Raw genomic sequence first — 66,025 nt, forward strand, 5'->3', positions numbered from 1 at the left:
ATTTTATAAATTTTTTTTCTCAACGCTCAAGAGTGTCAAGACCTCAAGGTGTGTTTGAGAAATTTTATAAATTATCCTCTCTACCCCCAACAATGTCAAGAACTCAAGGTGGGTTTGAGAAATTTTATAAATTTCTCTCTCTAACCTTAAGAGTGTCAAGACCTCAAGGTATGTTTGAAGAAATTTTATAAGTTTTTTTTCTCTACACACAAGAGTGTCAAGACCTCAAAGTCTGTTTAAAGAAATTTTATAAATTTTTCTCTCTACCCCCAAGAGTGTCAAGACCTTAAGGTGGGTTTGGAGAAATTTTATAAATTTTTCTCTCTACCCCCATGAGTAAGACCTCAAAGTTGATTTCAAGGAATTTTATAAATTTTTCTCTCTACCCTCAAGATTGTCAAAACCTCAAGGTGTGTTTGAGAAATTTTATAAATTTTTATCTTTACCTCCAAGAGTATCAAGACCTCAAGGTGGGTTTGAATAAATTTTCTAATTTTTTACTCTACCCCCAAGAGTGTCAAGACCTCAAAGTTGGTTTGAAAAAATTTAATAAATTTTTTCCCTATCCTCAAGAATGTCAAGACCTCAAGGTGGGTTTGAAAAAAATTTATAAATTTTTCTCTCTACCCCTAAGAGCGTCAAGACCTCAAGGTTGGTTTGGAGAAATTTTATAAATTTTTCTCTTTACCTCCAAGAGTGTTAAGACCTCAATGTAGGTTTCAAGAAATTTTATAAACTTTTCTCTTTACCTCCTAGATTGTCAAGACATCAAGATAGGTCTTAAGAAATTTTATAATAATTTCTTTTTACCCCAAGAGTGTGAAAGACTTTCAGTTAGGTTTGAAGGAAGTGCTCATAAAATTTTCCATGAGGAGGTCCTGCAAACAAAAGTACCCCCACACCAATAAACTCATCTTTCATTTTTTTTTTCATTTTTTTTTAAACTAAGTGGTGAATCTGGTAATGAGCCCTTTGAACTTGGCTGCGATGAGCCATCTGAACTAGGTGGACCAGATGCACATGCCACTAATTGAATTAGAGAGGAATTAAACGTCAGTTTCAGCTCATGAGTTGCCAATCAACTTTTGGACCCTTGTCTAACTTATAAGCCAACTAGTCCAACCCTTGCTTCCTTTTACCTTTTTTTTTTTGTCATCTTCATATATTTTTTTAACTAAAGCTATGACACCCATAACATTTTAGCCAGCATAAGTCCTTTGCACCATGCCCATAGCCTTGCCGAATTTGCAAATGACCAAGCAACAAAATGGCTAACCACATAGTCATAGACGAAGAGCTTCTCCCACCTCATCACCAACATCATCTCTGACTCTACATAAGTCTTCAAGCTTCTGTCTTACAGCTAGTCACTTTCTTTTATTATTATTTTTATTTATATTTATCCATTCCATGCCTTAAATTCTTTATCTAGTGACAAAATAAGAGCTTCAACTTCTTGAATTCCTTCAGTTGCCTAACTTGTGGCCCCTCTTTAACCTCTCAAGGAAGGAATAAATTTTTTTTTTTCAATATATAGCTTCATTGTTATCTCCTTAATGATGAGGTAAATACCATGAGAGCCATCCTCACAATCCTTGAAGGAGGTTATATTTTCACTGCTCTTGATATCAAGATATTTCAATTTAAAGAAAACTAAGCTCCCTCTTCGCTTTCTGATACTTGTCATGGAAACTAAGCTTTGAGCTATCTGAAAATCCACACAAGACCCCTTTGACCAACTTTTATATATATATCCACTAGATTTACTTGTTTTGACCTTTGATTAAAAGCATCAGGTTTCACAGACAGGGATCCAACGAAGAGCTGACGTGAATCACATGGTCTCATCGATCTTCTCGATTCTTCATGTATCAACTAGATCATCTTTTTTTTATTTGGGTTATCAAACATGTTGATAGGATTCGGGGGAGGCAACGTAGATATAGGAAGATAAAAGATCAAAGTTTCTGCTCCTTTCATACATAATTTAAACCCAAAGAGATGATGAAATATGTACAGAAAAGGCATGCTCGCATGCTCTGAAAATAGTTGCTTCAAAATGTGCATGCATGTATATTCGAGTTAACATGAACGTGCATGGTTTAAAAAAAATTATAAATAGGAGGGACCCACCATTATACATTCATGCATGATTTGAACATGGTTTTAGAATAAAATAAACCCTTTTATCTCTTCAATCATAAGGTGTATACTTCTGTAGTGGAGAAGAACCTCAGTACCTCATTGGCAAAATTCAGCGGAGTAAGCATAAATCTCATCGTCAATTATTTTCAGGTGAACCACCTTCTTCAATCTTTTCTTCCTTTCTTCTTTCTTTTTATCTCAACTCTTTGTCTTCTCTTCTCTTCTATTCTTCATTCTTTCTTCTTTCTCTCCTTCAAGCTCTCTTGGTTCTCTTCTCTCTCCTCTCCGTCTTCTTCTTCTTCTTCTTTTTCCAGTTCTCTTTCCCTCTTTCTTTTTCCTTTTTTTTAATCTTTTTGTTCACCTGTGCCACTCACTCGCCGTTCGTTGCGAGAATTTTTTTTAATTTTAATTTTTTTTTTCAAATTTCAAATTCTTTTAATTCAAAATTCTTTCTTATCGACTCCTTTTTTTTATTTCTCTTTTTTTAAATCTCAAAAATTCTTTATATATATTTTTTCTCATTTTTTTATTTTTTTATTTTAATTATTATTAATTTTTAAGGTTTTTCACGTGACAATTTGTGGTGTGCTTTTTTTTGCCCTCCTATATATATTTTTTATTTTTTATTTTTAAAATCCTATATAAACAACAATTATTAGTGATGAGCCACTTAATTTATTCATTGTCTTTGTATATTTGTAGGTTGCATCCTTCAAATTTTTGTGCTACAAAAATTAGATTCATCCTTAAGGAAAGAATGGATGATAATAGGCATTGTTGGAAAAATGTCTCTAAGGAGATAAAGGACTTCTATTGGAATGAGTTTCAGGTACTTTTATAATACTTAAAATGAAGTTGTAATCTTATAAATTTGTTGTTTATTTGTCATCGTTATAAGTTTTTTCATCTACATCTCACTAATATTGTTGCTTAGTTTCTTTTTAAATTTGTAATATTTAGTGAATTTGTAAATCCTTATCATGATTGCTAGAATGTTGCAAAATAAATAATTGATGTAGCTTGTGGGGCTAAATAAATTGAAAAGTCAATTTTTTTATTGAATTATTAATTATATAGTGTTAGTTTCACTAACCTAGAACTTTTTTTTGTTAGTATTTCACTATAATTATAATTATCAATACATTACTAGCTCTAATAACGATATTAATTCCACTAACCTAGAACTTTGTGGTTATTATTTTAATTCATTTCTCCTCACCATAGATTTTTTCCATCTACTCTCAACAATATTGTTGCTAAGTTTGTATTTAAATTTATAATTTGTAGTGAATTTCTAATCCTTACCATGATTGCTAGAATGTTGACAAAATAAATAATTGATGTTGCATGTGGGGCTAAATAAAATTGAAAGTCAATTTTTAAATTGAATTATTTAAGTATATTGTGACAATTTTACTAACCTAGAGACTTTTTGTTAGAATTTCACTATATTACTATTAGCAATACATTACTAGTTCCAATAATGATATTAATTTAACTACCCTATAACTCTTTTGGTATGATTTTAAATATGTAGCTTTGTTTATGTTAACCTACATAAATTCTTTGTTTGGGATGAGTCAGTGTCATATGTTATCAAGATGGCATGGTATAGAGCATTGATGTGTAGTTTGAGAAAGGGGAAAGAAAAGGTCATGTATGTGTGTAACTCTGCGTGGGATATAAAAGGTCATGTAAGACATAGATTCCCTAGAATTTAAACTCAAAATGAGAATGCTACCGCAAACCAACTCACTGAGATTGCAAGACCTGGATCTAGTATATCCTGAGACACAGGAGGCTCCATTTCTCACGCTTCACATACAGATAGACTGGTAAGATGTTTATATCTATATGAATGTGTTTCTAAATTGTAGCCTAATCCAATTTGTTGTATTATTCTAGCAAATGAGTTTAGTTGTGATCCTCTTCTCTATGAGCTTCTCAAGTCGCAAATTGAAGAAAAAGGGACCCATGTGCTCATTGAGGCATGAGCTTAGGCCATTAAGGTAAGTAGAACAATTTATTTATTTGTTTTTGAAATATGGACTTTGTTTACATTACTTGAGTTTTATATCTAGTTGCTTTGAGAATACCATTAAACTATCTAAATTAACTGGTGTAGGATAGCTATCTGAAGTCGGTAGAGTAAGCATCTCAACCACAAGAAGGGCATGGTGAGCTCCCCATTATGGATGAAACAACTCTATACTATGAAGTTGTGGGAAGAAAAGAAAAGTCCGGTTTATGGAATAGGATCCCAGGCCTCTAATTCTATCCCCAGTCATCTCATAAGTTGTCCATAAGTTCATCATTTGAGACACTACAAGCTAAGGTTAGAGATTTGAATCAAACTCTTAGCCAAGTGCAAGATAATAACAAGGAACATCAGCAAACTCTTAGCCAAGTATAATATAACTAGGAACTTTAACAATGTTTGCCCGAAATGAAGGAGGAGAGGGACCAATACGTGAGGAGATGATGCATTAAATGAAGGATATGATGATAGATTTTGAGAAGAGGATCCATCAGCGGTCACAACTTAACACACATAACTCACAACCATTTAATAATTATTGACAATCATGATGTTGATCTTCTACATCAATTATAGTTCTATTTGACATTTTGTTAGTATTTTGTGTTGAACAGATATTTAATTTGTACGAATTGATGAATGTACCTTATTTGTCAATATTTTTTATTTAAAAAATTTCTTTAACAACTTTGTAAAATTTACATAAATATAATTATTATTTTATTTTATTTTTGGCTTGAATTTTAGAAACATATTAGAAACAAATAAATTTGTTTCAATGTATAATTTATTTTATTGGAAAAAAAAGAAACATATTACAAACAGAAATAGTTATGTTTCTAATGGGTGAAACAAAAATAAAACAAAAAATATTTTTTTTAATTCATTTCTGATTTTTCTAACTGTTACAAGTATGTTTCAAGTTTGTTTCCCTAACTCAAAAACGAATTTATAAATGATTGAATTTAGAAACGGATTAACAATAGAAACTATTTAGTTTTGATTTTCAAATTTTAGAAATGGATTGTTTACTATTTCAAATCAGATTATAAATTTAGAAACGGATTTTTCATTTCTATTTAAATTAAAAACAAGGGTTTTCGAAATAGATAAATTCTTTAGCAGAGGATCGGAAATAAAAAAAATGCTATTTCTAAACAGTAATTTCCTTGTAGTGTTAGTTGTAAATTATTATTTTTACTATGGTTGTAATCCATTTCTAATAGAATTGGATTAGAAACGAATACTATGTTGTTGTTGTGTTAGAAATGGATCTTGTTTCTATTTCTAAATTGAAAATGGATTTTCATTCTCTTTATAATTTGATTTAATTAGAAATATAAAAAAATTTAATTTTTAAATTTTTTTTATAATTTTTCACATTCTTGCAGTGTAACCATAATTATCACTAGTAATGTATAATTCTAACATCATCTCATATTCTCATCATGCTATCATATGATCATAGAAAAAGGAAGGGTACAATAAATACTTTGTTGAAATTCCCTTTGAGAAAATTTATTGAAAATTTTCTTCTTAGGGGTATTTTTCTATCTTTTATTATTAAAAAGCAATAAAAATAAAAATATACATAATAATTAATATTTATAACAAATTAAAAATATAAAAATTAATTTAGGAATTAATTTAATCATAAAATTAATAGTTAAATTGATTAATATAATAATTGTAATCGTCAAAATATATCCATTAATTTAAATAAGAAAATAAAAAAGATGGGCATACAAAAGGATAGAGAATCTCAGCTTTGGTGTCCATATCCCTTTAAAACATTAAACCAAACACATGTTTTCCAAATCCAGATTTACAAATTCCTCCAACCAAAAGCAAAATTCTATAACACATCATTTTCATTTACATCTAGCTAAACACCAGATTTGCCTCCACTATATTTTAAAAACCAAGTATTTACAATTACATTGTAACTAAAAATTTACTACATTTACATTACAATTCCATTTACTCAATTATCTTATCTCGTCACTTTGAAATCTTTTTAAGAAGTATATTCTTCATTTCATTTAACTTATAATGGGACACCATGGGTTTTAATATAATTATGGCAAAGTTTCTCAAGCCAAATCAACATCATTTTGTAGAGCTAATGCTTTGTTTTTATTGAAGAAAGTGCATATACAACCTATCATAGTCGTAAATTATTCTTCTTGTTATGCAAGGATTTGATGAATAATAGGGGCAATGGGTTCACATGCAAAGTAAATAAAACCATTATTTGGGCATTCACACTATTTGAAATGTCTTTGTTCTTATGTCACATGTCCATATATATCAAAGCAAAATTAAGTTGAATATTTTCTAACATCTTTAACAAAAAATAAGGTGGCCTATATATTAGGGTGCCTTCAACTAATTAGAGATTTTGAAATTAAGATTGATACTCTTCATAATGAGCAATATTGAATATTGAACTTGTGCACTAATACATTTAAATAATTTATGGAGCTTCTTATAGTGATCTTATGTCATGGTCCAAATAACTATTCCTTCCTCTATTGCCTATAAAAATTATAAATGATGACCCTCATGTGTTTGGACTTTTTTCTTTTTTATATAATATTGGAAAAATTATGATGATCTTTTGTGCTTAATTTCTATCTGTATTATTACCATTGCCAGCAGGATGTCAATATTATACCTTACAATAATCCTTGACACACACACACATATACACATACACAAATATATAAGCATGAGATCATTGATTATCACCTATTAATTAATTACACATTTATTTGTATAAGAAATTAAATTTCAATCAATCTCTTTAAATGGGTGAAGCATTTAGTCTAATTAGAAATTCAATAATGAGTTATGTACACAGTAAATAATGATCGATGACTTCATTTCCTTAATGCAGATTACAAGTGTATACCTTCAAGATTCTTCTTTAACTAATAGTTCTCAGGCTTCACATGCTTTCTTAATTTGATGTTTCTTATCTTAATCTTTATTGTTATATTTATAAATGTCTATTGATTATTAATTTAATTTGATGGATATAATAAATGTCTATGATTTTAGTAGAGCAAGAAAGTTAGGCAAAGAAAGAACAAATAAAAGAACAAATAAAAAAAACTCAATGTAATTGAATTTACTTTCATGTATTATTTTACTGTATTTATTGCTCTCAATTGCATTGATGAATCACAGAGTTCTTGTTGCTGGATCTTTTGTTGTAATGGAATGGTACATCATTTGTACGGATAATTTCTATCATTTGTATGAATGGAATGATAGATTTTTTGTGCTTAATAACATAATTCTTTTATAAATTTTTTGTGTTTAATAATGTAATTCCTCTATGAATTTTTTGTATGGATAATTTGTGTCATTTGTTTGGAAAATTTGTACCATTTTTCCAATTAGTCATTCAAGTCATGTAGGTCATGTAACAAAAAACTCCGTATCAAACAACTATGTTAATCAACAACATAAAAATGGCGACTAAAATTCTAATACTAATGAAAAACAACAACACAAAAAAAAACACTAGTTTATTTCTAGTAAAAATTGGTGATGGAAATTCCATTGCTACTAGAAAAATGATAATGAAAAATATAAATTTCATTGCTAATGAAGGCATAGTAACATAAATCCCATTACAATAAATAGCTACAAAAAAAACTCCATTGCTAATAGGAAAATATTGAAGGAAGTTCCGTTGCTAGAAAGCAAACTATTGACAATAAAAGAAAATATAAATTTTGTTGCTAATAAAAAACAATGACCAACATTCCGCTACTAATAGAAAAATAGCAACGGAAAAGTAGCAATGGAAATTTTGTGAAACCCTTCAAAAATGAATATTTTACTATTATGTTAATGATGGATTATTTTCACTTAGCAACAAAATGCTCCATTTATAAACAACAAGAAATAATGATAAAATTTTAATTTACTAATGAATTAAAATTGTGACTTAGGTATCCCAATCTAAATATTTCCATCATTAATTCTATTGAAAATTTTATTAGCAATTGAAAATCTGTTTTTACCAAAGGAAAAAATTTGTTGCCTTTTCTTGCTTTTCTTTACAGTGCAAGAAACTGAGCTCATGAGTGAAAAGGGACTTAAAGTTTTGTCATCAAAAGAGTTGGTGCCAACCATGAGGTCGGACTAGATAGGATTTTGTGTAAATTTCATGCGTGGCAAGTAGAAGCATATTAGTTTCTTGAAGGTTGGGCAAGAGCTCAGGGAGGGAAAGTTAGAACTAGTGTATACTAACTTGTAGGGGTCGGCACCAATCCAATCTCATGGTCGCTCATGATACTATGTCATTTTCATTGACGATTCCAGACACAAGGTATGTGTTTATTTTTTTAAGCACAATATAATGCTTTTGAGGTGTTTAAAAGGCAAAAGACAGAGGTTGAGAATGAGTCCAATCTAAAGTTTAAATGCTTGAGATCAAACAATGATCATGAGTATGATAGGGCCAACTACAAGACATACTGTATTGTACATGGAGTTAAATTAGTATTGGCTGTCCCAAATCGACCATTACAAAATGGGATTGTAGCAAGGATGAATCAAACCCTTAATAAGCTTATTAGGGTTATGCCACTTTGATAAGTATATAATTGAACATGATTTTTATATTAAGGGTTTTTGGAAAGATCTTTTGACAACCAAGCAAAAGGAGAATAGGATTTATGAGTCCGCCTGAAAATAGAGCATTTCAGAGTTGAGATTTCTCCTCCTGTCATTCTTCCGAGTGTGTTAGTATAGAATTCCATGTCTAATGCAATCATAGAGAGTAGGAAGAAATTCCAATTTTACTTCGTATGGGATTAGGGGAAATTGCTTCGAGAGAAGATTTACTTATCCTTTGAATTTGTGTTTTCTCTAGAAAGAGTTAATAGAGTGTATAGCAGTCTATGGGTAGTTTGTATCAGCACTGTATGGGATTAGTTACTATTCACCTTGAGAAAGGGGGTAGTATGATTTAATAACTCTCTTAGTTCAACTAGATTGAAAGATTTTATATAACAATTATTCAAAACCTAACAAAAGAGGAAGTCTATTCCCAGACACCCTTTCTTTATGCTTGTTTCATCGTATATTCTATTTGCATTTATGATTCTTAGTTGTTATTTTTACTTCTCATTTACAGTCCATTACTCTGATTTAGGTTAATTATCGGGTTTAGATTTAGTTTTAGTATTCTCTAGATCCCTTTGGATCAATAACCCTGTTTATAGCACAATGAATTACTTGATTGCCATATGCACTTGCGTTCCCCATCACACCTTATGTTGGTCTACTTAAGGCATTTTGGGTGGATGCAATCAACATGTTAGCTTACCTCATCAACCCAAGTCCCTCATATTAATGTTTAAGTTGCCAAAAGAGAAGTGGATGAGTAAAAAAAGTATCTCTATCTCACTTAAAAAATCTTTGGGTATATGCCATATGTGCATGTACCTTGGACAAAAAGGATAAGTTACACATGTTAAGGGAAAAAAGTGTAATTAAATTGGGTATTGGACTAATCATTTTTGTTATTAGTTTGGGATGAGAACAAAAAAATAATTATGTTTGGGCATGCTACTTTTCATGAAAATAAGTTATACAAAGAATGGTCTAGATCTAATGCAAATGAAGTTAGAAATTTCATTATAGATAATACTAAAAACTATGAAGATAATTAAGATGATACTAACATAGCTAAAGAAGACATTGAGGCTAATGGCAATGTGGCTAATGGTCTGGCTAGTAACCAAGATGAAGAATTCTACATATAAACTTCGGAGTTACGGAGGTTTACTTGGATTTGTAAGCCAACTTATCGATATTGACTTTCGCTAGATTATTTACTCTAGAAGCACTCCAACGAGAGTAAAAAGACTACCATAAGGTGCTAGAGAGACTAGTGATTTGGTCAAGTGGGAGCGATCAATGAAGGAGGAATTTGGGTCCTTGAAAAGAACAAGATAAAGGTCTTGTCTAAATTACCAGTGGGAAGAAAGCACTACAAAACATGTGGGTGCATTCACTACAGAGCTATTCACCTTTGCCAGTGTTTTATTTTACCATTACTAGGGTTTATAAATGCCACTAAACTAAGTGGTGGCGTCTCAACAACATGCCGGTATAAACGCTAGTGATGAGGGTGTCGCTGAAGGCCCGTTGTTTTTATTGGAAACGTTAGACACTTAGTGGTGTTTCCTCCATAAATACCGGCAAAAGTACCAGCATTCTCGATAGTGAACGACAGTAATATTAACGGCGTTTTGATCAATAAACACAGCCACCACGGCATTTTAGCATAAAACACCATCATGTTTTCAGTGTTTACATATGAAAATGACGGCAAAGGGTTGGATGGTTTAGTTTGAGAGGTCAGAAACATGGCCGTGTTTTTTTACAAAAATATGGCAGGCAGTTTTTTCCCTAAATGCCGCAATCTAGCCATATAAACTATTAAATTTTTTTTGCCAGCGTTTTTTGGAAAGGCCGCGAGTTTCCAATATTTTTTTGTAATAATATCCAAATTTTGTTTTTGCTTATTTTTCACTTAAATAAAACCAAAACATTATTTTGATGAACTTGAATATAAAAGTAAAAGATTAACCATTTCTGAAAGTGTACACAAAACCATAAATTCAAATATATGAGACAAGTCAATCAAATAAATATCTAGGATATAAACCAATTTAAAGATCACCAAATCATTTACAAACAAAAGTTTGTACCAATCATGAGACAAAATTATAAAATACCACATACACAATCACTATTCAATGTCGATACGTCACCAAAACACAAAAATAAAACCAAAAGCATGTCTCCAATCTATAAAAATGTAGAAGTGGAAGTGCCATCATTGCGATCCAGAAAACTGATTCTACAATTACAATTTTAAGCATTAGATATAATAGCTATATATACAATAATATTTTTTAATTTTCAATTACCTAAAATCGTGAACTAAAATAGGCTATGTTAGCCTCAGGTATCTTAGGTCCAGTAGATTGATTTTGTAACTAGAATTAAATGTTTAGAATGCTGAATTAAAGATGGAAATAATTTACAAGTTTGAAAAACCTGAGATTGTGAACTTGGGTCACCTATGTCAGGGAGGGGGATACTAGTTGCAGGGAATTGATTTTGCAAGAAAGTAAAAAGAGCTTTGTATTAACCACGTTCTCGCTCACGCTCTTCTTCCATCTGTTTTACACTCTGGTCGATTTGATGGATTAAATCTCTACACTCATCTGAATGACCGACTGATGCATGTTGTGGTGCCACGACTACTAGACTATCCATAATAGCTTGTAGGAGTTAGATCCAATCCAAGTTCTCTTACTCGGCCATGTCGTTCCTTTCCAATCATTTGAGTCAATATCTGCACTTCAATCATTTCCCCATCTCCAACTTCTACTTCATATTTAGCTAGCTTTCCATTTGCCTTTTCCTATATTTAAGTAAAAAATTTGTAACAAGTCTTTGATTTAGAAGGAAGCAATTAAAATGTTGAGAATTGGAGAATTAATCACTACCATAATTTCTTAAGTTTCTACATTCACATGAGATCCATCCTTTTTTGTTGAGTGGCTTTGAAAAACTCAAGATGCTCAATTTTCCTTCCACTAATAAGCTCCTAACTCACCAAAACAACATGAAACAAAGTTTAACTCTAAAAAAAATATCATAAAGCAAAGAAATTGGATCTTGAAAGATATAACAATTTCTTACCATTTCTTTTTCTTTCCTTGCAAAACATTTTGAACAAGATATGTGTGTATATTTCTGCAACTTTTTGGATGCAACTCCAACTTGTTCAGATTCCTATATAATGACATGTACATGAAGTGACACACAAGTAAGATTTAACAATTTTAATATCACAAAAAAAATTATTCTAACCTCTCCTTTCTTCGAATACCAAAAATCAATTAACTTATATCATTTCCATCTAATCGTCCCTTCTTGATGCTTCTGCTTGTTTGCCTGCAGTCCAACTTATATCATACCTATGTGCTTAGTTTTTGAGATGTCATTTCAATTAACTTATATCATACCTATGTGCTTAGTTTTTGAGATGTCATTTTGTCAAATCATATTTCTAATCTCTCCATTTCTTTCCCAAAGACTAAGCACATAGGTTTTTGGAATTTCGAGATGTGAAAATCATAAATTATTTTAAGTTTAATATTATAAAGCTAATGACATTTATTCAAGTGTAATCATAACACAAATTTAAGTCTGTAATCATACCTCAATGAATTTTAATAATTCTTCCTTCTATGTTTTCAACACTTTATGCCAAGTCTCATATTGAAGGCCAATCCGTTGACTAGATCGAGCGAGCATAGCTAAAAATGAAGAAAGCAGTTGTGCCTCTGGTCCAATTGGATGCCCTAGATGTTTCACACTAACCAAAACTTTCTCTTCGGGGGGTAATGCCCATAAATTCTTTAAAGTTGTTCGCTATAATATTTAGTGTGCCCATAGTCAACTATAATATTTACAACAATTTGTCAAAAGACAAATTTCAAACTCAAAAACCCAAATTACTTGTATTTACATTAAGCGCTTAAGTGGCAGCTTCCACATTTTCCAATGTGTTGCCATTGTCTTGATTTGCATCTTTGTCATTACCATTTGAATTAGTTGAAGATGAATGCATTGAGCTGTGAGGCTGAGCATCAGGTTTTCGAGTTGTACGAACATCATTCATAGTTGCATCTTTGCTAGCAGTGTCTGGTCGGGCCAATTTTATGCTTTAAATTTTAATTTTGGCATCTTAATATTATCTTCCATAGGAAAAAAAATTCAAAACAAAGTTGTGACTAGGTCAAGCATGTAGAAAAAGCATATCAAAATGTTGAGTTTGTATTCTTATACAGTTACACAACTCAAAACATGTGATCTGCATAATGTATTGATTAAAATATAAGACAACTCTAATCACCTTTCCCTTTATCTCCTAACTCAAATCAGATATAAACTTGTAATTCAATTCGATTTGCAATCAACACATCTTTAATCTCAAGAAATTTAAGGCCCTCCAATATTTGCAAAAGACATTAATGCATCAGCCATTGCAGCAATATCTTAAAACTAATTTATATCATTTTAGCTAAGGAATTAATTATGCATTTGGATGAGTACTTTCTATATAATGTTTTGAATTCTATAGGTTTTGATGACAAGCCTCAGATTTATTTTCTTGTTCCAGTTTCTCTTATACCATAGCTCCAACATAATACACTAAATTAACCTCTCTGCACCTGAAAAGTTCAACATAACTCCTAGTAATCAGTAATTCTTTTCTCTTTACATATATATATATATATATATATATATATATAATATTCTTGTTATAATTAACCTAATTGGCTTAAAGTAGCTGGATTAAAACTTTTAAAGCATAATAGCAACACACCACTAGAACTTGCTCCAATTGCAACATTCCTAAAAAAATTCATACAGTGATTAAATAGACAACATTGAGGTTGTAGGTGGAGTTTGTGGTGTTGATTTATATTCACTAGATGATCTTCAAAACTTCGCTAAATCACTGTAAAATATATTCCACACATAAGTATATTCCTTGTGGTGCTATCTAAAAGATACATTGATAGATAATTATTTTGTGTTTTTGATAGGGACGCAAGTCACATAATAATATTGTGCATAAAGCAAAGTATCGATCCAAAGGGAAAAAATTGAATACTAGTAATAGACCTAATTTTGAAAAATAGCCTAAATGATTAAGTGATGTGTGTGAACAAAAGGGAATAAAATCAAGAAAAATATAGAAAGCAGGAGGAAAGTTAGAAAAGAAAATGATGTCTGGGATAGCATTCCTCTAGGGTTATAAGGTACATTACAAAGGTTGTCTAGGTTTGTAACCCTATTTGAACCCAAGAGATTTTCAAAATTATACTAAACCCTGATTTTTCAGGCCATGAGTAACTAAATAGGTGCAGAGCTAATACATACATTCACACAAGAGTAGAGATGTGATTTCTCTTAACCCAAATACAGAGTAAAGATGTGATTTCTCCTAAAATCTACTCCACATGATTGCAAAGAGCTCGGAGATTATCACAAGCTCACTCAAGAGGATTGAGGGAGATAGGATCTCCAAAGTACCCTAACTAGAGGCTTGCTTACTCACAATCCCCTTGAATTGTGACATGTCTATGCTAGGTGGAATTTCTTCTCATCACATAGCACATCGAATATGATATCTAGGGCTTTCACCTCGTTAGCAACCAAGCATTCAAACTCACTATGTTGGGTGTTGCTTTATGGTGTCACAGAAAGTCAGCCACAATGTGCCCAGGTGAATCGGCATGGTCCGAATCATGGAATACAAATAAAGTAACCCCTCCATGCTCAGAGGTCCTGTGTGGTAGCCTCCTCGGCCATCCACAGATCTGCTAAGGATGGCGAATAAATACCTATAGCTCAGCCGGGACAAACATGTGGCTTTGGACACTCCCGGTTCATACTGCCCCTGTCTGCACAAAGCTTGGTAAGCTTGCAGTAGGGCCACGGTGTTAGGATAATCTGTCGGCAAGTGCCCATACTCCTCGGTACTTGTGTATGTCTCGTCATACAAGCCCATATGAACTGAAAACTCAGTGACACTCATGGTAAAATGACGTCCGAACGCTCTGAACTGTATGACATCTCTCCCAAATGGCTGCCCAAACTCAAAAGGCGCCAGTACTTCCAGTGTCAATGTGCGAATAACTGGCTCTCGTATCGCTTCCCATGTCCATCAGCGCGTCAATCTCTCTGGCCAACTCATCACCTCGCTGGACCTCACTCAGCACACTCAGGTCCACAAATAGGGATTGTCCAAACCTAAGTCACGATAGCCACTCGAATCGAGCCTAATGCTCGGGGTTCGAGAATTCAATATGCGACAATTTAGGTAAAGTATCGCGAGGGCTCTTACCCTCTTGCTTCTTCGAGCGTGGTGCCATACCTGCGATAAATGATGAAGAAAATGATCATAGAAGCTAAAAAAAAAAATCATACTGCAAAATTCCACACATGCTTGTGGAAATTACCCACGTCCGTGTGGATCTACGGGGAGTGAAAACCACATGGTTGCATGTCAATTCTCCAAAAATATAACTTAAAAACATAGCTAAACACTCTCTAAACATGCATAAACCATTATAAAGTGAAAATTGGTGCAATTCAAGACTTTTAATCCATTAAAAACAAGAAATGGCGAATAGAAGAGAGATTAAAAGATTTACCGATGAAATGGGTATGAAAACTTTGGCTTCGGCGTAAAAATTGACTGGGAATCCCTCTAAAACAATGGTTATAGGTCGGGAAATTGATCAAGAGTGATTTTTGAGTGTCTCGAAGGGTAATGGATGAAAATTTCAACGCGATTTTTAAAGAAAAATCGCGTCTCTTGGAATTCTGCACAACCGCACGGGCGTGCGGAAGTTACCCACACCCGTGTGCCTCCAGAGGAAAGAGCCACAGGGGCAGACACATGCCCCTGTGTGCTCTCGGGAAAGCACTCCTTATATCTCTGAATACAACCGCACGGGCGTGCGGAAAATACCCACACCCGTGCGCCCGACCCACAAGGGCAGCCGTACGCCCCTGTGGCTTCACTGTCCAACCAAGAGAATCATCTAAGTGTTTCGCAAGCCCGTGCAAAAATTATGCACGGGCGTGGACATTCACAGGCCCAACTCACAGGGGCGAACGCACGCAACTGTGTCTTCTCGGGATGGAGAGAGCTCTTCTGCAAAGATCCGCACGGTCGTGCGGATAATTCCCACGTCCGTGCGTTTGTCACATGTTCGCCCACAGGGGCGAGTCCATGCCGCTCTACTCAGCTGTAGCTTATTTCTTCGAGCCCGATTAAGAACAAGCTAACCTAAATTTGTAGAAAGCTAACGTTTGCCTTAAATGGATTGTTTGACTTACTGAATCAGGTGCAAGGCTATATGACCAAGCGTGCCGAAATACAAGCTTCAGAGTGGGTTCCTAAGTTCTAAATTCTACATATAGAACTGCCCTCTTAACAGGTTATTCGCACAAAACATTTTTTTTTTTTTTGAGTTCTCTTTTTGAAAGTGTTCATTTCTTTCGTCCTCAAACTTGAAATCTATTGTACGTTGTTAGCATGCCAGTTGCAAATGGTCTTGAATCCAGAAACCAGACAAATCCCGAGCACGACATTCTCATTTGTTTTCAAGAAGCAATGTTAAGATAGAGCTTGAATATTACACCAAATGAACCTTGTAGATCACTTCCGAGTAGACAGCTGATCCTGGATGATGCCAGGCTTATAGTCATTTTTGTCAATATTGTTTAATTGATCTTGATTTGTTAAAACTTATTCAGGGACTATAGATGCACAAATAGAGTTTTAGCAAGTACTAGATGAGATTGAACTTTGTTGCTCAAGGTATTGATTCTCTTGGTAATTGTAATATATGATAAATGTCAAATTTATTATTCATTGTGACTCATAAAATTGACTCTAGTGTAATAATAAACAACAGAGCTTTATATATGAAAAGAATTATCAATTATTCTCTTGGATCCACTATGAAGGTTTATAAACTCGTCGGGGGATGGAATATGGTACTCTCCAAATCTTCTCGCCAAGAAAATGAATAATTTGTTATCCATTTTGGTTCATGTGTTACTTATTTTAATAAAGGGGCATGCTCGTACTCTATATTGAAAAGTATATATGTGATGAGAATCCCAGCAAAGCGATATACGGCATAAACATGTGCTCGTTTACGTTATCTCGATGAAAACATGGATTCAGGAGTGTTTTCGGGCCAGTACTGTAGCAAGATACTGCAGCAAACACGGTAGCAGGTACTGTTCACAGCCGGCCAAAAAAGGAGTAAAACAGAGAATCCACACAGCCATGTGGAAATTCCACACGCCCATGCGAAAAATCCACAGGGGCGCCCACATGGGCGTGTGAATTTGCGATTCCAGCCCTATTTAAGGCCGATTTCAGCCCCAATTTCATAATTCTTTTCACCATCTTTTCTCAAACTTGAGAGAGGGCTTCGGCTAGGGTTTGGAGAGGTATTGGCTAGGGATTTGGAGAGTCGTACGGCTCCAACATCGCGCTCTGTTTGGAAGAAGGTTAGTGGGAGAGCTTTCGTCGGCACCAATCCCGCAAGGTGTATCCTAGGCCGGACAAAGGGACCCTTGGACGAGTAGAGGACTCTCCACAAGACCATCGCCACGACTATCAAGGGGGTTTTCTATGGATTCTTTGCTTTTACATTTGATTTCATTGATTGTAATTAGCTATATGGAGAGCTAAACCCCCTAGTGGGTACTTGAGTATTTGTGAACCCTAGGATGTATTCATTTCATTGAACCTCTTTATTATGATTTTAATTAATTGATGTTTTATTTGAGTTCCAATCTTGAATGTTTGATTGTTTGAATAGTCCCTTAGGGTAATACTAGGGTTGAGAGTTCTTGTTGGTAACCCTTGTGAGTGAGTGACACACCATAAGAGTTAGACAAAGCTACATTGGAGGAGTTGAGAGGGTGAGTCGAGAGGTAGCAGAGCGTCCCATTTCCCCTCCGGTGTGATTTATTCTACCTCCATTTCCTCAAGCTCTTTGCGGTCATAGTAGAGTGAATGGACTAAAGGATAACCTTCCGCTGTGGCTTAGTTGTGGGTGCAACGGAGTAAAGCGTTGAAGTGATTTTAGCACATAGGGCTTAATTGCGGCTAGGGACCTTCCACCTTGACCAAAGGGTTAGGTCTACATCTAGGAAAATGATTTATCCCTTGGAATCCCTAGAAATCATTGCAATTCTATACGAGTGCGAGGTTGAGAGGTTGTTCAATTTCTCCTCCGTGACATGTATAAAGTTAGGCATGGTTGATCTTAGATTTGGGACCATGTATTAAGGATCTCCACGACTCATTATTGCATCAGTTAGAAAGTATAATAGAGGGTTCTTGCACTTGAAACGATTGTCCTATGCGGAACAATATCCAGGAACCCCATTTATATAGATTGCCTTACCTTCTCCTTTACTTGTCCTCTCTTTCTTGTTCTTTTACTTTTGTTATTTCACATCTTGTCACATATATCACTATTCATTTTTCACTTAGTTAAGAAACAATTTAAGTGTTTTTATTCCCTACTCCCTGTGGATACGATACCCCACTCATCTGGGATTTTATTAGTTCGACAAACCCGTGCACTTGCCAGACATACGCAAGGGGCGTTGTCAAAAGCCCTTAATCTAATATCATCATCCGACACTCCATTAATCTTCAACATATCACAAACTTCCAAGAAGTTCTCAATATGATTGTTCGGATCCTCATCGGCCAAACCATTTAAACTGCGCTGATTGTTGAATCATTTGAATGAATGCCAATTTCAGCTCAAAGTTCGGAGCTATGATCGGGCGTCACACAATACTCGATTGTGTGCCCAAAACTAAAAGTCTGGCATAGTCGGAAAGTGTTCTCTATTGCTCATTTTGTTCTGCCATATTATCCGACCCTTGACATTCTACTTCAACTCAGATTGACGGTTCTTGTACGGGTTCTTTTCCCCTTCTTCTAAGTGTATGCTAAAGCTCAGGATCTTCTTCAACAATTTGTGAAGGGTTCCCTCGGGTCATAACTTGGAGCTGCAACTAAAAAAAAAAATCAGAACGATGATAGAATAAGAAAATGTGAAATAGAATGAATGATAAATAGCTAAAATAGTAAAGTGCAAAGTATCTCTAAACGCCTACACTCCCGGCAACGGCGCTAAAAAGTTGACAACGCCCCTTGCGTGTGACCCGCAAGTGCACATGTTAGTCGAAGTAATAAATCCCAGGTGAGTGGGTACCGTCGCCATAGGGAGTAGGGAATAAAAATACCAAGATTGCTATCTAACTAAGAGAAGACAGAATAATGATTTTGTTGATAAAATGTAATGAAGCAAGAATAAAAGAAATAAGAAAGAGAGAAGCACAAATAGATGAGAGGTAAGGCAATTGATAGAAGTGAAGCCACCATCTTTTCAAATTTTCATTACTTTTTGTAGATTAATGAGTCCCTTTTACTTAGAACTTTGAGGAGTATATCTTGGGTTGACTTGAGTGAGTTTACACACACTTACACGATTTCGGGTTTGTTGTCCTTTTTTATTCAAGTTTTTAGCTAAAGCATTGATTTTTCGAATTTAATGTTGAAACATCCCTTACTTGTACAATGCTCTCTTTGTATGCTTTGGTGAATCTAAGGCCAAGCACTTCCAATAATTCCTTTATCTATGCCTTAATGTTTTAATTTTTGCTTGAGGACAAGCAAAAGCTTAAGTGTGGGGGAGTTTGATAAGTGCTTGTGTGATAAGAATGCGAAGTGTTCTTTCCTTATGATGAACATTACTTTTATCAGGTTTAGCGTTAATATGTGTTCATTTTTGTTACTTTCATGCATATAGGGTTGTGAAGCCGAATGTTAGATAAAGAAGCCAATGTAGATCGTGAATGCACCATTTTGAGAAGATCTTGAGAATGATCAAACGTGAAGACATAAGTTGGGTTCAAGATGCGAGAATGTGTGCCAACCTCCTTGTATTCAAATTAGCACAATGATTTGGAGGGGCACAAAGACAATCAAATTCAAGTATTCTGGCTTGTGCATGTATAGCAAGATCTCCACCAATGTAGCCGTTTATTGCAGAAGCAAAGTGATTTACGACGTAAACATGTGCTCGTTTACGTTACCTCGATGAGAACATGGATTCGGGAGTATTTCAGGCCAGTACGTTAGCAGGGTACTGTAGTAAACAACGTAGCAATTCACTGTAGCAGGTACTATTCACAGCCGACCGAGAAAAGTGATTTCCAGAGAATCCACACGGGCGTGTGGAAATTCCTCACGCCCGTGCCTTAATTCCACAGGCCCGTGCGGTGAATCCACAAGGTCTGTGGATATCCGATTCCAGCCCCAATTTCAGCATTCTTTTCTTCATCTTTCCCCAACTTGAGAGAGGGCTGCGGCTAGGGTTTTGAGAGGTATTGGCTAGGGATTGGGAGAGGTTCTACGGCTCCGAAATCGCGCTCCGTTTGGAAGAAGGTTAGTGGGAGAGCTTTCGTCGGCACCGATCCGGCGAGGTGTATCCTAGGCCGGACAAAAAAACCCTTGGATGAGTAGAGGATTCTTCACAAGACCATCGTCACGACTATGGAGGGTGTGTTCTATGGATTACCTGTTTTTACATTTGATTTTATTGATTGTGTAACTAGCTCCATGGAGAGCTAAATCCCCTAGTGGGTACTTGAATTTGTGAACCTCAGAATGTATTTGTTTCATTAAATCTTGCTATTATGCTTTCATTAATTGATGTGTTAATTGAGTTCCAATCTTGTATGCTTGATTGTTTGAATACTCCCTTAGAGTGATATTAGGGTTGAGGGTTCTTATTGGTAACCCTTGTGAGTGAGTGACACACCACCAGAGTTAGACAAAGCTAGGTTGGAGAGGGTTGAGAGGGTGAGTCGAGAGGCAGCGGAGAGCCCCCTTTCTCCTCCTTTGTGATTTATCCTACCTCCATTTCCTCAAGTTCTTTGCGGTCATAGTAGAGTGAATGGGCTAAGGGATGACCTTCTGCTGGGGTTTAGTTGCAGAGGCAACGGAGTGAAGCGTTGAAGTGATTTTAGCACCTAGGGCTTAATTGTGACGAGGGACCTTCCACCTGGACGAAAGAGTTAAGTCTACATCTAGGAAGAGGATTTATTACTTAGAATCCCTAGAGCTAATTGCGATTCTATACAAGTGCGAGGTCAGAGATTGTTCAATTTCTCCTATGGGACATGTATAGAGTTAGGTATGGTTGGCCTTAGATTTGGGACCATGTTGTGAAGTATCGCCACGACTCATTAATAGAGGGTTTTGCACTTGAAACAATATCGGGGTACCCCATTTATATCGATTGCCTTACCTCCACTTTACTTGTGCTCTTTTTCTTGTCTCTTTTACTTTTGTTACATTACATCTTGTCACACATATATTATTCACTTTTCGCTTCGTTAAGAAACAATATAAGTGTTTTTGTTCCCTACTCCCTATGGATACGATACCCACTCATTTGGGATTTATTACTTCGACAAACCCGTGCACTTGCGGGACATACGCAAGGGGCGTTGTCAGCACTCCTCTTCTCCCCTTGGATTTGCCTCTTAGATTTGCCTTCTCCCTCTGCCTTGAAGCCCTAGGTGATGATTGTGGAGAAATTGTGGCCAAAGACCTCTTCTTGATGCCCTAGATCCCCTTTTTAATGTTATCCACCTGAGCCTTACGGGTTTCATGCTGGCGCGTGGAGCCCGTGAGGTTAACAGCCAAATTCCTGCAGCTCAAAAAGGGCATCGATTCATCAAAATGTATATGAATAGTATAATAATAAGTATAAAATACATACATTTAGACATTTATCAGTAATCATAAAATCTAAGCGTGCTCTAGCCGCCGACGAGACAGTTCACATATTTACGCCTGGGGAACAATGAAGTCAGAAACACATGCTAACTGCTAGCTAGGGGGTAGGATTCTAAGATATACGACATCTAGAAAGGGTCGATGCTAGTCGTGTTTGATATGCTCCTTACGTATCCGCAATTGCACTGGTCGTACAAGTCACATATTGTACCTAAATGGGCCGGTTAATCAAATTTACACGGACTGGTAAGTTATTAGTACTCATTGTTCTTCTAATATCTAGCTCGAACAAAAAGGTTGAAGAGTGAAATTGAACTAGGATTCGGCTAAAGTAAATGTAGGACTGTAAATAAACTGGGTGAGAATTATTATGATAGAGAATTGCTCCAAACTACTCCCCTTGACAGATGTATCGACTCTAGTAATGATTACATGGTATATCTCTTTGGACAGCGGGAAAAACCCTAAACGTAGGGTTAGAAACAGTATACCTCATCTCTAGGCATGTACTCAAACCCCTTCCCCTATGTGTGCCCTAGCTAGATGGATTTATCAATCATTATCTAAATGGCTAGTATGATTACATGGTGGACATGCTCAAGTATACAATTACAACTATGGTAGACAATGCACATCAACTATGGATTTTGCCCTTTCTTGTATAAAATGGATACTTCTTAAAAAGATTCAATGACCTTGATGTAATAACAAAATTTTCATTTTCCATGGTGGTATTTATAACATCTGTTTTATGTTTGCTATTTATGTTAACAATTCTCCTTCCTCCATTAGTAATAAGAACTTATGTAAAATTATTTGGGAGTTCCAGGCCTAGCGGCAAACCAAAAGGAAACAAGTGGGTTGGTAGTGGCTACTATTTTTAAATAATTAGTTAATTGCTACTATTTTGAAATAAGTGCTTAATGACTACTATTTTGAAGTAATTGTTAAATTATTTCATTATTTTCTGTTTAATAATTTATATACTTATATTTATTTGTAGTTTGTTATGTTATATAAATTGTATTAGTACATTTGGTTTTGTATAATACATAGTTTCAAACTGTGGAAAATACATGTATATATGATTTAATTATTCATTTCATGCATTTATTTTAATGGTTACGTATGGCTTCACTTTGAATGATTTGTGAAACTATATGTGATGTTAAAATGATTTTACTGTTAATGCTTATGGAATTGGTTTTCATTCCTGATATAGGGAAATACATTAAGCCGAAGGTAATACATTTAGCCACTTATCATAAATGTATTGCACGTTGTTCATGTCACGTCCGGCTTCCATGAAATGTGGAGAGGCACACCAAGCTCCCTTAATGTCCTACAAGGCATAAAGGGGCATCATTATTCCAAACAAAATTTTAAATTGCAAAATTTTAATACTAGGGTGAAGTCAATCAAACACACAAGCTAGATAAAATAAAGAAGGTCTTACACAAGGTTGGTAGGGCATCCCCTCCCCAACTTATTAAAATCAAACAAACACACATGCAAAAAGTAAAGAAAAGAAACAAGCTGCAAAAATAAAACAAGTGTTCATGCTCAGAAGTGAAAGAAATCATCAAAAGGTGCTGTAGATGGCGTCGCGATGGAGCAGGAAGCAATAGTGGTCTGTGAGGATGATCCATGGCAGGAGATGACGAACTGATGGAAATGCTCTGTGAGCTGGCGCTGACCCTCTAAAACCTGGTAAATCTGTCCTCGCATCTCGCGCTGCTCGTGACGGATAGCCTGAATGTCATCCTCCATAACCGTGAACCGAGAGTAAAAGTTGGATGGAAAGGAAGTGCTAGGGGTAGCATGAGCAGGTGCACCATCGGATTCAGACTAGGACTCATCTTGTTCGCATTGATTGGATTCTCACGTGGTCAAATGTGGAGCAAGTCTGTGCGTGCCACTTTTCTTCTATAATAACCCAATTGCTCGCAAGATAGGCGCTCCAAGATCCCCAACTATAGTCATGCCTTGAGTGCAGTTCAACAAATTCATACCGCGAATCAATCTAGTGATGTAGGGTCCTACGAAGATGGATCCTAGACGAACACACTGACCCTGATGAATGAATGCTTCGCTAAATGTTGCCCAAGATGGATAGGGTGCTGCTCCAGAATGCCATATATGGCGAACAAGTCAGACTGTATAACCACCCCAGTGCTATCCTTCCGACCCCCGATAGAACGTGTAATGAGAGCATGAATGTATTTGTGAATTGGGTTCACCAAACGAGTAGCCTTCTGCGTATTTTTGTTGTCACTAGGCGCTAAGGAATTCCAATACTGGCTTCTACTCATGCCTAGTGGATAATCAATGCGGAGTCGATTAAGCAGCGACATGCTAATGAATTCATCATCATAAATCCCCAAGTATTTTTCAAATTCCATGTGATTCATTTCATGAGTTCTTCCAAAAGCTTGGAATCTAATGGCACCTTGTCTTCTAGTAATAACACTCCTTTCATCTTGTTTCACCTCAAATGTGCTCAACACCTCTAATGTAAGTTGGCGAAAAGTAGGGTCGTCGATTAAAAACAATTAGGCCCAACCATTAAAAACAATTCACAGCCGGCCGAGTAATCAGAGAAACAGAGAATCCACACTGGCGTGTGGAAATTATCCACACCCGTGTGGAAATTCTGCACGGGCGCGTGCAGCGTCACACCCGTGGAGTTGCCCGATTCCAGCCCTATGTAAAGCCGATTCAGCCCCGATTTTGGTATTCTTTTCTCCATCTTTTCCCCAACTTGAGAGAGGGCTTCGGTTAGGGTTTTGAGCGGTATTGGTTTTGGAGAGGTTCTACGGCTCTGACATCGCACATTGTTTGGAAGAAGGTTATTGATTGCATCGATCCGGCGAGGTGTATCCTAGGCCGGACAAAGGATCCCTTGCGACGAGTAGAGGACTCTCCACAAGACCATCGACACGACCATCGAGGGGGTTTCTTTATGGATTGATTGCTTTTACATTCGATTTCTTTGATTGTACTTAGCTCCATGGAGAGCTAAACCCCTAGTGGGTACTTGGGTGATTGTGAACCCTAGGATGTATTCGTTTCTTTGAACTTCTTTATTATGCTTTCAATAAATTGATGTTTATTGTGAGTTCCAACCTTGAATGCTTGATTGTATGAACATTTCCCCTAGAGTGACACTAGGGTTGAGAGTTCTTGTTGGTAACCTTGTGAGTGAGTGACACACCGCGAACGTTAGACAAAGCTAGGTTGGAGAGGGTTGAGAGGGTGAGTCGAGAGGTACAGGAGCATCCCCTTTCCCCTCCGACGTGATAGATTCTCCCTCCGTTCCTCTAGTTCTTTGCGGCCATAATAGAGTGAATGGTCTAAGGAATGAATCTCCGCTGGGGCTTAGTTGCGCGTGCAACGGAGTGAAGCGTTGAGGGGATCTTAGTATCTAGGGCTTAATTGTGGTTAGGGACCTTCCGCCTGGACCAAAGGGTTAGGTCTAATTAGGAAGAGATTTATCACCTGGAATCCCTAGAGCTCATTGCAACTTTATTCGAGTGCGAGGTTGAGAGGTTATTTAATCTCTCCTCCGGGACATGAATAGAGTTAGGCATTGTTGACCTTAGATTTGGGACTATGTATGTAAGGATTTCCACGACTCACCATTGCATTGATTAGGAAGCATAATAGAGAGTTCTTGCACTTGAAGCGATTATCCTAGGTGAAGCATCATCCGAGTACCCCATCTTTATCGATTACCTTACCTCCTCCTTACTTTTTGCTCTCTTACTTATTGCTTTTAATTGTTGAGAGTTGAATCATTATCACACTCCTTATCATTGATCTTTCACATAGCTAAGAGTCGAATTAAGTGTCTTTACTCCCTACTCCCTGTGGATTCAACCCCGCTCACCCGGGATTATTACTTCGACAAACCCGTGCACTTGCGGGATATACGCAAGGGGATCTTGTCATTGGTCGACGTAATAGTTAAAACTTAGAGTTTTAATTATTCACTCAGTGTATGTACATTGATCTAGAACCTTGTGCTACTTCATTTGAGCTGGCTGACGTTGGTTACCATCATCGGTTAAGTTAGTGAGCTAGTTTCCATCTCTCGCAGCAAGTACCTCCTATTGGTGTTCTTGATGAGCTAGTGAGGCTCGGAAGTGGTGTCTCACTCCTCCATGAAGTGGACCTCAATGCTGGCATGCATAGATTCTATGTTCTCCTTTGATGATTCTTGTGCTCCGGATCTTATGGCCAACGCCATACGATACCAGATACTTATGTAGCCAAGATGCAAGCATGGTGCAGGTGCTCGCCTCCCATGCTTCACATCTAGATGGCCACTATACCCATGAGATCCCTAAATAAATACAAAGGGCAAGCTGTGAAGTCTTGCGGCGATGCTCCAGCATTCTCAATCGAGCTACCGAATAACACTCATGTTGCTCCCAACCAAGTTTGACTCACATTCAAAGATGAAATAGACTTCGCCTAACTACTCCAATTAGACTTGATACTTGACTCGAGTGTAAGCAACACAATGCAACCCATTTCGGTCCAATCAAATACTCCAATAGCAATTCTGGCCCTACTAGCCAATATTGAGTCCATTTTGCCTATTCTCACTCACACCAATGTCAATGGTTTAGGCAAATATGCTCATGGGGAGCCCAAAATTGATAGTTCCAATCAACTTAACTTAAGTTGAGCCCAACACTATTGGCTTTATTAAGGCATTATCTGGACTGATTTTTAAAAGAATGTTTTCCAGAGTAGGTTAAGGTCTTGTTTGGATTGGCTTTTAAAAGTTTTTTTCCAATTTGGTAGGATTTCTGAAAAAAGTGTTTTTCAGAGTAAGTTAAGCGTTTTTTTGTATTTTGTGTTTGGATATGTTGATGCAAAAGTACTTTTATATTTGTTAAGTGGTTTGGATGTACAATTCTGAAAAAGATTTTTTCACAACAACAACATCAACAACAACAATAACAATAATTACTTATTATTTTTGTTGTTGTTGTTGTTGTTGTTGTCGTTTAGGAATAAGAAAAATAAGAATAAAATTACAACAAACATAAGTACAAGAATAACAATATTTTTCAACTTCACGACAATCATAACAAAAACATTGTCATAACTATTAATAATAACAACATTAAACATTTTCAACATCTCAATAACCATAGCAACAATTGACAACATGAACAAAAAATTACAAAAAAAAAATTCTCTAATATTTTTCGACATCACAACAACCTTAGCAGCGACATTGTCATACCTATTACAATAACAATTAACAATAAAATATGCTTTTCAACATCATAACACCCACAGTAACAAACCTCTAATGTGTGTGAAAATATGAATCTTAATATGCAATTAATATTACAATGACTCTGTGAATACCACAAGTGTCCGTGTCATCAAGTAATACCTCATGGGTGAGCACGAGAGTCGTATTTCCCCGGAAATGACGAGAGGCTCATATTACTTCCTTTTCACTTGATCAATAGCCTAAATGTTTATGTTCTTTCTTTAGTTTACTTTTACAAGTTATTAAACAATACAATTGGAGAATTGTTAAGCATACTTGAAAGGAGTTATCTTGATTATTACTTATGATAGACGTTGAGTATGACAATCATATTCTACTATTGGACTAGGGGACTTCAACGGCCTACTAATCTCAATCTCTTAGCAACCAGGTCTAAATATAGAGAAATTTAAGATGGAATCTCTTCCTATTTCACCCTCCTATGTTTTGCCTTAAGTACAAGAATTGGTCTAAAAGGGACAAATCAAACCCTAAGTCTAAAGGGCAATCATAGATCCCTAATCTAGAAAGTGGTGCCCCGCGAGGGGTAGGGTTGTTGAACCATAGGGACTGGAAGTCATACTCGGTTTTCCTTTGATCTCTAGTTAAACAATGATTGGGTTGGTTTAACCAAGAACAAAACAAAAACTAAAGAGAATGGAGGAAAGGAATGGGTAGACTTGGGTTGAGTATTCGATAATAAGAGAGAAATGCTCCGAGGTGATCCCTACAAGTTATAGTATGCTGAATTGTTTCTAATGCCTACCAGGTACATCCTATAAGGTTCAAGTGTATGCTCAAAAGCAATCTTGCATCTATGGTTCTCAAATACACCAAGGTCTACTTGGGTAACTGTGCATCTCAAACACATTGAGTTTTCCAATCACAATAAGTAATCACAACTATGGTCATCCATACAAAAAGGTTTACCAAAGGATTTATGCAAATCAAACACATCAAGTTATACAACAAAAGATTTAACATTAGGATCCAAAAAACTCTTTAGACATTAAAAACAATTAGTCAAAGCATACAAAACATTGTAGTTCAACACCCCGAGGCACCGTGGATGGTTAGCCCCTCATGGTGTAGTGAAGTCTGATCTTCGATCTCATCCAAGTCCTCCCGGTGGAGAAAAGAATCCCCGAACAAAGATGATCTCAAAACCTTAGAAATCTGGAGTTATATGGCAATTTTCGGGCTCAACATGGTCTGCGCACAATCGTACAAGGACAGTGTCCTCACTGAGGATTCTGAGTGAAACAGGCCTAGGATATTCAAGGGGTGAGACACGATCATGTCATGCCCCTGCCCTGCTTATGCACGATCGTGCGAGGAGTTTCCAGATCGTGCTTCTCCTGTTTAAAAGAAACTGTCTCTAGGCTGAGATTTTTAATGGGACATGCACAGTCATGCGGAGAACGTGTTTGGCCTGATGGCACGATCATGCTGAATACTTTCTTGTTCATGTCCAGGCTAGGATATTCAGGGGAACAGCGCACGAGTGTGCGTTGAATGTGTTAGTCTTGAAACTTAGCAGAATCTTGATTCTTCTGCTCGATTACTCTCCGAATTTACTCCAATTTGCTTCGAGCTTCTGGTTTCTGCACATGGAGCAAATATACCTAGCATAGTACCTCAAATGGATAAAATTACGCAAAAAGACAAGTAAATGAATGGAAAGAGGGTGAGTGAATATGATATGAAATGCACTCATCAAATAGCATTCAAGAAACATGCAATGAATCACATAAACTAGAAAGATTTATTGGATTTAACAATCAACATTCATAAATAATAATCGAGGGACGTAGGCATACAATTCCCTCAAATTGGGTTATTATGGATCACAAATAGAGATATAAATAAATATAGAACCATAAGACTAAAGACTAACGGTAAAGAATTCCTAAACTAACTCCCTCGAATAGGTGTATGAAGGTTGAGGTTCAAAGGATCCCAAGATTGATAAGACAACGCTGAATCTCTTATTCATGTTACAGGTCTTGAGGATGCCCAAGTGAACTTAACAACACAAAAGAGAAGGAAAACGACACCGAAAATGATGTTTTAGAGCCCTAGATACTATAGCAGCAAGGTAGCAGTTGCCATAGTATGAAGAACTTGATAAAAGGCAAAGCCTCGGGTTTCGTTGATGGCTGTGAAGAAGCCCGTGAACCTGAATCTTACTGTAGTATTTTATTGTAGCACTTCATGGATTTTTTTGGCGAATTCCAGAGACAATAACAATCTCCTTTACGCCCATGAAGAAGGTGAACTTGAGTAGTTGGATGCTTTGATCTATTTAATTGCATTTTGGTGGGTTTGTGATTTATGCTTGGTGTACTTTGATGTATTTATATGCATGGGAACTCTATATATCAATTTGTAAATTATATTAGATTGCATGATCATCGCCCTTGTACTAGACACACATAGCTTGGAAGGGATCCATGTACAAATACACCCTGACCATCGGGTATTCTGTACCGCTCCAACATTAGAGTTGGACCTAGTTTGTGTTTCGGCCCTAATTAGAGAGTTCCCTTCTTGTAGCACAATTGTAAGAGGATTTGGTGAGAAGAAATTTCGTATCAACAATCGTATTGGATTAGGGGTTGTTTATATATAAATAATGTGACATATGTCCTAATCGAACTCAAATCCTAAGTTAAGTAAAATTTAAACCATGGATATGTTTAGAATTAAATTTAAACATCCTAATCTTAATCTTAATTGATTATTTGGTTGCTTGGACTAGAATGCAAATTCCAAGGCAAATGCAAAATGCAAATTACAAAATAACCCTTGAGAACATATCTCAAGGCAAAATGCAAATTACGAGATTGCCCTCGAGAACACATATCTCGAAGCAATCTCAAATCTTAAGATAATCCCAATGCAGCTCCCGAGGCGATGAACGGATCTTGAGGCAATTTAGGAAGTACAAATCTTGAAGCACTTAAACACACATCCCGAGGCAAATTAAGTTAAGTGAATAATAATATAAAAATAAATAATAATAATAATAATAATAAATTAAAATAATAAATAAATTAAAAAATTAAAACTTGATATTTGAAATTTGAAATTATTTTAAAAAATAATAATAAATAAATAGGAATATATATAAATCAAAATCCGATCCTACCTACTCGTTGTGATCTCATGGGAAGTTGGGATTAGGATAAGGGATTAGGGGGTTTTGGGGTTAAGATAAGGATGAAAAAAAAATTTATTTTAGAAAGAGAAGAGAAGAATTGAGGAAAGAAAGAGGGATTCAAAAAAAATTGAGAGAAGAAAAAAGAAAGTCAGAGAAAAAAATATTCAGAGAAGAAAAAAAGATAATAATAAAAAAATAATAACAATAAAAAATAATAAAAATAATAATAATAAATAAGTTTAAAAAATAATAATAATAAATAAACTAAATTAAAAACAAAAAAAATTAAATTTTCAAATTTGAAATTTGAAATTAATTAAAATTTAAATTGGAAATTCGAAATTAATCGAAATTTAAAAGTTGGGTATTATTCGTTGTGATTCTTAGGATATATATAAAACACATATATATAAAAAAAATCTGAAAAAAGAGAAGAAAAAAGGGAAGGAGGAGCGGAGAAATTCAGGGGGACTAAAAAAAAGAAGAAAAAAAATCTGAAAAAAGCTATAAGGTATTTTATCTCCTCCCATGGACTACGGTAGATATATATAAAAGAAGGAGATCGCCGCCGCTCGTCACCGTTGCCGCTGTTTACCGCCGGGGCATGCTTGAGTGGCTGAAATAATGCCGCCAAGCATGTCGTTCGACAGATGTTACTACTAGCTGCTAATGATTGTTGTCGCCACTATGTTACCGCAAAGACCCTCTCGTCATGTATAGCACCGAGGGTTCCAAGATCGTCAAAACCTTCCATAACATCGCTGGCATTGATATTGCTAGCGTTGAGCGCCTCGATCTGCTGAAGCTCGCGCATGGAGGACATCTCGACTGCTTCATCATCTGGACAAAATCCGCATTTGAGAAGCTGGACTCGATTCTTGGAATCCCCAATGCACCGCGGTGCTCTTCTATGAAGAAAGGACCGGTCCCAAAAAATAATAAAAATAAATAAAAAGAAGGTTTGAAGAAAAAAAAAGAGAAAAGAAAAAAAAAGACGACTAGAAGAGGCAAAAAAAAAAAGCGAAGATTCATAAAAAAAAGCATATATTCCTTTTCCCTCGTGCTCTCTTTCTACTCCATTTTCGAGAGCTCGTGCTATCCCTCTCTCTCTCTCTCTCTCTCTCTCTCTCTCTCTCTCTCTCGGAGCAATGATGGCATCAGAGCAACAAGTGTGGGCATCCCTCATCCTGATAAAGCACGAAGGCTCGCAGCGCAAGACCTCATGGAAGGACCCCGATTGTCGGATCATTAGCGCCACCACTCTGGACGTCGCCATCCCAGAGCTCTGCTCCCTCCACGACAACATCACCTCTGGAAGGACCCACTTTGAAGAGGTCGCATCTCGTCACTCCCACTGCAGTTCTGCCAAGAGCGGCGGTGATCTAGGCGCTTTGGGACGAGGGCAGATGCAGAAGCCTTTCGATGACGCCACCTTTTCTCTGAAAGTTGGAGAGATAAGTGACATTGTGGACACTGACAGTGGTGTTCATATCATCCTGAGGACTGGTTGATGCTCATGTATTTGGCCTTCAAACACTACCATTTGATCATTGTTTTTGAGCTTTTGCTCATCTACGTGCATGTTTTTTTTCCCCTTGCTGCATCTTCTTGTCCAAATGCATAAGAACCATAAGAACATCGTTTGACAGAGATGCATTATTTGAGTGGTTTATGTGGCTTGCCATCTATGATAACTTATTCACAAAGCCCTAGAAAACCTTTGTTTGTCGCCAAAAAAAAATGCTTTAAGCAATGAAACATCCATTGTTAACTGAAGAAGGGACTTGGAGTCATGAAATAAAGAGAACTGTTGGAGATAAGCTAAGAAAAGCTTATAGTTCTGCTATGGTTAATGTAGAGCAGATGACAGGCCAAAAGAGAGCTGATAATGATCTTCAAAATTGCGGTGAGCTTGATTGGAGAAAAAGAATGGGGTTTTGAAGATCTTATATGGAAAGTCATGTTCTTGGGACCTTGGAGTCTGTTTATACGGTTTTCTTTTAATTCCTAATTCCATTAGGAATTTATTATTAAAATAAATAATAATAATAAGATATTTTAAAAAAAATGAAAAAAATGAATAAAAAGAGAGAGAAAGAGAGGGAGTTTGAAGTTTTTAAAAAAATTTTTAATTAAAAAAAAAAGAAGAAGTGATAAGAATTAAAAAAAAATTTTGAATTTAAATTTTGAAAAAAAAATTCTCACGTGATTGAGGATTTTTGGGGGAACAAATGTGAAAAAAAAAGAGAAAAAAAAAGAACAAGAAAGGAAGAGGAAAGAGAATATATATATATATATATATTTATATATTTGAAGATATATACGCATATATATATATATATATATTCGTTTGAAATTTAAAATATATATATATATATATATATATAATAATAAAAAAGGAGGGAAATTCAAAATAAAATAAAATAAAATAAAACAATAAATATATAAAAAGGAGGAGATTATAGATAAGATTGGAAATTTTGAATTCAAATTTTTTTAAAAAAATCTCCCGGAAGTTGGAGATTCTTTGGAGGTGTTGAGGATTTCGGGGATAACAAAAAGAGGGATTTAAAAAGGACAAGGAAAAAAAAAGAGAGAGAGGAGCAGAGACCAAGGAGAGACGAAAGAAAAAAAAAACAGAAAGAAAAGGGAGGAGACTAGAAAAAAAGACAGATAGAATTGTTGGAGGAAGGTGAGAAGGAAGAAAGAGAAAGAGAGGGCAAGGAGATCGGAAAAAGGTTGATCCGCAGAGAGAGTCATGTATTTTTTTCTTGCAAAATAAAAAATAAAAAAAATAGATGCAATAATAATAAATTCTATTTTTCCATGAAGAACATGATTCCCCATGCCTCCACATGCACCGGGCCCCACCCTTTGATGATGTTTTTGTGAAATTGAGTGCATGCCATGCATATTTCATACCATGATGCTTCTATCATGCATTAAAAAGGGAATAATGCAACGGTCCCACATGCCCATGATTTTCTTTCATAACTAATGCATGCATGTACGTTGATGTTTCTTAACAATTTAAATGCATGAACATGTTTTCTCTCCCTCTAAGAAAAAGCATATAATTTCTTTTAAAGGAGAAATACATGCACGTGCATGCATGAGCTTGAGTTCTCTTCTCTCTCTCTCGTTCATGCTCTCTTTCTCTCTCTCCCATTTCATCAAATACCTTGAGAATTAGTTTTTGTTCCCTGGTCTCAGCAGTCTACTTTCCCGGCTGTGCCGAGTTCTCCGTCATGACCCGCAGCTCCGTCACCGCCCTTGTACCCAACCAGCTCCAGAAGTCCAATTCCTTCAGCGACATTGATCATCCGGCCAGCGGCCACTACAGCCTTCTGGTTATCTCCTGTTTCTAAACTCTAGGTTTTCATTTTTTTTCTCTTCGGGTTCGACATCGGATTGTAATGGCCGGGATCATCAAGCACTTGCGGTGGAGATCTTTTCAAAGCCGATCGGTTCTGGTGAGATCGAGACAGAGTTTGATGGCTGCAAAGCTCTCGCTTGATAACAAGAAGCTAAATTTGGTCCTTCGGAGTGTGGAAGATCGGCCGAAGATTGCTTGGAAAGTGTTTGATTGGGTTTCGGAGAAGCAAAAAGAAAGTGTTTGATTGGGTTTTGGAGAAGCAAAAATCGCTTTAATATTCTTCCGATGGACTGAGAAGAAGCCATCAGTTAGAGTGGATGGTTCTGTTTACAATGCACTGGCAAGGGTTTGTGGTAGAGAGGATTGCATCGATGAATTTTAGGTGCTCCAAAGGAAAAAAAAAGAAATTGGCTAATGAAGGATTTGGGATGGAAAAGAAAACGTATGTGAAGGTTTCTGATAGGTTTTACAAGAGGAAGATGATTGTAGAAGCTGTAGAGTTGTTTGAGTTTGCAATGCATGGTTCAGAGAAGCCTTAGGATAGTGATTTGTTGCTCTTTCTTAAGAAAATTGCTGTTAGTAAAGAGTTAGATATGGGTTTGATATCTAGAGCTGTCAGGACTTATAATGAGAAGGCAGGTCACTCTAGAAAAGCATCAGTTTTTAGTAGAGTTCTTAAATCACTGGCCAGTGTGAGGAAGTTGGGAGATTGTGATGAGGTTTTAAAAGGCAATGGAAGCCGGAGGGTTCGTACCAGACCACCGTATACATGCTCAAGTTGTTGCTCTACTTTTCAGTCTAGGTAGATTGGGTAGGGCTCTTGAATACATGGGGTCATACTAAAGATGCAGATTCATGGGCTTGGTTTCTTTTTTTTTATTATTGTTGTGTTCATCAATTCAAAGTATTGCAAGGCTCTACTTTTCATGATTTTTCTCATTCCACCTTGAAACTTTGGCTTTTCTTGGGGTAACGAGAAATTTTTCATGATTTCTCTCATTCCACCTTGAAGCTTTGGCTTTTCTTGGGGTAACGAGAAATTTTTCATGATTTCTCTCATTCCACCTTGAAGCTTTGGCTTTTCTTGGGGTAACGAGAAATTTTTCATGATTTCTCTCATTCCACCTTGAAGCCTTGGCTTTCTTGGGGTAACGAGAAATTTTTCATAATTTCTCTAATTCCACCTTGAAGTCTTGACTTCCTTGAGGTAACGAGAAATTATCTATAAATTTCTCTCATTCCACCTTGAAGTCTTGACACTCTTGAGGTCGAGAGAAATTTTTCATAAAAAAAATCAAACCTTCTCCTCAAAGCTCACTTTGATGTCTTTTGACACTCATTTGAGTAAAAAAAATTGAAATGAAAAAAAGAATAAAAAATTCCTTGAAGTAAAAAAAAAAAGAAGAAGAAAAAAATGAAAAGTTCACAAAAAAATATCTCTCATCAACACTCATAAAAAAAAGAGAAAAGTTGACAAAGATTTCTTTAAGCTCACTTGTAGGTCTTTCGACACCCGTTGGATTGAAAAGAGGTGCAATGGAAGGTGCAAATCTTTTTCTTGAAATGAAAGGAAGAGTAAAAATGAAAATTTCACATAGAAAAAATGATGATGAATAAAAAAAAAGGAATGAAAATTTTCACAAAAAGAAAATGTTTCTCATCAACACTCATTGAAAAAGTTGAGTTGGCAAAGATCTTCATAAGCCCATTATGAGGTCTCTTTCAAAAAAAAAATGAGTATGAGGTCCATTTTAAAATCAAGTCAAAATTATTAAGTTAATGACCTAACCATGTTAAAGGTCACGACTTAAAAAAAAAATCAAATGGTCAAGGCTCAAAAGCATTGAAGAGCTAAGACCTAAATGCATCATGTAAATGACAAATGCAACTCTAAAGTTTTAAGGCACCAAGAAGCCAAAGACTTGAGGAGTTTCACAAGTCAAGGAGCTGGAGATTTTATAAGCGCAAAGAGCCAAAGTCTTCAGCGATAAAAGAAGCAAAAGTGACCAAGTAGACAACTCGTAAATGTAGAGTGGCCACAGCTTGGACTAAGCTATGTTTCAAGACACAAACCCATATAAAAAAAAGGAAATCGAGGAGAGCTACATCCACAAAGCTAAAAGGATCTTCTGACACACTTTCAGTATAGGAGCTAAGAGCGCCAGCTAAAAAATAAATTTTGAAGAGCATGATAGAAATAGTTCTTTCTAAAACAAAAATCTCTTGTTAAGCTCTCTTAGAGAATAGCTCTCTTCTTTTGTATTCTTGTCTATGATCATGTATTCGCATGCATCTTTGAAATTAAATATAAAAAAAAATTATTATGTTTACTCAGTTACTTCTCATTCACACTTGTTTCTTAATCGGAGGTTCCCATGACATTGTCTGGGGTAATTAATATTAGGGGCTTGCCCCTAATAGGAGTCATGAACCCATAATCATCTGAAATATAAAAAATAAATAAATTTTGATTTGTGATCCATGCTTTTCACCCGGTCAATCCCAATTAAAGGCCGGGTGGAAAGAAAGGAGCCCACAGAGTCATATATAGCATGATACAACTGGCCTCAAGCCTATGGATACACTTTTCATGAACTTATCAGTATTTGCAAGTTTCTTGTATCATATAATGCTGCAGATAGAAGCAACACATATATTTGTATCGGCTCCAAAACTTTTATCCGAATTTGTGGAATTATAATCAATAAAAGCATGATCTGCATGTTGATATGGATTCAGTGTTCTTCTCTTTGATGTGTTTAGTGAGATCTCTCTTCATTTGTCAATTAGTAACTTGATATCTATGAACAGTTGTTAGATGACTAAACTTAAGAGCTTATCTAAAAAAAGATACAACTTTAACGAGTTTGGACATGGAATAAAAAAATGATCCGACCCGTTAAAGAGTTGATGAGGTTAATGGGTCCAAACTTTTGTCACAAAGGGTTGAAACCCGATCCGATATAAGGGGATTGTTATTCACTATCGAGGCACACTGTGCGTAAAAAGGCCAAGTCTTTCATGCGCTTCCATCATCTCCTCCATGTCGGCCATGGCGAAGCAAGACAAGGAAGGCATCTCTTCAAACTCGCAGTGTCTCACCTTCGCTGGGAAGCAATTAGAGGGTGGCCGCACCCTTGCTGATAATCATATCCAGAAGGAATCCACTCTTCACTTGGTGCTCCTTTGCCTCTGTGGTGGTAACTGAGTCGTATGCTTCTCTGGTTCGCTGGTGATGACATCTGGAGCCAGCCCCATTCATAAGCATGCATATGCGCATGATAAAAAAAGGATTCATTATACGCATGCATGCGTGCATGACATAAAAAATGAAATAATAATAAAATAAGTAAAAGAATTGATTTCAAAGCCTCTCCAAATATCAAGCTTCTGATTTTTATATTTTAAAGATTCTGGTCACCAATTTAAACAAGTAGAGCAATGAAAGCCTTAACATATTAATTGGAATATGCCATCCTTTTAATATGCAAAAAAAAGGACATGGTGGCCATTAGAAATGGGAAACCCAATATGTATAAAGGACATGCAATATAAAAAAATTGAGAAGTATGCATGCATATATGCATATAAAATAAAAAAAGTAAGCATGCATCCTCACGTGCATTGAAAGGAAATAAAAATAATAATAATAAAAAATGAGTATGCATGCATGCATATAAAATAAAAAAAGTAAGCATGCATATGTGCATGAAAATAAAGAAATAAAAAAAATTAAAATAATAATAATAATTAAAAAAAATGAGAAGCATGAAATAATAAATCAGGCCACTGAGATCTCTTCGTATATATATATATATATATATAATTGGTTATATGCATGATTATGTGCATGATATAAAAAATTTTGAGAAGCATATTAATAAAAAAAAGGGCGTGCATGCGTGACATAATATATATATATATTAAAAAAATAATTAAAAAAATGAGAAGCATGCATACATATTGACATAAAATAATAATAATAATAAAAAATAAATTCAAATTTATATTAAAAAAATCCTCACGGGTATCATTTGAAAAAAAGAGGGTAGGTCCCACACATACAAATGACCACCAAATTCCAGTTTTAGTTTGACACATTGAAATAATTGGCTGGGAAATTAATAAAAAAAATCATTGAACATCCAAGGGATTGAGAATGAAACAAGAAAGGATAACCTAATACACAAGATTTTATCTGTGTAGTAAAGTTGCTTCCGAAACAAATCCGGACATACTTGTTTGATTACATGATGACCATTTGAAGTTTTGCCCGAATACTAGTCTCCTTAGCCGAATATTCCTTTTTCTTTGGATGGTTAACACCGGCAAAATCTACTAAAGGCACTAACCAAGTAGAGAGAAATGCTCCTTTCTAGGAGAGAAATATAGTGCTAAAAAAAGAAGTATTATGAAGATCATAGCCTGAAGGATCCATATAAGGTGAAGAACCCACAGAGAAGCTAAGTGTGGCCTCTTGGTGCTAAGGTGGAAACTTCTCACTCTTGTACTTGCATGAGAAATAAAGCGCCTCCTCTTTTCTTTCAGAATAGAAAACGAGAGGATGTGACTTGATTCATAACAAACAAAGAATAGTCCACTCAGAACATATCAGTGATGAAACAAGATAGAAAACTTACAAATGGAGTAAACATTTTTTTTTCTCTCTCACCGAAAGCTATGAGAATGTAGTGATTATATTCCTGGGATCTTTGTCCGGTAAAAACTTATGAATCAAAATATCCAAAGAAATGACAAAAAACAAATAATCATTTCGAGACAGCTATAATACGGCAAGAAGGCTCATTCCGAGACAACCACAATACTACAAGAAGGCTCATTTTGAGGCAACGGTGACATCTAAGAAATTTTTTTTTTTAATGAGATACATATCTTAAGGCGGCAACAAGGCAGGCAACGCAGCGGCGAGGTACTGACAGCGGCAATGATATAAAATATATGTATATATATAAGTGATGTAATACATATGTTTATATAAATAAATAACAAGATTTATAATTCCCAAATCCTTTTGCTTTTACTTGTACTTTTGCCCTTAATCGGAGGTTCCTAAGATTTTAATCTGGGGTAATTAATAATAGAGGCTTGCCTCTATTAGAAATAGAACCCACAAAACAAAAAAAATGATATTTGTGTTTCGATATATCGTCTGGTGTCTTTTTCATGATGTCGGGTGCGTATTTCGATCCCAGAAATTCTGGCACGCCCGGTGGGACCATTTTCTCCTCCCATCTTTGAGGCAAAAGTACAAGTAAAGGCGTTGTTCCTATATTCTGTGAAAGAAATCTAATAATGTTTCTTTTTGTTTTGTAGGAAAAGAAGAAGAAATGGCACATAGATCTCAACTATATCTGGAAGCCCGAAACTGACGATTTTCCTTGGCGAAGGAACTGAAGTTCAATTGCCCAATCGCACATTCAACACTAAAGCTGCAGGAGCTGAACTGACCTCTGGCACGATATCTGAGTCAGTGCAATTCGTAAGGAGATCCGTATCTTCAGAGGAGAACCTGACTGTCCCGCGACTTCCATCTAAAGGTCGTCGCCCCAATGTGGTTGTTCCTGCAACTGGCGAGGATGTTGCTGTCAGAGCGTCACCAAGAGTATCTACATTTGAGAGGCTATCCCACCCTAAAAGGGTAATTTCTATGATTGGCGATGATGATGAACCCACCTCTACCATTACAGCAAAGGAACGGGAATGTGGAATTTTCCATTCATCTGATAAAAAGACACACCAAAGAAGAAAAGTGTGTTTTCAAGGCTCACACAAAGGAAAGTCAAAATTCCAAAACAAATGTTGGATTTTGTGTCATTCCAAGGACACAAAAATAATCAAATGAGTACCTTCAACAACTCATTTGAACCTCTTAACCTGGTCAAGAACGCAAATACTACAGACCTGCGTCCCCAACTTAGTGAAAACAAGGTTGGTAGACCTCTAAAATCCTATCACAAGAATTTGTTTGGTCAGAACCTGTACAAGACTTACACAGCATCAAGGAAACTGCAGTCAGAGAAGATAAGACCAAAAGAATTTTATCAAAAGAAGAAGCAATTGATTTCAACAGCGCAGAAGACGGTGTTTGACCGTTTAACCCCTGCAACAAATCAACCCAAGGTTTCCCGCTGTAAATTTCAATGGAAGAGGAAAATGAAAGATGAAGAAATGTCTGATGCAGATATGGGAGTACAAACTTGTCGGATAGTTACTGAAGCAAGAGGAGATCCTCCACCCAGACAAGAACAACTAGGACCTATTACAAGATCCCGTAGAAGAGCAGCAGACTCCCTAAATGGAGAAGAAGGTTCCAGTCATGTGCCACCACATGAGGAGCAAGGGATAGGGACTAACCTTCCACTGCTCCATGTACTAAGAAAACACCAAGGAAACACAAAGAAGTACAACCGCTAAATGAAGATGAAGAGGATGAACCTGTCTTTGTTCCTCAAAAGGGACACCGTGATACTGAATATCAAAGACTCAATGACAACATGGCAATGTTGATGGGGTCAATGTTACAAATGCAGAAACAAATTAAAATCCTCATGGAAAATCGACCTGAACAAGTAGGAAGATCGAGGAGTCCAACCCGACGGCCGAGAGAAGCCCTTAGGACAGTTCAGCAAGGAATAACCCCACAGTTTCGCACAGAGAATGTGCAGAGGTCGAGAAGTCCAGAACCTCATCCAAAGGAGACTTTCAGGCCGATGGAACATGAGTTAACCTCTTATGTACCCGTTCAGGAACAATCAGTTGTAATGACCCGGGAATAGATACAGTGAATGGTAGTTGCTGAATTAAATCAAGCCAAAGGAATTAAGACAAGGGCAGATGGAGACAAACCCTATCCCAGCTACCATGACCTGGTGCCCTACCCCAAGGGATATAATGTTCCTAGATTCAAGCAATTTACTGGGATTGGCAATCTTGACCAACATTTGGCTCATTTTGTGACGGCCTGTGGAGATACAAGTGCGAAACTGGCACTCCTCCTCAGACAGTTCTCTGCAAGTCTCGCAGAAGTAGCATTTGAATGGTATGGAAATCTGCAACCTGAGTCGATACATACATGGCAGCAGTTAAAAGATGCATTTCGAGTACGGTTTGAGGGCATAAGTGACAAAATCACAATTGCTGATCTAGAAGATACTCGTCAAAATAAAGATGATAAAGTGGTCGATTACATTATAAGATGGAGGAACTTGAGCATTAAATGTGAACAACCACTTGATCAGCAGCAGGCAGTGGGTTTACTGCTCGGAAACATTGATAGTTGGATGTCACCTTTCCTAAGTACATCTGGCATCACTACATTCTAAGGCTTAATCTCACAGGCTAAAAAATTGGAAAGGACCAACCGGAAGGTGTTGTCCAATTTCCATACCACCTCAAGGAATGATAGAGACAAAACCAAGAAGACAGAAGGCATTAAGTATACTGCTACAACCTTCAATTTTGAGAAAGGGAAAAGCATGGCGAAGCCCCATAAGCCAGAACAAGCTAAGGCACCTAACTTAGGTAGTGCTTACCATGAGTCAAGACCTCTTCCTTCTTTGAAGGATAGGATGAATAAGAAGTATTCCTTCAGAAGAGATAAAGTACATAAAATCTTCAAAGATGCTGTGAGAGAAGGTCTGCAGCTCCCTAAATGCAAAAGACCTGAAGAGCAAAGCAAGACAGATCATCCCAGTTACTGTCCATATCATAGAGTGTTGGGACATACAAAAGAAGATTGTTATGTTTTCAAGGACTGTGTCGAGCGACAATACCAAGAGGGCAAAATCACACTCTCAAAGAATGTTTTGTCCGAGCAACCAGTTGAACATATACGCTATGTGACTGCCCTAAACTCAGAGGAGTCATCTCAAAGGGAAGTCACAGTGGTTGGTAATAAAGTAATATTTATATCGACAGAGGATGACAAACCTTGTGCTGTTCCAGAAGAGCTATGGGAAGTATTTATATCCAAAAGATCAATGAAGATGTTGAAGAAGTTGCCTGAACTGCTAGGGATCATTTGGAAACGCTCTCAGCAACCTCATAAAGGTCACCAGACAAAACAATAAAAGACGAACAAGAAAAGAAAGCAAAAGCGCGAACAATCAAAGCGCAAGAAATCCTTTATTGAGGAGTATATAGAGACCCTTGAAGAATATGAGCAGAAGGAAAGAATTCTGATTACCCTCAAAGATTATTTTCCCAAAGAAGTCGAAGAGTTTACTTAGGGAATTAACTGAGAAAATTAAAACTGAAGAAGATGTGCAAGTGGAGACTTGCAGGGTTATTTCAGGAGGGGAACCTCTATATAACCCAGAAGATGATGATAATGATGAATATGATAGCTTCTCTGAGAAGAATCATATGACCGTTACGGCCTGCCCTATGTCAGCAAGAAGCAAAAAAAGAAGATAACATTTAGGGAGAGAGTAAAGAAGGCGAACGGCAAGCTCTTGGAGCCCTACCCACAAGTAAAGTCCAAAGAACCATATTACACCCTGAAGGCGCCAAAATATAAGGTTTTGAGGAAAGTTATGCCTGTTGAAGACATCCCTGCTTTCATTCAAAGGGTGACATACCCTCCAAAATCATCGGGACAAAATTTTGTCTCAGAGGTTGTGGATTCTCCAGCCCCTGCCAAAGCAACAAATGCTAAAGAAAGATTTATCAAAAAAGATAAAAGGAAAGAGCTCTTTGATCAAGCCATAGAAAACGGATTGGATTTGCCTAAACCCAAAAGGCGGCGCCTGATGCATCTTGATAGTCATCCAAACTACTGCCAATATCACCGGCTTGTAGGACACACCATAGAAGAATGTCAAGCTCTCCAAAAATGGTTGCAAGAACAGGTTTCTCCGGGGAATTTGACACTCCTAAAAGACTACTTTGAAGAAAGAGGTGAATGTTATGCCATAGTCGCTCATGATGTTTCAGAAGATGAGCTGAACTTCCCTGATGAAGAAGATGAGGTACCACAACATGTACATCAGATGCAGCTCGGAATTTGGAAGACACTCCAACCAAGACAGGCTCCCAATTCAAATAACCGAGATAAAGGGAAGATAATTAAAGAAGATAATGTTTTTCCCTAAAAAAACCCTCGAAAAAGCTAAATTAAAACATTTTGGCACATTTGAAGAAGGTCCCCAGCACTCCTAAGTATGTACGATGCATTGATGATGTCAGCTGAAGTTAGGGAGTCTTTAATACATGACCTTCAAAATCTTGAGGAGTATCAAGCATACTTTGCCGAAGTCAACATAAAAGAAACCCTATATGCATCTCATATATCTTCAGTGTCCTTCACAGATGAGGACCTATTGCTTGCCACTACGGCACACAACAGACCACTATATGTGACAGGATTTTATGATGGAGTAAAGATCAACTGGGTTTTGATTGATCCAGGGTCTTTTTTGAATTTAATGACCCTCAACACTCTTCAAGCATTAGCTCTTGAAGTATGCCACTTGTCTTCGGAGAAGATCATTATCCAGGGCTTCAATCAGCACAGCCAAAAGGCATTGGAATCGATCACTATCACCCTTAAATTTGGAAAAATATCATTTAACGTGAAATTCCATGTAATTGACGCTGATGCATCCTATAAAGCCCTCTTAGGTAGGCCATGGATTCATGAAAACCAGCTGGTTCCTTCAACACTATATCAATGCGCAAAGTATTTGGTTGATAGGGAAGAGTTCAGAATTGATGAAGGGATGTGAGGAATTATCTTAACACATCCAAATCAACCAAAGGGGCCAAATTGCCATGCCAAGAAGAAGAGTCTTTCATCAAGACGGCCAAAACTACTCCTGTGCTCCAGAAAAGAGACCTGCGCCACCTCACTTTGGTAGTGACACTGAGTCATCAGAAGATGAGAGTGATGCAGATATATACCAAAGTAAGGGTCAAGTTGAAAGATCTATTAAAGAAAATGCATTGTACATTACGAGGATTCTTGATGGGCTATACAAATGCCTGGATGAATTGAATGTAAATAGAGTTGAGCATCTAAAGACATTTTATGTGACAGCTCGACATGAAAAGGAAAGAAGTATTTTCTTTTATAAGGACAAAAGCAAAAAGATCTTGAATGATGATATCATAAATATTTAAGAAATATAAGATGATGAAGCTCAACCCATAAACTTCCAAAGCCATTACCCCAACAAGCTCAGGGTAATAGTTGAGAGGTTTGGGAGCAAAATCAAGTGGTCAAGGAAGTCACATCAAAGCTTTCGTCGATTGTGGGCTACTGCACATGTGGATAAGAGAGGAATAGGCTATTCTGAGTCTTCCAGGCACTCGTGTTAGATGGTAACATTACAGGAGGAAGAAGAGGAAATCAAGATGAAGAATGCACAACTTGAACTAGAAGACGGGGCAAGCAACAATTGATGAGTTGGTTGAAATCGACTTGGGGAGTGATGAGGACCCAAGGCCGGCTTTCCTAAGTGCACAACTATCAGAAGAAATAAAATCATCATTATGGGCATACCGGAGATGCTATGGGCATACCGCACTACCTATAGGACACCGACATAATGTACGCCATATTCTTTGGTGTTTGAAACTGAAGCTATCTGACCTCTCGAAATCCAGATACCCTCCCTAAGAATGGCATTGCAAAATGAAACCTCTGATGAAAACAATGTTTGGCTGTGCTTGGATGAGTTGGACTCTCTAGATGAAAAAAGATTAGGGATGCAACAAAATCTCGAAATCTACAAAACACAAATATCTCAAGCATACAACAAGATGGCTCGTTTTTGGACTTTTACCAAAGGAGAGATGGTCCTTGTCCTCAGAAGACCCATCATCACCAACAAAAAGGCCAAGAGCAAATTCAAAGCAAATTGGGAATGCCCTTATGTTGTGGAGATCATCTACGAAGGAGGTGCATATCAACTTATTGACGCCAACGGAGAAAGACCTATGCCACCCACTTAAAAAAATACAAGGCCCTCACTTAAAAAAATATATATATATACATAAAATATAAAAAAATCAATCAATCAATCAATCAATTATGAAGAGGCATGAGAAAAGAAAAGAAAAAAAAAAGCTAAGTCTTATTCAAATCAAATGTCCATAATCAATGTTTAAAATCAATTTCTAAAGCATAAACAAACTAGAAAAGCAAACTAAGAAAACAAATTAGGAAAGCAAAGAAAGAAAGAAGACTCTTTAATGCCTAGTAAATTTCAACAATGATTCTTTTGCTTCCTCCAATTCATCAAGCCATTTAGTGAAAATAGCCATAAGAGGAGTATCTAAGTTCTCTTCTTAATTCTCAGCAAGCTGTGTCTTAGCCTCATCCAACGCAACTTGAAGTTCTCTTGTGTAGGCTCGGAAGCTTCAAATAGGTCCGTTAAATCCGCCATCTTTTCACCCAAAGTCTTCATTGTGCCTTGAATCTCACAAAGTTCCACCTGAAGTTTATGTTCCCTCGCAGCAAGTTTCTGATACTCCTCCTTATTCGCATTTATGTCATTGGTCCAGTCTGCCCCTGAGTTTGTTAAGATGCTCAAGTGCCAAATTTCTTTCATGTACGCATGCCTTGGCTTGTTGATTACGGATACGAGCTTGAACATTAGGATCCTCTGAGGTTTCTTTGGCATAGGCTGCACATCGAGGGATCTTCTCTATGAAAGGCTCTAGATTGGTCAAATCAATGTTGAAAGGTTCAAAGAGTAATTTTGACTCCTTCACTTTGTTGATGATGTCTTGGTAGTTGTGATAGTTGAGGGACTTGATATTGTTAATCATCTCATCTCACAGGCGTAAAACTACTCTTTGAACCTACAAAGAGAATATACAAATAAATTTTGACCTTCGATAAAAAATAAAAATAAAAAAAAAGAAGAATAAGAATAAAAGAAGAATAAGAATAAAAAAAACCTTGGTCTTGTTCGGGCAAATTTGTAACCCCGACGTCGGCATTAGAGCCGTCACTTTCCAATTCCTAGGTTGGAGTATGAATGTCCTTAGCAATTTCTTGGACGACTAAAAAAAAGAAGAAGAAGAGAAAATAATATATATATATATATATATATATATATGTCACGGCAATTCGCACACAAAGAAAATAAATAAATAAATAAATAAATAAAACCTTCGTTCTGCATTGCTGGAAGTGTGGTGTCAACATTGACGTTACCGCTATCATGAGGCGTGTTTTCAATGTTAGCATTTTTGCTATCGCAAGATACACTCTCAATATGAGTATTCCCGTCATCACTCTCCATTGAAGAGGGAACATCTTTTATAAAACTTGCTGAAGGTGTTTGACTAAGAGATGAAATACTTTCATTCTCTTGAATGGCTAAAAAGAAAAAGAAAATTGTTATGCAATAAAAAATAATTAAAAATAATAATAATAAATAATAATAATTAATTAAAAATAAAATAATAACCTTCTTGGATTATTGGTGGGTTCTGCGGGAGCTCATTTTCCAAGGCAATTGGTGTATTCCCTAACAGAAAGAAAATTTAAAATAAATAAGGGGCAAAAATGAAAATAATAAGAAAATAAAAAGAAAGGAGAGAAAATGTTAAAGCATGATTGTCCCCCTCATTGAAATAACATGATTTCTCACCCCTTATGCATGAATACATGAATCGGATGAATGTTGGATTTATCTCACCATTATGTTTACATAAATGCTTGGTGGTCCCACAGTGGATTTCATGTCATTCAAATGCATGATGCATGTTGGCTATGCTACATGTGCACATGATTCAAATCATATAATAAGTTAAGAATAAAATAGGTTTATAGACCTATTCATATGCTTATTAGGAAAATATTTGCTATGTTGAAACTCCAAAGAAAGAGAATGTGCGGCATGGTAAATAAAAAAATATATATAAAAATAAAAAAATAAAAATAATTAAAATAATAATTAAAATAAATAAATAAAAAAATAAAACGAAAAAAAAGTTATTGAAAAAATAAAAAAATGATGATGAGAAGTGAAAAGAAAGTGTTTGGGGGAATTTGCATTAAAAAAAAAGAGGGGCTTTGTTGCAAAATTTATGGAGAAATATGGAAAAATAAAAAATATATGTTTGAGGATACGCATGCAATATTGGGAACATGTGTGAAAATATGAAAGGGTGTACTTGCAAAAACCATGAAGAATATGAAATATGGAAGTTTGGGGATTATTTGCAAATATTGAAGAAGTGTGGAAAAAGAGAAAAGTTAAAGGGGTTAGTTGCATAAAAATTATGAAAATATGTGAAAATATGAAAGTTAGAGGTTTAATTTTAAGAAATCATGAAAAATATAAAAATATGGAAGTTTGGGAGTTATTTACAAATTTTGAAGAAATAAAAAGAGGTTAAAGGGCCTGGTGGCATAAATTTTTAAATTCATAGAAATTTAAAGGGTTAATGTGCAAAAATGACATGAGGGCAATACCTTGTAGTGGATTAGGAAGAGCTTCTTCAATCTCCATATTTTCCTCTACTCAATGTTGTCTTCCATCCCAACATAGTCGCCGACTCCAATGTTCTCTCCGGTGCCGACACTTAAATCTTGTGTGTTTAATTGATCTAGATATAAGACGTCATCAAGTTTATTAAAGATGTAAAGATGAAAAAGGAGAAAGAGGACTTTGAATAGCCCTAACATTATCTAATGAGGTGTCACGAATTTGTATGCCTATATTGGAAATAGACTTTGAGTAAAAATTTGGACTTCGAGTCAAATAAAAAGAGTGAAATTATAAAGGTTTAACTTTGAGTTAAATAAAAAATAAAAAAATTCAAAAAAATAAAAAAATAAAAAAATAAAAAAATAAAAAAATAAAAAAATAAAAAAAATAATAATAATAATAATTAAAAAAATCAGAATTTTTGAAAATCGGGGAAAAAAATGAGATTTAAAAAAATCGTTGGAAAAAAAATTAAATAAAAAATTTTAAAAAATTTAAAAAAAGAAAAATCGTTGAAAAAAAATAATAAGAAAGAAAAAAATCCGGAAAAAAAGGAAATGGTAAAAAGAAAAAGGGAAAAACTCGGGATTTTTTTGAAAAATTTTTGTGAAGGGAAAGAAATAAAGTAAAAGTTGACTTTTCTTTTGTTTTTAGAAAATACTAATAATAGGAAAAAATAAATAAATAAGTGAATAAATAAAGTTGACATACATTCTGTTCTTTGCCGCTTTGATGAGATAAGTCAGTGTGATCAATGAATATACTCTCGTTGATAAATTTGTGGCTCCTCGAGGATTGCCCTCGCTCCCTATTAATGGCTTTCTTGTCTCTAAAGTCATCTTGGATCAATACTGTATGTTTCTGTTGGAAAAAAGCTTCACAGGGTCCCTCAACCATTTCGTGCATAAACAAGTATAAGTCTCCCTTCTCCGTCATTCTCGGGGATGTAGAATGAGCTAGATGTCCTTTTGGCGAGAAAGATGAAGCCCGAGTACCCGCAAGAATCCCGAGAGAAGGAGCCCTCCTGGGAACATCAATGAAAGCCGAAGTATGCTGATCGTATCCAAATTGGCGCCCGAATCGGTGTGTCTTATAAGGTTCTGCAAAAATATGTCGAGCACACCGAAGTGGAAGAACTCCACAACGAAGATTCATCACATATTCCATGGTATATAAATCCAATGCATAGGGTCCAGTCGGGTATCTGGAATCTCGTACTACCTCGTCATTATGATGCATGAACAAGAAAGGGCGAGATTTGAATTTGATTTGTAACTTGATTTGATTTTTTATAATCTTCGGCTTTCATGCTTGTGAAGCTTTTTGCAACTTGTGAACTATTCAACACTTTAACTCTGAGGTTGTTGAGCTCATTTGTTGATTTGTTTGAAAATTGGAACTTGGACTTTGAACTTGCATCTTGGATTTAATTTGAAACTTGATTTATTTTATAATCTTCGGCTTTCATGCTTGTGAAGCTTTTTGTAACTTGTGAACTCTTCAATACTTTAACTCTAAGGTTGTTGAGCTCATTTGTTAATTTGTTCGAAATTTAGTATCTTGGATGTTTGAATTTGCAACTTTGATTTGATTTGGAATTTGATTTGACTTTTCATAAGGTTCGGCTTTTGGGCTTGTGAAATTTTTGTAACTTGTGAACTCTTCAACGCTGTAATCTCGATGTTGTCGAGCTCATTTGTTGATTTGTTTGAAACACGAAACTTGGACATTTGAACTTGTGTCTTGAATTTTGATTTGGAACTTGATTTGATTTTTTTATAAACTTGGCCCTTCGAGGGCTTGTGAGACTTTTGCAACTTATGAACTCTTCAACACTTTAACTCTGAGGTTGTTGAGCTCATTTGTTAATTTGTCATTTTTTTAATGCCTTGATTTAGATTTGATTTTTTTCTGTTTTAGAATACTTAGCTTTTTGAAGGTCTTGAAATTTTTTTATTACTCTTAAGCTAGTCAATGGCCTCAAACAGGGTCATCGACTCAAAAAAAGAGTTTTAAGGGTTTTTGGAATTTTTTTCATCACTCTTAAGATAGTCAATGGCCTCAAATAGGGTCCATCGAGCTCAAAAAGAGTTTTTAAAAGGTTTTGGAAATTTTTTTCATCACTCCTAAGATAGTCAAAGGCCTCAAAGCAGGGGTCCATCGACTCAAAAAAAGAGTTTTTAAGGATTTTTGGAAATTTTTTTCATCACTCCTAAGAGAGTCAATGGCCTCAAACAAGGTCCATCAGCTCAAAAAAGGTTTTAAGGGTTTTGGAATTTTTGTCAACACTCCTAAGAGAGACAATGGTCTCAAACATGGTCCATCAGCTCAAAAAGAGTTTTAAGGGTTTTTAAATTTTTTCAACACTCCTAAGAGACACAATGGCCTCAAACATGGTCCACCAGCTCAAAAAGAGTTTTAAGGTTTTGGAATTTTTTTCAACACTCCTAAGAGAGTCAATGGCCTCAAACATGGTCCATCGACTCAAAAAGAGTTTTTAAGGGTTTTTGGAATTTTTTTCAACACTCCTAAGAGAGTGAATGGCCTTAAAGCAGGGTCCATGAGCTCAAAAAAAGAGTTTTAAGGGTTTTGAAATTTTTCATCACTCCTAAGACAGTCATGGCCTCAAACAGGGTCTATCAGCTCAAAAAGAGTTTTAAGGGTTTTGGAATTTTTTTCATCACTCGTAAGAGAGTCAAGGGCCTCAAATAGGGTCCATGAGCTCAAAGGGAGTTTAATAGGATCTTCAATAGCTCATTCGCTTCCGTGACTATCAAGAGGCAATGGACATCACGGTAAGCTTCAGGGAGTTTTTGTAAAATTACCAAAATACCCCTCATCCTCTCTAAAAAAACTTTTTTTCTTCTTTTTTTAAACTCACCCTTCATTTTTTTCCTCTTTTTTTCTACTCGCCCTTCATTTTTTTCCATTTTTTTCACTTTCTTTTTTTACTCTCCTTACATCATTTTTCTTTTCTCTTTTTTTTACAATTCCTTCATTTTTTTCATTTTTTTATCTCCTTTTTTTTATCATATTTTTAAAACAAAATATCATTATTGTCTAAAAGAGGCCAAAAATGGAAACATATCAAAACAAGATACATGGCCTAGACTGATTTTGTAAAGAGCATGCTTTGAGTTTCTAAATGATGGTAATAATAAGAAAAAAAGTTTGGAAGGGGACAAGTAATAAAGACCTTGAGAAGATAGCACTTGGAAGAACCATATGCAAGCTACTGTTGAGAATGAAAGCAGGAAGCCTGCAATGCGAACAAACAATGTCTTCCTTAGCTGAGCATGCTTGTACTCATTGACTTCATCTTCAATAGGGACTAGGAAATTTTCAACCATCTTTACAGCAACACCCAAGGAATCTTGCGCTTCTGCCTTTACATGGATATGCAAACTCTCATTTTCTCTTCATAGATCGGGACTCTCCTCCTTTCTTAGTCTTCCATTCAAATCAAAGATAATCCTCTATGCCAGTTCAGTGGGTTTCAAACAGTATCGAGCGGTCTTTGTATTCAACTGAATGCCTAGATCATTGCAAATTGGTAATGGAGACGTGGGTATTTCGACCACCGACCAGGTCTTCAATAAACTCCCATACCTACAATTTCATGTTGATCTTAAGAAACTCATAATTTCGCTTCTTAATCTTTGAATTACGATCAACGACAAAGCCCTTAACAAAAATCATGAAGTTTCAAAAAGACCTAATATTTCTAGAATAGCAGACCTCATCTTTCATCTAGTCCTCCTCTTTCCCTTTGCCAACTAAGATTTCAGTTGCTCTTGGATTTAAATATACTCCTTTCTTTTAAGCATTGACTACAGCTCTTTGCCTTCGACTCTAGCAGGCTAGTTTTCAATCTTTTAGAAAGGCTATCAACACAGGACCAGGATCATGGCTTAACCGATGCCTCATTCTCTTTCATTCTCTTGCGGAGGCATAGAAACAGAAACACCCGGTTCAGTGACGGAGGAGAGTTCTTCTTATTCCTAGGAGCCTGAGAACTTGGATCACCGTGAGGAACTAAGACCAGAACTAGAACCGGGGAATGAGATGATGGCCTTGACACAGAGTTCGTTGACCTCTGGATTCCATAAGGCCGTATCACCATCACCAATTGAAGATGGTCTCAGCCACGGGCTCGACGAGAGAGGGAGAGAAAAGAAAAGAGAAAAAAAGAGCACATACATGCATGGTTCGGAGCTCATGATGAGACAAAGAAAAGATTCATGGTGCATACATGGTTTCTTTTCTTTAAATACATGCATGGATTATAGGTACGTGCATATAGTTTTTTTTAGAAAAAGGTTCAGGCAAGGATTATGTGTATATGCATGTGCTTTTTTTTTTTTTTGTCTTTTTTTTTTTCTTTTTTTTAGATCCATGCCAAATATTATATATAATAATAGATAGAGAACATAGTACCTCTTCTTTCCTTGTCTGCCTGTTGAATTCTCTTCGTTTTCTTCTTCTTTCTTCTCCTCCTCTTCTTCCTCCCTTCTTTTTCTTTTTTTATCTCCCTTTGTTCTTCTCTCCCTCTCCCATTTTTTTCCTCCTTTCCTTCTTCTCTCTGTCTCTCTTTTTTCTTCTCCCTTCCTTCTTCTATTCCCCGAAATCCTCAACATCCCCCAAGCAAAAGATCCTCGCCCACCATACTATTGAGATTCTTTTAACCAAAAATCTCCCCGATCCGCTTCTCCAATATCTGTAATTAATTATTTTTTTAAAAATTTGAATTTGATTTATTATCCGAATTAAAATTTCTTTTTTAAACTCAAATTTTAAATTTATATATATTTTTTTAAATCCGAATTGGGAGATAGAATCGGACTTTAATTAATATTAAAATTCCCTTTCTCTTTTTTTAAGCATGGATAAGCTCAAAATGACCTTTATCCCCCTAAATTTTATTTAAACTCAAATTTAATTCAAGTAGAAATAAAGATTAGATTTTTATTCAAATTAAAACTCTTCCCCTTTTTTTTTCTATATAAACACTCATCTTGAGATAATATATGCTCCGGAAATAATAACCCGCCCAAGCATATAAGAAATGAACAGAGAACATTGTGGTAGAAAATCCGGGCCCTCTTCTGTGTTTAGCCATGGCATTTAAGCTTAAGTATAAGCGCGCTAGCACTGCAGGGGCAAAAGCTACTCTCCTCCCGTGTGCGAGGTTGCATGCCATCATAAAAACTCCTGGTCTAATTACCTTGCGATCACCCGGCATAATAAAAAAGCAAATCCACAGTGTTATAAAAGCAACTAAATTTGCCTTCAAAATAGGCTTTGGAGGGGGATTAGACGCCGACCTATAATTATGTCTTGATCTCCTAAAGAATTCCACCCAATCCTCAAAAAATACATCTTCGTCAACGCTTTGTCTTGAGAGCCATTGGAAGATGTCGAAAAGATTTCTTAGAACAGAAAGTTCAGGGTCATACCTTCGGCAGATTGTGTCATTAGGAGATATGACTTCATCATAGATGTCTCCGGTAATTGGAAGTCCTCCCAATTCCTTGTTGTCCCATAATGAAACCCCAACTTCTCCATGTAAGAAGTGGAAAGTGTTAGTTTCGGGACACATAGTTCTACTAATGCTTTATAAAAGTTTATGTCAATATCATAGCGGCCGACCGAAGCCACAATCCCGCCCACCAATTCTTCTTCAGATAACTCCTTGGATTAGTTATTGACTATGAATTTGGCCCACTCTATATAATACGGAAGATCGATTAAACTATTTTGGATAGGCTCCCTACCTCTCCATCCCGGGCGGTGGTTGATGATTCTAGATCCAAGGGTTTCGAATGTCTTCAAATCTTTTACTTCTCCTTCAGGTTTCAAGCAAATTACATCAGTCAGACTGTCCTCAAACCAACGGTTTGTGGATAATTTGGCAATATCCATGCGGTTTGGATAGCGCTTCACCCACTCTGATTGTTCTCCTCCATATATGATTGCGGGTTCGGCTTCAGAATAGAAGATAGGAGTGTGGCGCATGAAGGCTTGACCTTGGGGTACCTCACTGTAATTTTGGGTCATATCCCAAAAAGGTTGAGAAGTATTGGCCATGACAAGGGAAAGGATTGGGGGATTCCTACTTCTTTCACTCAAACTCACCAAAGAGAATTTCGTGAGACAAGTAGGAAGGGGGCATTTGTTTATATATAAATAATGTGACATATGTCCTAATCGAACTCAAATCGTAAGTTAAGTAAAATTTAAAATATGGATATGTTTAGAATTAAATTTAAACATCCTAATCTTAATCTTAATTAATTATTTGGTTGTCTTGGACTAGAATGCAAATTCCGAGGCAAATGCAAAATGCAAATTACAAAATTGCCCTTGAGAACATATCTCAAGGAAAAATGCAAATTACAAGATTGCCCCCAAGAACACATATCTCGAGGCAATCTCAAATTTTAAGATAATCCAAATACAGCTCCCGAGGCGATGAACGGATCTTGAGGCAGTTTAAGAAGTACAAATCTTGAAGCACTTAAACACACATCCCGAGGCAAATTGAGTTAAAGTGAATAATAATATAAAAAATTAATAAATAATGAATAAATAATAATAATAATAAATTAAAATAATAAATAAATTAAAAAAAAATTTAAAATTTGAAATTTGAAATTATTTTCAAATAATAATAATAAATAAATAAATAAATAAATATATATATATATATATAATCAAAATCCAATCCTTCCTACTCGTTGTGATCTCATGGGAAGTTGGGATTAGGATAAGGGATGAGGGGGTTTTGGGGTTAAGATAAGGATGAAAAAAAAATTTCTTTTAAAAAAAGAAGAGAAGAATTGAGGAAGGAGAGAGGGATTCAAAAAAAATGAGAGAAGAAAAAAGAAATTCAGAGAAGAAAAAAAGATAATAATAAAAAAATAATAACAATAAAAAAATAATAATAATAATAATAATAATAATAAATAAGTAAAATATAATAATAAAAAATAAACTAAATTAAAAAAAATAATAAATAAATTTTCAAATTTGAAATTTGAAATAAATTAAAATTTAAATTGGAAATTCGAAATTAATCGAAATTTAAAAGTTGGGTTTTATTCGTTGTGATTCTTAGGGAGAGGTTAAGATGAGGATATGGACGGGCCGGGTTTTTAAAAGGGAAGGAGGAGCAGAGAAATTTGGGGGGACTAAAAAAAGAAGAAAAAAATATATGAAAAAAAGCTATAAAAAAAAGGAGATCGCCCGCTTTTCGTCGTCGTTGTCGCTGTTCATCGGCGGGGCATGCTTGAATGGCTGAGATAATGCCGCCAAGCATGCTGCTGCCGTTGCCGCTGTTCACCGCCGAGGCATGCTTGAGTGGCTGAAATAATGCTGCCAAGCATGCCGTTCTACAATGTCACTGCTCGATGTAATGATCGCAGTCGCCGCTACGTTCCCGCAAAGTACCTCTCATCATGTATAGCACTGACGGTTCCAAGATCGTCAAAACCTTCCATAACATCCCTGGCGTTATATTGCTAGCGTTGAGCGCCTCGATCTACTGAAGCTCGTGCTTGGAGGACATCTCGGCTGGTTCATCATCTGGACGAAATCCGTCATTTGAGAAGCTGGACTCGGTTCTCGGAATGCCGAATGCACCAAGGTGCTCTTCCATGAAGAGAGGACCGGTCCCAAAAAATAATAAAAATAAATAAAAAGAAGGTTTGAAGAAATAAATAAGAGAAAAGAAAAAAAAAGGAAGACCAGAAGAGGCGATAAAAAAAAGCGAAGATTCATAAAAAAAATGCATATATTCCTTTTCCCTCGTGCTCTCTATACTCCATTTTCGAGAGCTCGTGCAATCTCTCTCTCTCTCTCTCTCTCTCTCTCTCTCTCTCTTTCTCTCTTGGGGCGACAATGGCGTCGAAGCAGCAAGTGCGGGCATCCCACATCCTGATAAAGCACGAAGGCTCACAGCGCAAGGCCTCATGGAATGACCCCGATTGTCGGATCATTAGCGCCACCACTCGGGACGTCGCCGTCCCAGAGCTCTGCTCCCTCCGTGACAACATCACCTCCGGAAGGACCCACTTTGAAGAGGTCACCTCTCGTTACTCCCACTGCAGCTATGCCAAGCGCGGCGGTGATCTAGGCGATTTAGGACGAGGGCAGATGCAGAAGCCTTTCGAGGATGCCACCTTTTCTCTGAAAGTTGGAGAGATGAGTGACATTGTGGACACTGACGGTGTTCATATCATTCTGAGGACTAGTTGATGCTCATGCATTTGGCCTTCAAACACTGCCATTTTATCATTGTTTTTGAGCTTTTGCTCATCTACATGCATGTTTTTTTCCCTTGCTGCATCTTCTTGTCCAAATGCATAAGAACCATAAGAACATCGTTTGACAGAGATGCATTATTTGAGTGGTTTACGTGGCTTTCCATCTATGATAACTTATTCACAGAGCCCTAGAAAACCTTTGTTTGTCGCAAAAAAAAATAATAAAAACTTAAAGCAATGAATCATCCATTATTAACTGGAGAAAGGACTTGGAGTCGTGAAATAAAGAGAACTGTTGGAGATAAGCTAAGAAAAGAAGCAACATATATATTTGTATCGGCTCCAGAACTTTTATCTGAATTTGTGGAATTATAATCAATAAAGCATGATCTGCATGTTGATATGGATTCAGTGTTCTTCTCTTTGATGTGTTTAGTGAGATCTCTCTTCATTTGTCAATTAGTAACTTGATATCTATGAACAGTTGTTAGATGACTAAACTTTTAGAGCTTATCTAAAAAAAGTTACAACTTTAACGAGTTTGGACATGGAATAAAAAAAAAGATCCGACCCGTTAAAAGGTTGATGAGGTTAATGGGTCGAATCTTTTGTCACAAAAGGTTGAAACCTGATCCGATATAAAGGGATTGTTATTCACTATCAAGGCACACTATGCGTAAAAAGGCCAAGTCTTTCATGCACTTCCATCATCTCCTCCATGTCGGCCATGGCGAAGCAAGACAAGGAAAGCATCTATCCAAACTCGCAGTGTCTCACCTTCGCTGAGAAGCAATTAGAGGGTGGCCGTACCCTTGCTGATAATCATATCTAGAAGGAATCCACTCTTCACTTGGTGCTCCTCCGCCTCTATGGTGGTAACTAAGTCGTATGCTTCTCTTGTTCGCTGGTGATGACGTTTGGAGCCAGCCCCATTCATAAGCATGCATATGCGCATGATAAAAAAAGAATTCATTATATGCATGCATGCGTGCATGACATAAAAAATGAAATAATAATAAAATAAGTAAAAGAATTGATTTCAAAGCCTCTGCAAATATCGGCTTCTGATTTTCATATTGTAAAGATTTTGGTCACCAATATAAACAAGTAGAGCAATGAAAGCCTTAACATATTAATTGGAATATGCCATCCTTTTAATATGCAAAAAAAAGGACATGGTGGTCATTAGAAATGGAAAACCTAATATGTGTAAAGGATGTGCAATATAAAAAAATTGAGAAGTATGCATGCATATATGCATATAAAATAAAAAAAGTAAGCATGCATCCTCACATGCATGTAAAGGAAATAAAAAAATAATAATAAAAAATGAGTATGCATGCATGCATATAAAATAAAAAAAAGTAAGCATGCATATGTGCATGAAAATAAAGAAATAAAATAAAAATAATAATAATAAAAAAAATGAAAAGCATGAAATAATAAATCAGGCCACTAAGATCTCTTCGTTTATATATATAAAAAAAATTCATTATATGCATGGTTATGTGCATGATATAAAAATTTTTGAGAAGCATATTAATAAAAATAGGGTGTGCATGCGTGACATAAAAAAAAATATATATAAAAATATATTAAAAAAATATTGAAAAATGAGAAGCATGCATACATGCTTGACATAAAAAAAAATAATAATAAAAAAGAAATTCAAATTTATATATATAAAAAAAATCCTCACAGGTATCATTTGAAAAAAAGAGGGTAGGTCCCACACATACAAATGACCACCAAATTTCAGTTCTAGTTTGACACATTGAAATAATTGGCTGGCAAATTAATAAAAAAAATCATTGAACAACCAAGGGATTGAGAATGAAACAAGAAAGGATAACCTAATACACAAGATTTTATCTGTGTAGTAAAGTTGCTTCCGAAACAAATCCGGTCATACTTGTTTGATTGCATGATGACCATTTGAAGTTTTGATCATAGCCTGAAGGATCCATATAAGGTGAAGAACCCACAGAGAAGCCAAGTGTGCCCTCTTGGTGCTGAGGTGGAAACTTCTCATTCTTGCACTTGCATGAGAAATAAAGCGCCTCCTCTTTTTCTTTCAGAATAGAAAACGAGACGATGTGACTTGATTCATAACAAACAAAGAATAGTCCACTCAGAACATATCAGTGATGAAAACAGGCTAGCAAACTGACAAATGGAGTAAACATTTTTTTTCTCTCTCACCGAAAGCTATGAGAATGTAGTGATTATATTCCTGGGATCTTTGTCCTGTAAAAACTTATGAATCAAAACATCCGAAGAAATGACAAAAAACAAATAATAATTCGAGACATCAATAATACGGCAAGAAGGCTCATTCCGAGACAACCACAATACTACAAGAAGGCTCATTTTGAGGCAACGGTGACATCTAAAAAAAGATTGTTTTTTTAATGATATACATATCTTAAGGTGGCAACAAGGCAGGCAACGCAGCGGCGAGGCACAAGCAGCGACAATGATATAAAATATATGTATATATATAAGTGATGTAATAAATATGTTAAATAAATAACAAGATTTATAATTCGCAAATCCTTTTACTTTTACTTGTACTTTTGCCTTTAATCGGAGATTCCTATAACCTTGGGGCGTTTCTTGTGACGTCTCCTTGCATGCTTCATCTTTCGGATCAATCTTCTTCATGATCCCCGGGGTAGGTTGCACCTTGTCCTTTGGACCAAGTGTCATGATGTCTTCATTCTCTGCCTCTTGGTCTAACAACCCCTCGTACGGGTCCGAACACATCATTTCTTCCACATATTCATCTATTAGTTCATCGGTAGTATCAAGAAAGTATAGAGTATTATTAAAGTTTAGAGAATGTCTCATGGCTTCGGCGAGGCGATATGTAAGCTTGTCATCCCCAACCATGTCGATAAGAGCCTTGGAAGTACGCAAGAACGGCCTTCCAACTATCAATGGGACATCGACATCCTCATCAACATCCAACACTACAAAATCCACAGGAAATATGTACTTGTCAACTTTCACAAATACGTTTTTGATGATGCTCCTCGGATGTCTCACCGTTCAGTCCGCCAATTGAAGTGTCATCCGAGTGGGCCTAGGCTCTCCCAAGCCTAGCTTTTGAAAGGATGAGTAAGGGATGACGTTGATGCTAGCCCTTGAATTTGCCAATGCCTTCTCTTTACCCAAATTACCGATGTTGCACGGAATGATAAAGCTTCCGGGGTCTTTATTCTTCTTCGGCATTTCCTTTGTATCACCGCCGAATATGAAGGATCTAAGATCACAGATGCACTCTCCTACAACTTTCTCTTGTTGGTCAAGTGGTCCTTGAGAAACTTTCCATAGCGAGGCATTTGAGACAACACCTCTACAAATGCAATCTTGATATGCAACTGCTTGAATAGACCCAAGAACTTCTTATATTGCTCATCATTTTGGTCATTCTTCAATCTTGAAGGATAAGGGATTCTTGGCTTGTAAGGTGGGGGTACCACCTCCTCCTCTTTGGCTCTCTCCTCTATCTTCACAACCTCGGGTACTTCAACATTGGTCTTCTCACTCAGAAGCTTACCCTCAACCTCACGACCACTTCTCAAAGTGATCACCTTTACATGTTCTCTCGAATTAGTTTCGGTGTTACTAGGCAAGCTTCCTTGAGGTCTCTCCAATAATGACTTCACAATTTGCCCCCACTTGATTTTCTAAATTGTACAATGAAGAGGTGTGGCTGCGAAGTGTGGCTTCGACTGACTGAAACCTTGTATTCGACGATTGGATGAACTTGGTCAAATCTTTCTCTAGATCGATCATCCGGGTTTCGAAACCTGAAACTCGATTCTCCATGTTCGAGGCTTGTTGTTGTTGTTGGAAACCCGGTGGTGTCATGGCCTTTTGTTGCCCTTGACTATTCCATGAAAGATTCGGGTGGCTCCTCCAACACGGATTGTAGGTGTTCCAATATGGATTGCCTTGGCTTCTCATTGCATTACCCACAAAGTCCACTTGTTCTACCGAGGATGTACCACCGATAGAAATCCGGTAATAGGATGAAGCATGTCCTCCCCCACACCCAGTGTAACTAGTCAAGGCCGCCACTCTAGGAGAAGTTAGATTATTTAACTTCTTGCTCAATGAAGTAACTGCATCGATCTCATGAAGTCCGGCTACCTTTTTCTATCTCTTGTTTTCCACTAATAACTGTTCATGGCTATTTCTTCAAAGAGATGTCGGACTTCTTTAGGGGTCTTGCTTCCTAAGGTAACTCCTGCTGCAGTATCAAGTAACTGTCTTGTGCTCGGGTTCAACCCATTATAGAAAGTCTGAATGATCATCCACTCGGGGAACCCATGTTGGGGACATTTCCGTAGGAACTCCTTGAACCTATTCCATGTCTCAAAAAGAGACTCCAATTCCATTTGCACTAAGGAGGAAATTTCATTATTGAGCCTCGCAAATTTTTCAAGAGGGAAATATCATGCAAGAAAAGCTTCTACCATCTCCTCCCAAGTAGTAATCGATGCTCTGGGTAATGAATGTAGCCATGGCTTTGCTCTCCCCTTCAAGGTAAATGGGAAGGCCCTCAATTTGATAGCACATCATCCGTAACTCCATTAATCTTAAGCATGTCACACACTTCCAAGAAGTTCTCGATGTGGTTGTTCGGATCCTCATCGACCAAACCATTAAACTTTGCTGACTACTATATCATCTTGATGAATGCTGGCTTGAGCTCAAAGTTCTGAGCTGCAATCTGTGGCTGCACAATATTAGACTATGTCACCAGAACTGCAGGTCTGGCGTAATCTGATAGTGTCCTCTGTTGTTCATTCTGTTCTGCCATATTTTCTGACCCTTGATTTGACTGTCTTGCATAGGTTCTTTTCCCCTTCTAAGAAGTGTTCGTTCAAGTTTAGGATCTCCTTCAACCAATGTCGAAGGGTTCCCTTGGGTCATAACCTGGAACTGCAACCAAAGAAAGAAAATCATATCAGAACGATGGAAGAGTAAGTAAGTGTGAAATAGAATAAATGGTGAATAGCTAAAACAGCAAAGTGCAAAGTGTTTCTAAAACGCCTATTCCCTGGCAACAGCATAAAAAACTTGATAAACGCAATTTTGCGTGAACCGTAAGTGCACGGGTTTGTTGAAGTAATAATACCCTGGTGAGTGGGTAGTCGTATCCACAGGGAATAGTGATTAGAAAAAAAAATATTGCTATTTAACTAGAATATAGATGAATCGATGGTGGTGTGAACAAAATCAATGAAAATAGAAATAAGGAAAGAAAAAGGAGGCGCAAATAAAAGATAGGAGCGGCAATCGACAGAAATTGGGACACCCGGACATTGCTCACCCTAGGACTATTGTTTTAAGTGTAAGACCAACCATTCTGTTTCTCAACTGATACTTAATGAGTCGTTGAAATACTAAAACACACGGTCCCAAACCTAAGGTCAACCGTGACTAACCCTACACTATGCCCCGGTGGAAAAAACCCTATTCCATCATGTAGATCTAACAATTTGGTCTAGGCGAAAGACCCCTAGTCACAATTAAGCCCCAGATATTAAGGATTACTTCAACACTTCACACTGTTGCTCACTCAACTAAGCCCCAGAGGAGTTCATCTCTTAGCACTTCACTCTATTGTGACCACAAAGAACTCTTGGAATGTGGAGGTAGGAAAGAGAGGAAAGAGAACTTTCCGCTACCTCTCGACTCACCCTCTCAACCATCTCCAATCTAGCATTGTCTAATCCTTATGCTGTGTCACTCATCCACAAAGGTTACCAAGGTGGACTCTCAATCCTAGTGTCACTCTAACGGAAAATCAACTCAACAAGCATTCATAGGTAAAACCCCCTTGATATTCGTGTCGATGGTCTTGTGGAGTGGCCGTGTCTTCTCCAAAGGTTCCCTCGTCAAGCCTAGGGCACACCTCACCGAAATGGTGCAGATGAAAGCTTCCCCAATCACTATCTTCCAAAGGAACGCAGTGTTAAAGGCTGTAGAACCACTCCAAAAACCTAGCTAAAGCCCCTCTAAACCCTAGCCACGAGTGCCTCCAAAGATGGTGAAGAGATGGGCAAAAGATGGGAAAGGGATCCCCTAATCGGGCTGAAATCACGGCTTTAAATAGGTTGGAATTAGGCACCCACACGGGCGTGTGGAATTTCCACAGGCCCGTGTGAATCTGTAGGAATTGATTTTCTACGGCCTGTGAACAGTGACTGTTACAGTAACTTTGCTACAATGTTACAGTAACTTTTCATCGAGGCCACGTGAATGGGCACACACATTCATGTAATAGATCGTGTTGCTTCTTCAACAAAATCACATTTGTCGACAATCTTGCTAGCATTGCACAAGTCTGAACACATTAGTATGCCTGCCTTTGTGCTCCTCCACTTTGCATGTTCACTCGAGCACAATGGAGGTTAGCACACACTCACGTGTCCTTGAGCAAGACTTGTGTCTTTACGATTGTTTACCTCAAGATTTCATCAACAACATGCATTTATGACCTACTTTAGTTTCTTTCTACCATACTTGTCTACACAACCGTAGATGCACAAAACTAACACAAATACACATGTATGAGTGATAAAATCTGAGAAAAGTAATGCTCATTGTAAGAAAATAATACTTTGTATTACTAATACACTAGCACTTACCAAGCTCCTACTCCCCCATACACCACCACAAGTGAACCAAGTAGAGACAAATTCATCACCTTGTTGCAAGAAAAAGAAAAACTTGAAGAAAATGTGGAGGAAAGCAAATGAAAGGTTAAAGAAAAGCATGAATATATCTATGTCACCACCCCGGGAAGTAGATTGGTCGTACTTCGAGGATAAAAGTGAATTCCATATTTTTATGCCTTTCTATAAACTTCCCATGTTGCAACGCACCCAAGGAGATCGGAGGTAACTTCCCTCCATTTGTTCCACCTTGAAGGTAAGGATGAAGATACGTTGAGCTAATGACGTTAAACAAACACTTATTGGGAGGTAACCCAAGATTTCATTCCATTCATGTTGTTGCTTTTGTTTTATTCTGTGATTAGTTGTTGTGCTTCTTTATTTTCTCACTTTTGTTATGCTTTACACTTATGCTCATCTTATTTGTGTGTTTAATCTTTCTTTTCTTGTGCTCATTCTCTTGTGGTGTTGTATTTTTCATTGCTTAGAGTTTCATGCTCACGTGATCACCATTCACATTTCATACATGTGTAGTTTTATGATTATTATCATTTCACGGATGGTTGAGGTTTCTTGATGATTATTCATAGTGTTTATGAGTGTTTGATGAGATTACATGCTATTTCGATGTGTTTTTAAGTGTATTTCAATTGGTTGATGATTGCATGAAAGTTTAGAGGTGTTTGAGAGTGTTTTTGCCACTTAACAGGTTGCTTCACTGGCTATTCTATCCCGAGAAGCTTGGCCGAGAGGCTTTCCGGGCTTCTCAACCCGGCATGTCGTGAAGCTCTTGGGTGAGCTTCACGGCATTCTTGATGGGCGTCAATGGACCCGTGAAGGCTCCCCAAGAGTTCACAGGGGGTTTAACGGGTCAGGCAACCTGTTATTAGCCCCACTTTGGCCACATTTTCTCTCTCTCTATCTTATTATTCTTCTTCTCATATCTCACTCAATTCTCCACCATTTTCACTTATTATTTCACCATTTTTCTTCAAATTTCTTGCTCTAGATCACTGCCTACGCTTGGTCACTTGTTTGGCAAAGTTTATTGGGTGTTTCACCAACATTTTCATCAACTTGCAAAGGTATGTCTCTCTAAACCCTAAGTGTTGAGAATGTTCCTCCTTCTTCTCTCCCCTTATTTTCTCTTGATGAATGGATGAATTTTTTGTAAGGGATTGATTATTTGTCATTTTGGTGGGTTTTTTAGGGGATTTTAAGCATTGTAAAAAATTTTATGCTCCATGTGTAAAGAAAACTTTTCATTCTCTATTATCATGATGACTTGTTTCTTGTGAGATCGGTTTGATCACTTGCCTCATGTCTTGTAGGGATGCCAACGAAGCGTATGGCGTCCAAACGAGCAAGGAGGGATGACTCCCTCCTACCATTGAACCACACTTCAAGAATAATGAACACAAGACACGTTACACACTTTTGGCCCGAAACTCATTCGCCATTATCATGAACATAGATTGGAATGGATTAGAAACCTTGGGCTTGGATGGCAGCATCATGGAGCACATCTCCACTTCCACCAGACATGTAGCACGCATGAGCTATTTTTGTGATGTTTTTGGTTGTTTGTTTGAAGTACTTTGTCGTATTTTGTGTTATGTTTGATTTTTTGTACTATGTAGTTGTTCAGTCCCTGCTAAATTCTATCCATTTTGATTTTTATCAGCTTGCTTCTTCATATTTATGAGTTTTGAGTTATGATATGCTTCTTGATCTTAACAGGACTATAATGATAAGAGCTTTGTGTTCATCACCCCGTTTGGACCAGGCTCTCCTCATATTCATGCACATATTGTTCACTCATCACCGAAAATGGGGAAGTCTCTTTACTCCATCTCCTTGTGCTTATTTACCATTCTTCATCATATGCTACTAATTTAGCTACATTGAGGGCAATGTACAACTCTAGGTGTGGGGATGGGGTATTATATTGATTGCATGCTTGTTTTACTTGTGATAGCTATGATGCTTTGTTTAGAACTTCCTAGCTACAAAGAATGATAGATGTGAGTTATATCTATACACTGCAACCAACCCATCACTTGGTTATTGGTGTTAGTTTGTCAAATTCTACACTCAATTTTCTTTTAAGAGCTTTTGGTTCCTTTATTATTTTCTTTAGCCTTAAGTGAAGTGTTGAAGCAGGTGTTATACCAGGCGACATGAGATATAGTGTATATATATATATGGACTCTATGATAGTATTCCTCTGCTAATTTAGCACAAATGCATCTATGTAGACTATAATCAAGTAAGTTCGGTGGCTCTTGTGCCCAATCAGCATGTGCATCCTTCAGAAAGATTTTTTGTGCGGTCTACAATAGTCGGACTTGAAAAAAGAAAGAAAAAAAGGTGTGTATGTATGCATAAAAGAAAAAAAAAATCTTGATTGATCTCCAGGAACCTGTTGTATAATCACTTGAAGGCTAAAATTTCATTTAGGAACTAAGCGACTCTTCACTGACTATTGAGAGTGTCTTTAGCATTTCTAATGCCAATTTTCAGAGTGTGTGGGGTGAATGGACCCCTGGGGTAATCCAGGGTAAGGAGGATGAGGTTGGAAGTTTGCACACACTCACAGGAGCACTTTAGATAAAACGAGACTACTTTTCTACTTGGTCGTTCATAGAACAACTCACTTCCTTGATTTCTATTCATTTATGCTTGTGGAGTTCTTTACTTGTTGAGCTTGAGGTCACACATTTAGTCATTTATCTCCTTGCCCCTGTTCTTCATAGTTATTTGTTAGGTGTGGGGATGTTGATAAACTCCTAAATGTGTGTATACTATATGTATTGTTGTTGTATTATTTATGTATAAGTCAATGATTTGTTGCCATTTGTCTGGATTAATTCATCTTATTCATGTTACAGATCTTGTGGATGCCCAGGTGAGCTCGATAACTCAATAGCGAGGGAAAATGACACCGAAAATGGCGCTTTAGAGCCTGGGTACTATAGCAGCTAGGTAGCAGTTATTGTAGCACAAATAACTTGAGAATCGGCAAAACTTCGGGTTTCGTTGACGGGTTTGTTGACGGCCGTGAAGACGCCCGTGAACCGGGTGAAGAATGGACAATACTTTAGCAGTTTTAATGTAGTAGTTTTACTGTAACACTTCACGGATTTTTTGGCAAATTCCCGAGACTCTGACGGCCACCTTCACACCCTTGAAAGTGGCCGTGAAGCCATCCCTAGAAGATTTTAAAGGAATTTTTAGGGCTTTTTGAGGCATACTCTTCCACATCTTCTTCTCCTACCTGCACTATTCCTCTTCATCTTCCAAATCCAAGGTAAAGAAGGCTCAAGGAGATATTTTAGGCATAGAAATCAAAGGAAGAGGCAAGATCCGGCATCATCTCCCATTGTTCAAGCTTGTAGAGGGCAAGGAAACTACCCCTTTGGTGGCGTCATTGGAAGCTTCCCATAGCTTGTCTACATTCATCACTTAAGGGAGTTCTTTGTTGCTTATTTAGTTGTTTTTATAGACTTGATCATATATTTTCTTAGTATGAACAATTAAACTCCAAGGTCACCGAATGTTGGTGAACCTTGGGGTAAACTTGTGTAGTTGGATGCTTTAATCTATTTTATTGCATTTTGGTGTGTTTGTGGTTTATGCTTGGTGTACTTTGATGTATTGATATGCATGATAACTTTGTGTGTCGATTTGTATGTTGTACTAGGTTGCGTGACCATCACCCTTGTATTAAACACACCTAGATTGGAAGGGATCCATGTACAAATACGCCATGACCATCGGGTATACTGTACCCATCAAACATTAGAGTTGGACGTAGTTTGTGTTTCGGCCATAATTAGAGAATTCCCTTCTTGTATCGCAATCGTAGGAGGATTTGGTGAGAAGAAATTCCATACATATACTCATACTGGATTAAGGGTCAATTGCCATGACCATCGGGTTGACCTATCTCAGAAATCTCTTGGTCCAAACCACCAATTGCATGATAGTTCTAGCATCCTTCTCACTTTAGTAGCCCAGGAGGATCCACATACGTGACCATCTTCATTCCTTGATGTCTACCCCCAATTTGCCTCAATTGTAGACATTCATTTAGAGTTCTTTCTTTTACT

General features: G+C 36.6%; 2 protein-coding genes and 1 non-coding gene across 3 annotated transcripts; all 3 read left to right on the plus strand.

Annotated features, from left to right (window-relative positions):
- Positions 1–31,263: 31,263 nt before the first annotated feature.
- Positions 31,264–31,643, plus strand: LOC120252503 (peptidyl-prolyl cis-trans isomerase Pin1-like). The gene has a single exon (XM_039260675.1). The coding sequence runs from the start codon at positions 31,264–31,266 to the stop codon at positions 31,624–31,626; it is 363 nt and encodes a 120-aa protein (XP_039116609.1). The 3' UTR covers positions 31,627–31,643.
- Positions 31,644–54,856: 23,213 nt separating this feature from the next.
- On the plus strand, positions 54,857–55,213 carry LOC120252505 (peptidyl-prolyl cis-trans isomerase Pin1-like). Its single transcript, XM_039260676.1, has one exon. The coding sequence runs from the start codon at positions 54,857–54,859 to the stop codon at positions 55,211–55,213; it is 357 nt and encodes a 118-aa protein (XP_039116610.1).
- A 4,340-nt stretch (positions 55,214–59,553) lies between these two features.
- On the plus strand, positions 59,554–59,660 carry LOC120252626. The gene has a single exon (XR_005534083.1). It is a non-coding gene; the product is annotated as a small nucleolar RNA R71 (small nucleolar RNA).
- Positions 59,661–66,025: the final 6,365 nt, after the last annotated feature.

Source organism: Dioscorea cayenensis, chromosome 21 (genome assembly GCF_009730915.1).
Source record: "Dioscorea cayenensis subsp. rotundata cultivar TDr96_F1 chromosome 21, TDr96_F1_v2_PseudoChromosome.rev07_lg8_w22 25.fasta, whole genome shotgun sequence".
In the NCBI taxonomy this organism is placed as follows: Eukaryota; Viridiplantae; Streptophyta; class Magnoliopsida; order Dioscoreales; family Dioscoreaceae; genus Dioscorea; species Dioscorea cayenensis.

Excerpts from the sequence above, each read along its gene's own strand:
- LOC120252503 (XM_039260675.1), top strand. The coding sequence starts at position 31,264 with ATGATGGCATCAGAGCAACAAGTGTGGGCATCCCTCATCCTGATAAAG.
- LOC120252505 (XM_039260676.1), top strand. The coding sequence starts at position 54,857 with ATGGCGTCGAAGCAGCAAGTGCGGGCATCCCACATCCTGATAAAGCAC.